The 72089-nt window shown below is 29.9% G+C and overlaps 4 protein-coding genes and 2 long non-coding RNA genes across 11 annotated transcripts; 2 read left to right on the forward strand and 4 right to left on the reverse strand.

Annotated features, from left to right (window-relative positions):
* Positions 1-5040: 5040 nt before the first annotated feature.
* Positions 5041-6799, reverse strand: LOC123892803. Its single transcript, XR_006803282.1, has 3 exons — positions 6765-6799; positions 5738-6684; positions 5041-5498 (listed from the first exon to the last, which is right to left on the reverse strand). It is a non-coding gene; the product is annotated as an uncharacterized LOC123892803 (long non-coding RNA).
* A 7484-nt stretch (positions 6800-14283) lies between these two features.
* LOC123892805 lies at positions 14284-16360 on the reverse strand. Of its 2 annotated transcripts, none has more exons than XM_045942674.1 (4): positions 15900-16360; positions 15450-15536; positions 15164-15341; positions 14284-14653 (listed from the first exon to the last, which is right to left on the reverse strand). In XM_045942674.1, exons 1-4 carry the CDS (start codon positions 15937-15939, stop codon positions 14584-14586), a joined length of 375 nt encoding a protein of 124 aa, XP_045798630.1. In that variant the 5' UTR covers positions 15940-16360; the 3' UTR covers positions 14284-14583. The 2 variants fall into 2 exon arrangements, with proteins under 2 accessions (XP_045798630.1, XP_045798629.1); XM_045942673.1 differs by having other exon boundaries at positions 15858-16360.
* A 9128-nt stretch (positions 16361-25488) lies between these two features.
* Positions 25489-29045, reverse strand: LOC123892806 (vestitone reductase-like). Of its 2 annotated transcripts, none has more exons than XM_045942675.1 (4): positions 28845-29045; positions 27077-27604; positions 25991-26189; positions 25489-25873 (listed from the first exon to the last, which is right to left on the reverse strand). In XM_045942675.1, the coding sequence occupies exons 1-4, from the start codon at positions 28963-28965 to the stop codon at positions 25732-25734; spliced, it is 990 nt and encodes a 329-aa protein (XP_045798631.1). In that variant the 5' UTR covers positions 28966-29045; the 3' UTR covers positions 25489-25731. The 2 variants fall into 2 exon arrangements, with proteins under 2 accessions (XP_045798631.1, XP_045798632.1); XM_045942676.1 differs by having other exon boundaries at positions 27077-27601; positions 28845-29042.
* An 8449-nt stretch (positions 29046-37494) lies between these two features.
* On the reverse strand, positions 37495-40275 carry LOC123892808 (vestitone reductase-like). The gene is made up of 4 exons (XM_045942677.1): positions 39948-40275; positions 38478-39002; positions 37900-38092; positions 37495-37782 (listed from the first exon to the last, which is right to left on the reverse strand). The coding sequence occupies exons 1-4, from the start codon at positions 40066-40068 to the stop codon at positions 37641-37643; spliced, it is 981 nt and encodes a 326-aa protein (XP_045798633.1). The 5' UTR covers positions 40069-40275; the 3' UTR covers positions 37495-37640.
* A 3327-nt stretch (positions 40276-43602) lies between these two features.
* Positions 43603-47590, forward strand: LOC123892809. 2 transcript variants are annotated; one of them, XR_006803283.1, is made up of 3 exons: positions 43603-45238; positions 45345-45420; positions 47514-47590. It is a non-coding gene; the product is annotated as an uncharacterized LOC123892809 (long non-coding RNA). The 2 variants fall into 2 exon arrangements; XR_006803284.1 differs by lacking the exon at positions 47514-47590 and having other exon boundaries at positions 43603-44882; positions 45075-45238; positions 45345-45797.
* Positions 47591-60961: 13371 nt separating this feature from the next.
* LOC123892810 (probable galacturonosyltransferase 7) lies at positions 60962-68287 on the forward strand. 3 transcript variants are annotated; one of them, XM_045942678.1, is made up of 10 exons: positions 60962-61288; positions 62216-62247; positions 62368-62430; positions 62757-62816; positions 64123-64198; positions 64295-64344; positions 64740-65041; positions 65696-66047; positions 66144-66686; positions 67558-68287. In XM_045942678.1, exons 1-10 carry the CDS (start codon positions 61132-61134, stop codon positions 67834-67836), a joined length of 1914 nt encoding a protein of 637 aa, XP_045798634.1. In that variant the 5' UTR covers positions 60962-61131; the 3' UTR covers positions 67837-68287. The 3 variants fall into 3 exon arrangements, with proteins under 3 accessions (XP_045798634.1, XP_045798636.1, XP_045798637.1); XM_045942680.1 differs by lacking the exon at positions 62757-62816 and having other exon boundaries at positions 61031-61288; XM_045942681.1 differs by lacking the exons at positions 60962-61288; positions 62216-62247 and having other exon boundaries at positions 62386-62430; positions 62757-62836.
* The last annotated feature ends 3802 nt before the right edge of the window (positions 68288-72089 follow it).

Raw genomic sequence — 72089 nt, forward strand, 5'->3', positions numbered from 1 at the left:
TCCACGCTAACAAGTGACATAAATATAGCGTAACACATTTTTCAAATAAATTGAATCTTCCATGTGTTAACAAACTTAATCAAGTAAGAGAATGATTTTGATTTCACTTCAGGTGAATATTTCTCTTCACAATCAATGGCAAACTTTTACCAATATACTTGAATAAAAAAATCAAGCTTTTAATGTTTGTATTTCAACATTTTCTATTCACACGAAAATTAATTTGTATCTATCATGTTTTACATATTCAGGTGTATGGACTGCTGGTACAAAAATCTTCACTTTGCAAAGTGACTTTAATTACGTAGCAATTGCGTTTTCATTTAGACAATCATTGTCTATAATTCTCAATAGAATTTAGTTCATGATCCTCATTAACTCTTTTCACATATAGCGCTATATTATATATAAAAATATCATCAACGTTGACTTCTTTTCGGTTCCATCATATTCCATTCATGACATAATTTTCATTCATGACATAATTCGTCAAGATCTCTTTATTATCATAAATTTCAGGTACCTGAGAAGTTCTTCTGGAACTTAAAACTCAATTATGTCAAATACTCTTTTGAGAGTTTCATATCCTCGCTTGGGTCATCTTTCTTTTTAGCTCCTTTTCTTATTTGAGGATTTTCATTGGAACCGACTGATCTACCACGCTTCGGGGTGGTTAAAATTCATTTGCAATATAAGACTGTCCATCAGGGACATCCATTTTGATCGGAGCATTAGCAGCTAATAGTTGATTTCAAAAATTTTGCAAATGATTTATCTTTTGAACATTTGATTTAAACTACGAGGATCAATGTGAGATAATAACATTAATTTATTTCAAGTGATTCATTTGAACATCTTGTTCATATTTTTCAGCTGCTTATTCTTCCCCCTAATATTGGGAAAATTAATTCATCACTTGAGAAACAGCCTTCTGGGCTATAAATAATTCTCCAATTTATGGCTCAAGAATTTATAATAGATGGAGATTCATATCAAATACATTTTTCCAATATTCTTTAAGATTTCATATTAGTGCATTATATTGGAGCAATTGGAACATACATACCAACACATCCAAAAATGCTTATATGAAAAATATTAGGTTATAGGCCTAAACTCATTTGTAAATTTAGGGGAACTTGCATATAATAATTTGTTGGCTTGATGTGAATCAATATCTCAACATACACGTTTAAGTGTTTTCAACATATAAAATAGAAGTTATGATCTCATAAGTATCATTCATGTGATTATTTTAGACGTCTAAATAATGGATCTTCAGGTCCATTTTTCTTGTATGCTCATATTCTATACGATATCAATTTCAATTGACAAACGATACTTATCAAATATTATCTAAGAATTTAGAAAATGAGATCTTAGCAAAAAAATATTTGAAAAAAACAATCTCAGAAACTTCTGGTTGTGAGTTAACAACAAACATGCATGTGACCAATTTAGTTGATATCTAAATGGTCTAATTTCTCAAATTATCAAATTCTTTTGGGAACTAGCAACACATAAAAATTATTAGAATGAAGGAACTTCAGGCCCTTCAATAATTTTTTTTTTCGCATCATAATAAATCCGGGATGACCCAACCGGTATTGCCAACAATAAATTTAATATGATTTGTAAACTTCTGGTTTACAATAATTTGTGCTTCGATTGCACTAATATATTTATAAGTGTAGTATAAACTTCTGGTTTATAATTTTCTCATTACACTTATTTCCTTCAAAATATATGTCATAGCTAGAGATATTCAACATCTCTTCATTTGTTTCAAAATAGGTGTCATATAAGTATAATTTCGCACCTTCATGTAACAATATATACTATACCCAAATGCACATAATTGACCTATTTTATATTTTCATGGAATAGTAATAATAATAAAAATAATATTATAATATCAGTTGTTTTTACATCCTTCAGGGATGTATCACTATTGAATTCTTCAGGAATTCATGGAGAATAAAATTTTGATTTTAAAGATCTTCAAAAACTATATAAGAGATCTAATTGTATAATTCTTCATAGATGTAATTGAATTCTTCTGGAATTCATAAAAATTGATATTTTTCTAAGTTCTTCAGGAACTAAGTTTGTCGAATTCTTCGAGAATTCATAGATTAGATTTCTAAGTTCTTCATGAACTAATTATTCAATTCTTCGGGAATTGAAGGATTAAATTTATAAGTTTTCAGGAGTTGTATATTATAATAACAATATCTTTTGCAATTCTTCGGGAATGCATGAATATATTCTTCTTTATAAAAACACATATCAATAGAATTTGGGATTTTAGTAAAAACTTTATAAACATGAACAGCCTCGTTGAAAATCAGTGTTAATTGAATTATAGGGTATTTCAATAATAACAATCGTTAAAAAAACCTATAATTGAATTCAACCCTATAATCACAATCGGTTCATGTTTTTAATCATATAGGTTTGTAATAAAACATGCTGGTTCATATGAATCTGGAAATTAACTTACAATCCCAAAATTCAAAATAAGGATTCATGTGAATAAATATAGGAAACATGTCGTGAACACGGTTTGGCATAATCAAATTAATTGTTTCAACATAATTTTCATTCAATAAAATTAGGGTTTTAAATCACATTGATTAAGAATTACATACCTTTAATAACATTGAATTAGAATACAAAGTAATAATAATAATAAAATATTAACAAAATCAATTAGTCTTTATTTTGGATCAATCCCAGAAGTAATAGGTAGTATCACAATTACAAAAATTTGGCTAATAGAAATCACAAAAGAAATTAAAGGATATGATATTTCAATTGATATTTGAAAATTTGTCAAATCAACTAGTTTTATTTTTAAAACAAATCATTTAATTTCAAATGAATCAATCATAATACTTCCTTAATCGATAATGTAATAAATTGAAAACAATAAAAGAAAGAAATAAAAGGCATTCAATTGTTTTCAATGAGATTGATCGACCAAATTAACATATGAATGACATTTTTTTTTTGACGGTACATATGAATGACATATGAATGTATTAGTATTGTACTAAATTATTGAATTCTTCTAGAATTCGCATGGAATAATCTTGAGTTCTTCATGAACTACTCTTTTGAATTCTTCAGGAATTCATAGAGAATAATATGAGTTCTTCAGGAACTATGTAATAAATCACTATCAATTTACAATCCTTCAAGGATGTAGGAATATTGAATTCATCTAGAATTTATTGAAGAGAAAAAGAAGTTGTTTTATTAGTTCTTCAGGAACTACATAACACATAAAAGTATTTTGATGTGCAATCCATTAGGGATGCATGGTGATAAATTGTGATATTTCGTAAGTTCTTCAGGAACAAAATTAATTTTTCTAAGTTCTTCGGGAACTAAGATTATGAATTCTTCGGGAATTCATGTATTAAATGTCTAAGTTCTTCGGGAACTAAGAATAAGTTCTTTAGGAACCAAGATTATGAATTCTTCGGGAATTCATGTATTAACTTTCTAGGTTCTTCAGGAACCAAGATTATGAATTCTTAAACATGTTTATGTTCTTTTGGATGATCGAAGTGTCGATGTTTCACCATACAGGTGTCGGTCACGAAGCATAATGATGCTTCACCAGACTATTGTCGTCACGAAACTCAAACAATATCAAACATCCAAAATATATATTATAAATAAATAAATAAATAATTGATCAACATTTTATGTAATATTAATGATCAGAGTGTTATGCTTCACCATACAAATGTCGGATATCACGAAGCGTAAACAACATTGAATCAATTTATTTATTTAATTTTAATTATTATTATTTGATCTTTATAAGTATACAAGGTTCAAACGATTCATAATCATATAATAATCAAAAATAAAAACTACTTGTGATTTCATTCAAATAGAATAAGAATTGCGTACCTCAGTTGGTTAGATCGTGCTGATAACGTGTTATAAACTAATGTAAATAGAAGCAATAGTATATATGGAGAGGAGAGAAAAGAGAGAAAGAATAGTGTATTTTTTTTTGGTAAGAGAAAGAATAGTGTATGATATTCATCACTAGGATTAGGGTTACAATATAGTGATACATAGTATCTATATATAGGTAAACATAATGGGCCAATTACATGGGCCAGGACATCCACTAATAATATTCATAACAATTTAGTTGAGGGGTCTGTTTGATAAAAATAAGCTATAAGCTAGCTGATAGCTGAAAAGCTAGCTTATTGAAATTAAAGTGTTTGGTAAAATTAGCTTTTAAAGTGATTATTAAATATAAAATTACATAATTGATAGTGGGTAGTTTATTTTTTAGAGTAGGTAGTTATTAAATTAAAGGGTAAAAATGAAATAAAGTGTAAAAAGCTATAAGCTATAAGCTCAAATGCTACTTGAAATAGCATCTGGAAAAAAGCTATAAGCTAGTACAAAAAGTTTGTTACCAAACACCTCTAATTTTTTGAAACAAGCTTATAAGCTCATATAATAAGCTATAAGCTAGCTTATTTGTGTTACCAAACACACCCTAAGTTGTCACCATTCAAACTGAAATGGTTTGTTCTAGTCACCAGCATCATAAGCAGAGCCAGTAATTTCTTCGGTAGATATGACAAAAAACAATCGTCTTAAAATTGTTGTTTTCGAGATTAATATTGTTAAAAGTAATTTTCAGCCATTAAAGATATTATTGGATTGAGTCGCGGGTCGTTACGCTTTCTTTAAAACGTTTCGTGACACTGCCCAAAATTGTGCAAGGCAGACGATCAACCACGAAGTCCCCAGGATAAAACAGCTCAGTTCTACTAATACCAATAACTACTGCACTATAGATATCGTCGGGGCAAGAATTACACCCTCAAATATGGTACTTAAACCATTGTGTTGTGGTTATAAGTCCATTATAATACGGTGCTATGACCGTTCTAATATGGTACTGAGATCATTCTTATATGATGTTTGGATCATTCTTAAATCAAAGGGATAATAATGCTCTGATCATTCTTAATTTGAAGGAACTAATGATACGTAAATCATTCTTAAATAATTGATACTAATGTTAATATTAGTATCTCACATCACATAGAATACACAACAATATACTCTGAACATTTAAGCATATAGCATAATATAAATCTTTACGATTTGAAAATTCAAGTAAAGAAATCAAATAACGGGTCTAGTTTATTCATTCTAATTTTAATTGACACAATTCTAACAAATCTGATATTCATTCCGCCCCATTTTTGGAGCAAAATGAAACCGAACATATCCAGTCTCAGCAATCTTTGTACTCAAAAACAGGAATTCGCATATTATGTAATGTAGCAGTTTCGACCATGTCATGTGACCAAGGATCCGTTTGGCCTAGCTTTTGTTGAGCTTATGCAACATAATCCAAGTGCCTAATAGAATCCGAGGCCGGTTGGGGCAGCAGAGGCGGACATGCAGCACCTGGGACAACAGCAATATGAGCATCACAACCTAGCCTACACGTACAACACAATTTGTATTAGTATAAAGTAGAATAATCGTTACTGATATAAAGCATTCCATCATTCAATTACTATGTTGATCCAGTAGCCTTAAAAACATGGTGAAATTGTAGGGTATGAAGTAGTTTCTCTTGTTATAGCCACTTCTTTGTAATGCTTAATGTTAAAGAAATCCAGGGTCAAAATAGATTTTGAAAAAGTCAAAAAATAGATTTTGCAAAGGAAATGTGTACCTAGGAATTGATCCTTGGTTCTTTTCTTCTTTTAGAAGACTTAGCACTGGTGGCTGGAACCTTCGGCTTCAAGTATAGCAGCTTGTTCAAGAAGTCTCCGAAAATAATCGAGTCTTGTTTGAAGAGGCTGATTTACCAAAGCTATATATTCAACAGAGTTTGGATTACAATTTTGGAGTAACCAAAACTTCGTATCATTAGTAATTCCCAGAGCAGTCAAATCTTCACCATATTGCAGTGCTACAGGCCCCGCATAACCCCTCTCCTTCCTAGAGGTATTCTTGTATAGGCACAAGACATATAGGCACAAATTTATGCACACACACATGAATTTAAAAAATTAAAAGAAAAATAAAATGGTCACATCAATCAATATCACTTTAATTGTTTTTTCTTTAATTTTTATACATTGTTGTGAGTGTGCCTAAATGAAATTTATTTGTGCTTGTGCCCATGATAGAATTCCTCCTCCTTCCTATACTCTCAAATTCCCCTTCTATCTGATGTGGAGGGAAGGATGGGAATCCTTCCCGCCTTCTCCTCACAAACCTTAATGAGTTCTTCCAAGACATCATTTTTGTACCCTATGATTTCATCACTCAGACTGTTTTCCGGCCTAACTAAAGAGTGCACTGTTTCAAGGGCATCAAATGTTAGAGAGCCATATTTGTCAGTAAAGGAGTCAAACACTTGACGAATATTGAGCTTGAGAGAACGACTCAACCGCTTTTGAGTCAATCCAGGGTCACTTGTATACTCCTTATAATATTTGATGACAACTTCCAACACGTCGGTTATCGTGTGATTGTGAAATAGACTATGACTTCCCAATTCTTTCACAATTTGCTCCCCAAGGCAATATCAGACCACCCGTCGTATTTGTCATATGGAGAATGTCCAAGTCTAGCTTTGAACAGCTGATTAAAAAGTTCTTCTTCATTCATATTCTGCAAAGAAGAAAACAAAACGTAGATTAAATTAGTGAAATACCTATTACCAAATTACATACAAGCTTGAAATTACATACAGTGGGAGAATAAAAACGGCTGTCACAGTCACTATCCCAGGTTCTTTTTGGTGACTACTTCTCTACCCTCACATAAATTGAGGGTAGTTGCCCTATGCTGATGTGGCACCAATGAAATTCATCCACGTGTATTTAAGTCAAACATAATTAATTTCTTACCATAAATTATTTTGACTACTTTTATTTTCAATTAATTATATTTTATGTTACTAGTTTTCTTTAATTATATTTTAGACTATGTGTAAATATAATTAGAATTAATTTGATCATTGAATGCTTGTTTCTAAATGTTATATATTGATTCTAAAATACCAATGTTATTAGTTAAAAAAAAATCAATGTTATAGATTCGAAAAAATAAATATATATCAATGTTAGTTTAAATAAAAATAATAAGAGAACAAAAACAACAAAGAAAAAAAAAACTAATATCTCTAATTTAAATATACAATTCCACTTGTACATTTATTAAATGAAATCAAATAATGCTTCAAAAAAAATCAAATCAAATAATTCATGCTATTCCGGTGTAAATACTCCCTCCGTTTCAAATTACTTGTCGTTTTAGAAAAAAAAAATTGTTAGCTATCTAAGTCACTCATGTAAATTCCAAATATTTAGGAGTAGTTGAAACCGTAAAAGATTATATATTTGGAAAATTAAAGTTTGTTTTTTTAAGTTTTCAAAAAAAAAATGTTTGTTTTTTTAAAAAAATTGGTACATAACATATTAAATTTATTGGAAAGATAAGTGCGTGGAAAAAAACAAAATAAGCTTATTGGTGAATTAAAATAAGGGTATAATAGGAAATTAAGTGCAAAAATACACTTTCTTAAATTTTTTTCCTTCTAAAACGACAAGTAATTTGACACAGAGGGAGTATATAGTATTTATTTTTTCAATCTCTTTAAATCATTGCATAGATTAACGTTGGTCGATATGATGTCGATCTTAGAAAAAAGAGGGGAAAAAATTAGGTTTAGGTTTGCGACAATGGTCCGACCTTTCTTTTAGTTCAGATGAACTATTTATATTTTTACTTGTGATCAATAGTTAAACCCTAAACAAGTTCAAGAGTTAGTTCGTCTTCTTAAAATAGTCGAACCTTTTCATTTTGATCGGATAAATTTCAGGTAGACCGCACTTGTGATCGATCAAGCTTCTGTGTGATTGTTTTGCGACAATGGTCCGACCTTTCTTTTAGTTCAGATGAACTATTTAAATTTTTACTTATGATCAATAGTTAAACCCTAAACAAGTTCAAGAGTTAGTTCGTCTTCCTAAAATAGTTGAACCTTTTCATTTTGATCGGATAAATTTTAGGTAGACCGCACTTGTGATCGATCAATCTTCCGTGTGATTGTTTTCCGACAATGGTCTATATTTCCTTGATATAGTGCAAGTTTAAGAGTATGTTACTTGATATACCTAGTCTCTATTTCCTTTTATGGAAAGGCAAAACAAATCATTTTTATTTATTACTAGATCATTCCTTACAAAACCCGTGTCTATTGCATATTGTAACCCGAGTAAACTGTGAAATACCCCCTGAAATTTTAAAATTCGTCAAATACCCCCTGAAATTTGGAAATTGACAAATACCCCCTTGAAATTTTAAAAAGTCAACCAAATTGCCTTCTGGCGTGGACTCTGACTGGTAGTGCAAGGGGGCAATTTGATTGACTTTTTAAAATTTCAGGGGGTATTTGCCTATTTCCAAATTTCATGGGGTATTTGACGAATTTTAAAATTTTAAGAGGGTATTTGACGGTTTACTCATTGTAACCCATTACTTGGTGCAATTAATTCGATTCATTTGAGTTTTGAATTTTCAATAAAATGGTAATAAACATTGAATTATATTCCTTATTAGTCAACAATCATAAATCAAATTCTTCTTAACTCAGTGGCCAATCAATTGGATCAATTTTCTTGATTACATTTTCCTAATTTCATTTTGTCTTCTCTAAACTATTTTGTTTTTAATTTTTTTCCGATATGGACAACCAAAGAAAACAAAAACAAAATGACGATGAAAAAATAAGTAAAAAAAAAAACAGGAAAAAATACGCTAAAAAACATAACATCTAAGAAATTGAAAATCACAAGTTTTAGAATCTTGAAGAAATCCGATAGATCGGTGGCGAAGACTGCAGTAAAGATTGACATCAGATAACACAAAAGTGGAGGAGCCGTAGAATGCTAACATGACGGTGGTGGAGGCTGCAGCAGAGATTGAAAGCATTAAGAAGAAGAAAGTTTTTTGACAATAAGAAGAAAGTTTTTTTTTTACGCGAAGAAGAAAGTTGTTTGAGACGTAATACAATTTGAAGAAGAAGCAAACAAATCAGAAGTAATTAGGTCCAAAATATAAATTCATAGAATATAATACATAAAATATAATTAAATGAAAATAAAAATAGTCTAAATTACTTTATGGTAAAAAATTAATTATGTTTGACTTAAATAAATGTGGATAAATTTCATTGATGCCACATCATCATAGGGCACCTACCCTCAATTTATGTGAGGGTTAATTAGAAAAAACCGTTCTTTTTTTATGCTGCACTGTCGCTGTTCCTTAAGAGACATATAAATGAAAATTAGACAACTTACAACAACAATAAAAAACAATATGAGAAATTAAATCAATTTTCCAACCTAAACTTGTACGCTGAGTAAGGGTGGAACTTGAGGAAAGAGTACAACTACTTTGATCCACGTTCTCCTCCTGCATCTCTAACCAACAGAAATATAAGTGATCCAAATCTCATCTTCCAAAGCTATGTTTTGCACATGCATGTGAAAAAAGCCAAGTTTAATTACGCAGATGCATCAGTGAAATTTGCAGTATAAATGGAATACTTCATGTTGCTACAGACTAGGCGAGGGTCGCGGGCGTAGGTAGTTTCAGCCGAATGTTTTTTTAATCACGGGTCCGATTTAAATGGTTTTCCAGTTCAGAGAAGCTAAAATTCGTTTGTAACCGTACTTGTACTTAGCAAGAGTTCTGTAATGAAATTTGCATATCTTTTACCAGTAAAAGAAATGTTAAATTGCTCCTAGGCCTTCATTGTGATGATGTGGCATGCTTTAGAGAGCTCTCATATCTATTTAAAATTTGTCCCACAATTTATTTTGTATGTCCATTCATTCTCCAAAATAATTATCTATATGTTACAATAATAATAGCTCCCAATATTTTTTTTGCAAAGAACAAAAAAAAATGCTATATTGATGTTGATAATTATACATGTGAAGTTCAAGTGACAAGTAATTTAAATTAGTAGCAAGTGTAACATATAACATAAATAATAGTAATAATGAAAAAAAGACAAAAAAAAAGATCAAATTATAAAAGAAAAAATTAATAGATATATGATCTTTCATATTTTACACTACCAAACATAAAATATAAACTATGCATGCATAAATATAATTTGCACTTTGCAAAAATTTACTTTAAATAAATAAACCAAATAAAAAAATTACTACTCAAAAAAATTTCATACTTGACAAAATAAATAAATTTTATGTAGAAAATACTTTAGTTATATTGTTAATTAATTAATTATTATTGTGCTATTATTTTAAAAATAAATAACTTTGTCATACCAACTTTTAAACTATCATTCTTTCATATTCCTTAACTCTTATTCCTTAACTATGACAAATAAATTTATCATACAATCCTTTAAACCTTCATCTTTTCTCATTCCTAACCATTGTGTGTATAAATATATGATTTTGTGCACAAATGCTAAATGTTTGTCATGCAAATTTGAGTTTTCATCATCACTTTTCTTCAACCAACTATTGGATAGATGCTCTTCAATAGGTTCTTCATCTTTTTCACAATTTATTAGTTTCTATATATATAGCAACTTATTAATTGTGTTACTCTTACATTGTGTGAAAATTTTAAAAATCCTTATTTTTATTGATATAATGTTTGTTAGCCTACTTTTCTAACTTTTTTCTTAATTTTTTTCTATTTCTTAACGTTGATTTGACAATTTTTTCATGTGAATTAGGATAAGCGAATAAAAAAGAGACCTCTATTTTTGTCTTTGTTGCATCTTTGATGCTCAAGAAGTCTATGAAAAGTGACAATTTATGTAAGTATGTATCTTTGAGTGCATTTCCACTATATATGTTATTATTCATAATACCATATTTTTACTTACTACCCTACAACAATATTGCTTATTTTTTCAAGGAAAATATCACTAAAATTATTAGAAGAACAAAACCATCATTTTAATTGTAACAAAAAAAACATCATTTTAATTTTAATATTACTTATTCTTTGCGATAAAGCAATTATTATATTCAATTAAATTTGTCTTTTTAAGTAATCGTGAAAATAAAACCACAAATCCACCTTCATTTGTAAATTAGTTACAATAAGAAAAATAAATATATGAGAAAATCAAGTTTCTTATAACGATAATAAATTTTTAAAAATTTTGTAAATTATTTACAATAAGAAAAATGAATAAATATATGCTCTTTCGCATTTTACACTACCAAACATAAAATATAAACTATGCATGCATAAATATGATTTGCACTTTGCAAAAATTTACTTTAAATAAATAAACCAAATAAAAAAAATTACTACTCAAAAAAATTTCATACTTGACAAAATAAATAAATTTTATGAAGAAAATACTTTAGTTATATTGTTTATTAATTAATTATTATTGTGCTATTATTTAAAAAAAAAATTGTCATACCAACTTTTAAACTACCATTCTTTCATATTCCTTAACTCTTATTCCTTAACTATGACAAATAAATTTATCATTCAATCCTTTAAACCTTCATCTTTTCCCATTCCTAACCATTGTGTGTATAAATATATGATTTTGTGCACAAATGCTAAATGTTTGTCATGCAAATTTGAGTTTTCATCATCACTTTTCTCCAACCAACTATTGGATAGATGCTCTTCAATAGGTTCTTCATCTTTTTCACAATTTATTAGTGTTTATACATATAACAACTTATTAATTATGTTACTCTTACATTGTGTGAAAATTTTAGAAATCCTTATTTTTATTGATATAATGTTTGTTAGCCTACTTTTCTAACTTTTTTCTTAATTTTTTCTATTTCTTAACGTATATTTGACATTTTTTTATGTGAATTAGGATAAGAGAATAAAAGAGAGACTTCTATTTTTGTCTTTGTTGCATCTTTGATGCTCAAGAAGTCTATGAAAAGTGACAATTTATGTAAGTATATATCTTTGAGTGCATTTCCACTATATATGTTATTATTCATAATACCATATTTTTACTTACTACCCTACAACAATATTGCTTATTTTTTCAAGGAAAATATCACTAAAATTATTCAAACAACAAAACCATCATTTTAATTGTAACAAAAAAAACATCATTTTAATTTTGATATTACTTATTCTTTGCGATAAAGCAATTATTATATTCAATTAAATTTGTCTTTTTAAGTAATCGTGAAAATAAAACCACAAATTCACCTTCATTTGTAAATTAGTTACAATAAGAAAAATAAATGTATGAGAAAATCAAGTTTCTTATAACGATAATAAATTATTAAAAAGTTTGTAAATTACAGTTACTGGGTGGCGCATGTGAATAGACTACAGGAGGTTGAATCAAGCAACAAGGAAGGATCACTTTCCTTTACCTTATATGGATCAAATGTTAGAGAGGCTGACTGGTCAAGCCTTTTATTGCTTCTTAGACGACTACTCTTGCTACAATCAAATAGCTGTAGACCCGGCATATCAAGAGAAAACAACTTTCACATGATCCATACGGAGTATTTGCATCATTGTTTCAAATTATTTATGTGATATAGTAAATAAGAGAAATGAAAAGAAAGATTCAAAAGAGTATTATAAAATTACGCACCTTTTTATTTTTTCGATAAAAGCTGGAAGAAAGCAAACTCAAACAAATATATTGCCAATTTTCACACACATCAAGCAAAACTAATTAACAAAAACTCAATATGTGATTCCTTTTGTAGTAAACAGAATAGATGTATATATATATATATATATATATATATATATATATATATATATATATATATATATATATAATGAATAATAATCAATAAAACTCAGCTCAACAAAGTCAATATATCAGCACAAGGCAAGCATGACTACCTCTAACATACAAAAGTAAAAAAACAACGGTAAGAAGAAAAAAAAGTAAAAAAGCAAAGTAAGTTGCGACTATACTACCCCGATGCATAAAAAGAAAATTAAGTTCTTATACTATTACACTATTAGAATAAAATATAATGCACCTCTTCAAACTTATGAATATTAACATATATTCACTAAAAATTATATTAATTGTCCTTAATATACACAAATCTACTATGTAGGTTAATATTAAACAAAATCTTTTTTTTTAAAATAACCTTCTAATTTTAAATATAGATTTATATTAAATATAACCATGTTACTATATTTAAAATATTAACAATCATTTAATTATATATGATTATACTTATCATAATTATTGTTTTTATTGATAAAAAGTATTTTAAATGTGTGTTTTAATCAAACTCATGAAATGAAAGAAAAAAACAAATCATCTATAAAAAAAGAGTACTGCATTCTAATAAGCATTACTAAATTAAATAGAAAATTCGAATAAAAATTATTAAATAAAAAAAATTGAAAACAAAATGAGCGGAGAAAAACCCCATAGAAAAAAAAACCAAACAATAGACAAAAAAAAATCGAGACTAATATAATTGGGATAAAATTTCACCAAGTGAATAATTGATAAGAAACTTCAAGAGAACGAGAGAGAGGTAAGTTGATAAGTTATTTGGCATCTTAAATTGTATAGAAAGGAGTAAGCAGTAACATTGTTATTTGATAGGTAATTTTCAGAATACGAGATCACGTGATAAAAAATGTCAAAACCACCATACTTCTTAGTTCAACATTACTCATAAGCAATATTTTCACCAAGTATAAGTATGTATGACCTCAAACTCTTATTGAAAATAAATAAATAAGTGATACATTAAAAATAAAAAAGCAAAGTGATTTGTGACTAAAATTGCAACTCATATAATGAAAACTAAGATTTTATACGATGACACAATTAAAATAAAATATAATACATCATTTCAATAAAAAATATTTTAATTCTGAACAACTTTTTTTGTTTTTACACATATATAATATTAAATATAACCATATCGTAAAAACTATTTAACAATATATTTTAATCAAATGTGTGATTATACTTATCACAATTATTATTTTTAATTTATAAAAATATTTTAATAATGTATTTTAATCGAACCCGTGCAACGCACGAGTTTACCCCTAGTTAATGTATAGTTTTGACATCATATCTATAAATAGTATCAGAATTTCAATGGATTAATGTATTAGTAGTTGGATTTCACTTGAGTTGGTTTAAAATGGATTTAAATGGATGTTGATTTAGAATTAATTTTAAAAATGGTTATTGAAATGGACCTTGTTAAAAGTGGATTTTGGAATGAATAATTTAGCTACATCTTAAAAAATTGTTTATGTTGATAGACAAACAGACAAATTTAAAGGTGGGTAATTAGTACAAAACTGTACCATACCCATACAAAAATATTTCAATATCTAACAACCATAAATTTAAACCAACATTAATTGTAAACTGTAAAGGCATTACATGCTCCTAAGTGAAAAACAGAGTGGTTCATGTGTCGACACGTGGATTAGATAAACTCACAATTAGATAAACATTAATTCTAAATTCATATTATAAACAGTCACCGCCATTCAACCATTACATGGTTAAATTGATCTTGAAGAACGCCCTTGACACTCTCTCGTGGGCATCAACTGGTGGGCACCTTCCTTGACCCTAGCACAACACAAAAAATTCTATCAGTGGCCTCAATATACAAAACAGAAAATTAGAAACAACAAAAAGCAATATTCCTAGTAGAAGGAGGACGAGGAAAGGGTTTAAGAGTCCAAAATGTTGAAATTATAGGGAATTATAGGTTGATCAAGTTTCCTCCTAATTTATTTGAAGATGTCAAGAGGTGGAATAACAAATTGTACCTCTTATAAGATGATGGCAATTTACTAACAAAGTGTTTCTACCTCTCTACAAAAGATGAAATTTTTGGGGCGGAAGTAATTAGGACATTAAATCAAATACTTAGTGTGCTATTCAAAGATAGTGTGCTATTCAATCAAACACTTGGTGTTTTTGTTTAAAATCGGTAAAGCAAAGATTAAGGTTGAAGCTGAAATAGTGTTGGGGCATTTAACTAACTTAATTATGAAACACAACTTAGCAACAAACAAATCAAAGCTATGTCCTTTCTTTTAATTAAATAAAAGTTAGAAGAAGTGAAGAACAGACCTGCAGAGACTTTTAATATAATCAACTTTTTCGGCATTCTCAAAGATTAACCACATATCAACTTCAATCCCAAAATGTTTAGCATCAAAATGTCTGGCAGCAACCATCCCTTGTTCATTAGACAAAAGGCCTTTACGGACAAAAGAACGGATTTTTGAAGATACCATTCCCATTAAATCTGAAAATATTCTTAGCAAAGTAAGATAAGCCATGTCTAGTCTAGAAATAAAATAAAAAATGTATGACAAGCATCCTTGTACACTGATATAATGATGCAAGTTGTTACCTTTTTCATCAATTTCTTTAATGTTTTCGGAACATCTAAAATATTGACCTAGTGATCCCTCAACTTCTTCGATTGATCCAACAAAAGCTAAAAACAAGTAAGAAGATGAGAAAGGGTAAGATTGAGTTGAATTAAAAACAAGTAATTTAATTTGTGTGTTCATTATTCCAGAAAAATATAAAAATACTTTTTTAAATATCCATATATTAGAAAATACAGGCGACTTAAAATTATAGTATCATCAAGTTGATTTTGTTCAAAGTGCTTTAATTTCCTGTATTTATGGCTATTATTACTCTGCCTTTTTCTAAACCAAATCTCTCCACTAGAGAATACTTGTAAGTTTCTTTGTAATTTATGGAAAAATTAAATAAACACTTGTAAAAGAAATTGTATGCATATATATACATGTGATGGAATGAGTAAGAGTAGTAGAGTAAATTGACCAACTTGAATGCACTTGAGCAAAAGTTGAATCAGCTGATGACATAGCTTCTTTGGCCACCACCGTCTCTTCCTTGTTTTGTGCTGAAACAGAAAAAATTGATGAGAGAAGATGAACTAGAAAGTGGTTGTTAATGGCTAGAAAATGGTTGTGTGGTTATGATTTGCTACTGATCTTTGTTTGTTCTATTTTGTTCTTCAGTTATTGCGTTTTTATTAATAGAGTAATTGTTGGGGTTTTGTTCATTGGGGTTAGTGACTAGTGAGTGACCATTGGATTAATCGTTTTGAAATGACTTGTGCTTTCTGATTGAGTGTGAATTTGGAGAAACTTTGGCTTAATTTGAGATTGAGTGAAGAGTTTCAATAAAGAAAAAAGCTGAAAACAGGGGCAAGAAGTCGTGCACTGCTGCTGTGCAGGGGCAACAGTGTTTGCTGCTTCTTTCTCTTTTGGTTTTCTCATTTGAAATATTAGGAAAATGGTAACTAGCGCCTTTTGGGTACTTTTTAAGCACTTTGAATAATGATAAGTTTTTGTGAAATTTTTATAAAAATATGTGAAGTCAACATATTAGAAATTAAAATATTTTACTTTTTAAAAATTATTGACAAAATTACTTTGAATGTCCTTTATGTTAAAGATAAAAGATAAAAGCATTACAAAAAAAATAAGATAAAGGATCTACATTGTCATTTTACCTAAATTATTTTTTAAAATTGAATGTTTAAAGAGTAGAGCAAAGAAAGCACAGCGAGGCCCATGTGATGCTTGTTGTTACCTACACAAACTGATGATGATAGCCTATACATCTTTTAAATTACTTTTTCCGTCTCAAAATATAAGATCTAGTTGACCACAACACGTATGTCAATGCACAACTTTGATCACTAAGACTATCTCCAATGGTGTAGTACCTATTAGGTACTTATGGTACTTATTAGGTACTACCATTGGAGTACCACCCATTTGAGTACCTATTAGGTACTACTTCTAAAATAAGAATCCTCTCTCTCCTCTTGGACCCACCTTATTTTTCATTAAAATATTATTTTCATGAGCCCACTTTATTTTCTATATTCAATTTGAATTAATGGTACAAAAACACAATTTTATTTTTGTACATCACAAAAGCATAATTTTTGAATTGGCATGCCTGTAAAAAAATTTAATGCCAACCATATAGACGTTGGTGCAATATTCGGTAAATAGAACCTAATATAATATGGGGTATTATTTAGCCGATGGTATTTATCCATAATGGGCTACACTTGTCAAGAATAGCACAAATTCAAGATAGGCGAACTCATCTTCAACTTCAACATGATCTTGTCGAGCATATTTGGCAACGTTTTGGGCATGATGATCAACAAAATTAATTGTTTTTAAAATTATGTAATGTTATTTTAAATTATTTTTTAATTATCTAATTCTTAAAATTTGGTAATATTATTTTAAATTAAATTTTGAATTTTAATTATTTTTCGAATGATAAAAAAAAATAGTACATACTAATTTTGTAATTTTATCATTCAATCAATTTATATTATAAAATATATAATTAAATAATAAGTTATTGTAATGATGTGAAATTATTGATGAAACCTATTTTAGAACTTTTTAAGAAGTGCTCCATTGGAGGGGTTGAGTACCTATTAGGTACTATTATTAAAAAATAATAAATTAGTGATGTGTCAATGTGGGACCCATTTAAGTACTCAAAGTTGGAGTGCTCCATTGTGGATAGTCTAATATTTTAGTTGTGTATTTGTGAAAATACTCATCAAAACAAATCAAACAAGATATCATATGTTAATGTTTAAATTTATATGTTATTAGAAAAATACGGTCAAAATAAGATGCATGAATAATATATTTAGTCAAAGTAGCTCTTATATATTAGGACGGATGGAGTAAATGCATATGTAATACAAGTGTGTCTGACATTATCTGAAATTTCAATTACTGTCGATAATATTTTTTAGAAGTAAAAAATAATGACTTTTCTTAATTTTTATAGCTATAATATGATTGATGTCGGTTTCATACGAGTCACATTATTATGTTTCGTTATTTTAATCAAACTGCTATCAATTGAGTAATTATTTCAATCCTAAAGATAAAAATAATCACCGACTTATATTTCCAAACAACAATATATCTAATCATTAAAATTTTAAATATTTTTTAACTAGTACTGGTGCAACATTTTTTAAGTTGTAGTAGCAGTGATCTAGTATATTACTAGAATTTTTCAAAATAGAGAGAATCCTTTTCCTAAGCCTATACTATATGGATTGACAGCACCAGACAGACAACCCACCAGCGGTGCGGTCTTATGTTTTCAAAGACTACAGATTTCACATTTGCATTGTCTTTTAGGAGATGTAGGCATGATTGATGGCTCATCGCAGAGCAGAAAACTTTATCTCTTAGCCTTGGGAGTATGCATGCCATCAATACACTGTCTACCAAATCTCCTCTGTGGGATATGTTGCAGCAGTAAACCCAATCCTTTGATGGACTTTATAATTAAAATTCAAATTAACAGTCAAAAGGAGCATCATAACAAAGTACTATAATTAATAGACTATAATTAATAAACTAATATTACGATGACCACTTTCATAAATGATGGAAGACCACTTTCACAAGTGGTCCACCGTGATCAAGTGATATAACGAATACAAATTTTATAAAAAAAAATTGTTCGATTGAAAATTTATATCATATAGATCATCAATAAAAAAATTAGAAAAATTAAAAACCATTTGATATGTTATTGAAACACATCAATAACAATGTCACTACTCACTAGATTTAAACCACTATGTTATAGTATTCTAGCGGTAAACCCATGCGTGTTTGATTAAAATATGTAATTAAAATATTTTTATAAATGAAAAATAATAGTTGTGATAATAATTAAGTATAACTATACATAGTTAAATATATAATAATTTAAAATATGATTATATTTAATATTAGTATATGTATAAATTTTTAAAAAATATTAGATTTTTTTATTTATTTATATCTTAGTTTTGTTTATATTACTTTAATGTAATAGATCTTTGATAATATCTTATAAGTTTGAAGGGATGCATCATATTTTATTTTAATGGTGTAGTCGTATGAGATTTTAGCTTTCTTTATATGAGTTGCAATTGTATAGTCACATATCACTCTGCATTTTATTTTTGATGTATCCTTTATTTTATTTTTTCAATAAAAGTTGAAGGAATGCATACATACATGCTTTTTTTTTATCACATAATCTCATTTTTTGAAAATTACGTATAAAATAGCATAAACGCTTACTCTCGTCCATGCAATTTAAGTTACTGCATATAGCTTTTCTACTTACTTCTCTCTCTTTTTTTTAAGTCTCTTCTCACATATTCACTTGGTGGAAAATAATATTTGCTTGAATATTTAGTTTATTTTTGTTATAATATAAACTTGAATATTTTTGTCGCCAATATATAAGTTTGGATGTTGATTTCATATATTTGAATTTAATTAGGTTTAATAATAATAATTATAATTCATATTCAACAAAAGGAAGGCTAATTACAAAAAGGAAAAAAACTACTAAAGTAAAATAAATGGAAAAATTAAATCTAAAAAATGTGGCTCACATTAAGAAAAATCACATTATGTTTAATATGAATCTCTTAAAAATTATCTATTACAAAATAACCATAAAGTTAGTACGTACTACATATTAAAGCTCTTAACGACTGTGTTTCATATTGACAATAGATACATAGTCAATACCTTCAAAAGAAACAATAGAAATAGAATGAGATCATAACGTATAAGAATATTATATTGCAAATTAAAATTTTAAGTAAATTATATTTTCAACACATTAAGAGTCAAACATAATTAATATAAAAAAATGAAGAGAAATAATACATTATATTTTCTACATATTACCTCTAAAAAAATTTCTCTAATAATGATATCTAAGATGCACAAGCACAGTCATGTTTTAGACCTGCTTAATGAATCCTAGTAGTACTCTGAAGCTGTCAGAGTTGAAGTCCATCATCATATAGCTATCTTACAATATTGGTCGAAACTTATCATCACTAACTTATGCAAGTTTACCGCAGTTTCTATAAGTTCTTATGCGAGATTAATTAACTTTTTTACTCAAACACTCAAAGTAAGTGTGAACAATATATAGTATGAAAAAATTGTATAGAAGTGTGATCTGTACATGTCTATATTTTTAATTATTGTCGTGATATCTTCTAAAATACTTAATACAATCGATTTGAGATTTCCATTCACATTCTTATCAACTTGAAATGCCAAAGAATAATCAGTATGTTTAGTAGAAAAAGAAACAAAGTTAAGAGCCATTGTTTTTAAAAAATTTATATAGGGTTCAAAATAATAATGCATTATGCTTAAGGGAAGATATATGAACACAAAGTAGTAACTCACGACAGTAGTGACACTGACAGTCAAAGGTATGATATCCCTGCAAAAATTACACGAATGAGTTTCTTGCCATCAATATACAAATTGACGTGTGGCTAAATCAAAAATATGTGTTTTTTTTTTTAACATTACATATACAAAACCCTTAGTTTAAGTATAGTTAAATTCAAGGTTGTCAAAACCGGACCGGACCGGCCGGTCGAACCGGGAACCGGACCTAAATCCGGTCCGGTTAACACTTAAAACCGCTGAGGAAACAAACCGGAAAAAAAACGTATGAACCGGTGCCGAACCGGAAAAAACCGGTGAACCGGACCGGTCGGTCTGGGCGGTTTAGCGGTTTTTTTTTTTCATTTTAGTTTTTTTTATAACGTTTCAGTATTTTTTTTTAAAAATTTTTAATGAAAAAAATCAAAGAAAAGGAATAAACACGCTAACTCTATTTCAAGGAAAAGAAACAAAAACTGACCCCTTCCTCTTCCTCCTCTAGTGACCATTTTTTAAAGTCATAATCACAGCAAAACTTTTCTTGATTTTTTCTTTTGCAACTTATTTTAATAAATACTTAAAGTTTTAGCTTCTTCATTTATTTTCAATACCAACATAGGAAGCCAACAACAACATATATAAAATAAAAATTCCAATTTTGTTGAAATTGAAAATAGGTTGTGTAATGATGTTGTGGGAGTGGAATATGAGTGCTAAGAGGAGATTGATCAAATAACAAGGATCTATTGTTCCTTTAACAATAGAAATTTGTAAAAAAAAAGAAGAGTTAAAAAGGTGGGAGAAGAAGAAGAGTGAAATCAGACAATGAGACAAGAAGAATTTTGTGGAGGCTGCTGGTTATGCCTCATCAAGATTTGAGAGTTTTAAATACTATAATTAAGGTTTATCATGGATTGGGCTTTTTTAGCAAGACTGCTAGTTATATCATAATGCTGATTTTGTTTATGCTTTTACTGAACCTTTAGGAGTTGCATCTTCATACTTTGCAGAATTTTGTGGAGCAATGAGGGCAATTGAAATTGCCTTTGAAAAGAATTGGTTAAATATTTGGTTGGAGACAGATTCCTCTCTTGTAGTTGCAGCTTTCAACAATCCAACCAAATCGGTTGCTTGGCCTCTAAGAAACAGATGGCAGAATGTTTTGTTTATGACCAATCATATGAATTTTTTTGTTACTCACATTTATAGGGAAGGCAACAAAGCTGCGGACCTCATTGCTAATCATGGTTTGACTTTATCATCCTTCATCTCTTGGAACATTGCACCTTTGTTCATCACTGATTGTATGTCTAGTAACAAACTAGGAATGCCTAGTTTTAGACTATGCTCTTCTTAATAGAGTTTTGGTTTGGTCCCCTCCATTTGTACTTGCTTCTTTTATTTTATAATATTTTGTGTGGTTAGCTCTTTGCTTCCACCTTTTGATCCAAAAAAAAAAAAAGAGAAGCCCAAAACTCTTAAAAAAAAAAATCTTCAACATGTTTTTTTTTACACTATATTAATATTTTTTTGACAAAATTATTTATATATTAATTAAAATATATATATTTAATTAAAAATGGTCCGACCCGATTGAACTCCGGTCCGACCAATTGAACCTTGAACCGCTAAGCTCACCGGTTCGATGACCGGTCCGGTTCTGACAACCTTGGTTAAATTACTTACGTATAAACTAACGTGTTGCTAAATCATCACAATTCACATCCCCAAGATTTGTTCCATTGTTATCTTTGAACAATTTGAACCTTAACAAAGTAAGAAAAATGGATATGCATGGATATTAAAAATAGAATAAGTTTTAAACTTGAAAACACACCAAATAAAACCTACAATATAAATAGTTGAATACCCAAACATGTATGACTCTTCTTGCAAAAGTCTCAATATATATATGATATAATCTCCATGCTAGCTAGTATCTATATATACTTACTATGTCTGTGGTTTCTTAATTTTATGAACGTATATGTTTATTATTGGAATTCTTTGAGTCACATAGCATAATTGAAGTAGCAAAGTTTTTTCACAAGAAAGGGGGGATTGAATCGTGAACCTATTAAAATTTACCTTTTAAAAATATAACTCAACAGAAAGCGTTAGAATGATCTCAGAACGATCTGGTTAGCAGTAAAACAAATTCAAAGTGAATTGTGTGCTTAGTGTTTGCAGAAAATAAAAGATATATAAGGGAAGAGAGAATCAACACACAACAATTATACTGGTTCACCCCCTAATAGTATGAGTTACGTCCAGTCTCTCACGCTCCGTGAGTGTCCACTATAATCTTGAGATACTAGTAATCTCAAATTACAAATCTCCTTAATCTAAACCAAGATCAATAACCTTAAGCCCTACAAGCTTAATATCTACCTCAGTCCTACAAACTAAGGTGTCACTCAATCAATAGTTACGTATTGACTTGAGCCAATCTTTTACAATGAATTGTTCGGATCACAAGCTTTCAAATGAAGAGAACATCAAGTTGAGAAGCTAATAGAAGAATACACTCAGTTCACTCAATGATATATTGATCAAAGTATGTGATGTTAGAGAGCTGGAGTGAGAGTGAAATAGTTTAATGACTTGGTCGAAAAAGACAAGTGTAGATGTTGAAATTTGTAGTTGAAACTCTTGAATCTTCAAAGCACCCAAGTGTGCTATTTATAGATGTTGCTTGTCCTTTGTTCCATGCTCTCCAAGCAGGTTGAAGTGTTGCCAAAGACTAGCCGTTAGTCCTTTAAAAGATCAGATCAAATATTATTCAAATAATATTTGATGAGAGAGAAGATGCTTCTTGAGAACATTCTTAGAATGATAATGTCATGAGGAGCGTGAGGTTGAACATCTTTGAGCTGTATGAACTTGTTCTCCAAGAACAAGCACTGTTGAAGCCTTGGAAGATCAATTACAACAGCTGGATACAGCTGGAGAGAATCTTTCGATCAAGAGCAGAAAGTCTGGTTGATTCTGGAACGTTCTTAGATCGTTCTCCCAGAGTATTTTCTGATTCTTGGCCTAGATCAAATAGAGAGATGTGCATTGCTTGTTTTGATTTCGTGGGCCTCAAGATATTCATGATGATCATATGATGATAGCTGGTCTTCTTATCCTTTTACTATTCATGTGTATTTGAAAAAGTACAAGTAGCTTTCCATTGTAGATCAAGATCATAGTGAAATATATTTTATGAAGTCCTTTGAGAAGTATCATTTCAAACTTGTTGTCTCCTTTTCATTGGTCCATAAATGTCTTCAAATAATCTCTGAATAGAGCATGTGAGCTTGAGAAATAAATTGTCAAAGATGATAAGTGCCAAAAATTGATAATTTTACATATATATTTTAGTCACTTATTGACTTAGTTTAAAAGTAATTTCATATAAAAAACTCAACTAATTGTAAATATTAGTTTTAAGTAGAAAATTAGTCACTTATGCTATTTTTACTTAATTCCAATACTTTTTGTAGGTAATTGTGGATCTAATGAATTTTAGAATGAAGGGTGATACTAATAGCTCAAGTTGGCAAGACTTATCACAATTTTATCCAAATTAAAGAGAGTTGGTCCATCACGTTAATACAAGTGATCATTTATGATATAAATTCTTTGGTCAAAAAGTATCTTACAAAAAGTGATAAGATAAGGCTAATTTGAAAAAGCTTCATGATTATGTCTCTTAAGATATTGGGATTAAGGAAACCCAAAGGGTGAAGAAAACTAAATGGGCGGTGAAGGAATTGCTATAAATAAGAGGCCATGAGCTTAAGGGAAAATTAATTCATTCATTCTTACACTCTCACACACACGAGAGAACAGAGAGTTAAAAACAGAGGAGAAAGACAGAGATTGAGCATAGAACGACGGAGGAAACGAGTTGGATGCACACCAACTGTTCGAGAAATCAACCGGTGTTGTTATTTCATCTCTTTTCTTCTCATTTGTGTAAACTATCATAGTAATGAGTAGTTAAAGACACTTTTGTTGGGATTAGGTGTAAATTACTCTATTAGTATGTATTTCTATTGATCATGGTTTTATATATGGTTTTAGTTGTCTCTCAATATTGATGTTATCTTTGTTTCTATTGTTTTAATCTTTGATTTGAATTGTTATAGACATATACCTTTTGAATCTAAGAAGTATGATAATATCTATTGAACTCTAAATTCTAGACATAGATTTAGGTTTAATATTCACTTAGAGTATCGAATCTTAATGCTATTGTATTGATTGACGATCCGAGACATCGGAGGTTAATAGATGCAATAGATATCTCGGCGTTATCTGGACACGGAAACGTTCGACAAGCGATACGTGATAATATTGATAGATGACTAAAACCTGTGTAACTGATTAGGGGAATATGCATGAATGAGTAATTGAAATCTAATCCCAGCAATTTAATCTCTCTGTCAAATTAATCATCTTTACTACTTTCATGTATTCGCAACTTTCGTAATCAACCAATCTTTGAAATCCTTTACTTGAAATTATATTAATCGTTGAACGGCATCGATATCGCATCAGTCCCTGTGGAGACGATAAAAACATACTTTTGTACTTTCAACAAAAGACATGTTCATGTTTATTCCTTAAACATGACCAAATAGGAAGCGTTTTTTTGCTATCATTTAATCCTTGCTTTAAATGACTTATATCTTGTAGAGATTTTCTTCAATAAAGTCATTTGCAAAAGTGCTTATTTGTCTCTTGTTCGGATGATATCAATTAAGTGCTTATTGTTGATGTATAACTTTGCACGTGAGAAAAAGTGCAGACTGGAGAATATTCTCTGATCATTCTCATAAACTTGCAGTTTTCAATCAATTTAAGTGTAATGATATATAATGAATAAGCTTTTGTTCCTGTCTATATTAATCACTCAAGAGCACTTGTTGGATCACAAAAAGATCAGAATTCACTTAAAATATAATTAAGATGTTTGTTATCTTTAAAACATCAAATTAGGATTTTGCCTCAACAATAATAACCTCCCTAATTATATTTATTGACATTATGTATTCATTTCATAAGGTATGAGTAGATTGATTTTCCGTATTCTTTTTCATTAAGTTGATGTCATTAACAATATTTATTACCTTTTAATATAATGTATTAGTTTTTTAGATTTAATTTAATAAATTAAAAGAGATAATATTAAGATTTTAACAAAGATTGAAAACATTTTCTTAGAGTGTCACATCATCACAATGAAGGCCTATAAACAATTCAACCTTTCTTTTACTAGTAAAAGATTTCTCATCTCCTATTTTTTTATTATAAAAAATAAAATAAAAAAATAGCTCAGATTTTTTAAGCCATGTCTAGTGACATCATTTATTAATTATCATCGATCATCTTTGTTAACTTCATGGTTCAAAGATAACCCTTTTCCTTGCAACATTCAATTGCGTCCTCAAACATTTCTTCAAGGCTATACTTGAACTTGAATCCATCATCCATGAGTTTTTTTGAGGTTAAATGTGGAAGCTTAGGACCTTTAACTTCAATCAACTCTCTATAATATGAAAATAAATTAAATAATGTTAGTAAAAATAAAATTAATATTACATAAATTTAGTCATTTACATAAATATAAGATGAGAAGGACAAATAATTAATATATAGAACTCACTTGGATGTTGGTATTTGAAATTGAGGGTATTTGGAAGAAATAATTTGAACTATTTCATGAATAGTTGCAATGAATGGTGAACAATTATATCTCCCTTTTGGATTAGGATGTTCAAGTAAGAATATATGTGCTCTAGCAACGTCATCAACATGAACCATATGGAGACGAGATGCAACCAATGGATTCTTCTCAATATCACCTGATGAATGCAACCAACAACTTCCATTTCTTAATTTTCATTAATTTAATTTAACAAAAAAACATATGTGCTCTAGCTTAAATATATGGACAAATATATTGGTATGTACTATTTGTGTATTGATTATGAATATCAAATTCTACACATATATATATATATATATATTAGTAGATAGAGTCAAGACTCAAGATAATGGCCGAGTGGTGTTGACTTGGGCCTTTGGAGTATGCTCCTCTCAAGGTCTCAAGTTTGATTCCCACTGGTGCCAAAAAAACTCTGGCTTTAAATGGGACCCTCGCAAGTGGGCGGTGGGATTAGTCCCCTTGGATTAGTCGGTCCTAAGACCGGATACCAAGTTTTCAAAAAAAAGACAATGGCCGGAGTTAAAAAAACATCCATTTTCATGAGGGTTCAACTTTCAAATCATCAACATAAAATGGTTGAAACATTGAAAATCATATAATATAGACAAAAAATGTATTCATGGTTCATTTAAGTTTTGTGTTTGTAACAGTTAGATCTTTAAGTTTTTTCTGATAATAAATAGGTCATTTAGGTTTCTAACTTATTGTATCGTTATCCTTCCAGTTATCGTACAAACCCAAAAACACTGACGTAACTGTTAATTCTGATGTTAACCATGACGAACTTGAAGCTCAATCTAATCTAAGCCCAATTGGAAGGGAGGATAACCGGAAGAAGGGTCACGGTTCAACAAGTTAGAAACTTAAGTGAACGATTTATTAGCTAAAAAACTTAAAGGACTCATTTAATACCTAAAAAACTTAAAAGACCTAACTGTTACAAACACGAAAACTTAAAACTCTTGAATATATTTGACCTATAATCTATCTATACATGTAAATATATAGAAAAACTTTACTTACCAAATAAGAAAGATAGTGAACCATAAACAGAGCCAGGAAGCTTAGGACAAATGAAGGGTCCAACAACAAAAGTTGGTACAAGAGTCACAATATCCAATCCATGTTCTTCTCCAAATTCAAGAACAGCCTTTTCAGCTAGTGTCTTAGAAACTGCATATGACCAAGCAAATGGCTTCATATTTCTAAGAATATTCACATCACTCCAATAACTTTCATCCATTACATCTTCTTCTTTATCTTGCCAATAAACAGCTGAAGCACTTGAAGTGTAAATAACTCTCTTCAGTGTCTTTGAATTTTTGCATGCTTTTAGAATTCCTAATGCTCCATCAATGGTTCTTTTTGTCACTATTTCCTCTGGTTCGTTCTGTTCAAAATCAATTGGAGTGGCTGTGTGGAATATCCCAATGCATCCTTCAATTGCATCATTGAAACTTTCTGGGTTGCTAAGATCAGCATTGAAAATTTTTAGCTTTTGAGTTGCATTTGGAAGATTTGTGAGGTAGCTAACATCTTTCTTTTGCCCTGCTATTTACAAACGATGATTGTTATTAGAACATCAGATTATATTTTGCAGACAAAAATACGACATTATAGTTCACCCACTCTATGCACATACATCGAATTGTATAACATTTTTTTTTACAAAATTTTGGTGACATATGTACTATTACATGAAAAACATAATAATATTATAATAACAACAATAAACAAAAATCACATGTGATTTGTTTTTTTTGTTAAGAGGTTGACTAACACAATTTAAGAATTAGGGATTAGAATATCCGTAGTCTTTTTTTTTTCAAAATGGGGTCTCGCTAACGAATAATTTGAGATGCTCTTTAAAGATTATATTTTATTTTTTTAAAAAATTATTTAAAAAATTAAACATTTTAATTTTTAATATATTGACTCAAAACATTTTTATAACAAATTAATGTATTTAATAGTAATCTATTTTTCTAACATTAAAAAAAAAAAAAAAACAACACCAACATTTTTTTCCGTTTACAATGAAATTGATAATCGAATTCATGACATCATGCATAGTTGCATACTATCCAAACTCTTCATCATTAGACCCAATCTAATGACTTAAAAAGAAATACAACTTTGTACTTCACGATTTCTTTGCAGCCGAATTTGATAAATAATAATAATATTGAAGTTAATCTTTTATAATGACTTAATCCGGTATGTAATTCATTGTAATAAAATAATGACTTAATCCAGTCTTCAATTCATTGTAATAAAGAGATTAATTTATCCTCCCGTATAAAAATACCAGAAACTATTTTAGTATTAATTTCTGTTAAGGATTACATTATTAAGACAAAAAAAAAATTATGAGAACAAAAATAGATCTTTAGTATAAAACATGCTCTCTGATTTCAAATATAAACAAAAAACTGTATTTTATATTCATCGAATAATTAATATATTTAATATATATTATAGATCAAATTCATTAATTATTCAATAATTTTTTTTTTTTGGTACATAGTTATTCAATAAATTTAAAATATAATTTATTATTATATTTGAATCCGGACGAATAGTCTATTTATCTAAATCACATAGGTCTATCATGCCACTTTATTTAAATGAGTATGAATAATTTTGTTTGTTAATATTAACTACAATTTAGTTCAAGTGAGCTACTTAACAATGTGAAGAATAAATAATACTATAATTAAAATGAATTTGATTTTTCTAATTTCCTTTTATGAAAATTTTACTTGATATATATTTTTCAAAAAATGGTTACCTGGATTTGATCTAACAGTTGTATTAACAGTGTAACCATCTTCAAGAAGTCTCTTAATAATCCATGAACCAATAAACCCTGTACCACCTGTAACACAAACCCTTCCTTTTCCTTCTTCCATTATCACACTTTTTTTTTTTGTTGCAAAATCTTACTTTACACTTCACTTTTTTATTTTTGTTTGATTCAGTATGAATGTTGATGGTCACATACAAATGTATATATAGACACTTCTAATGTTATTGGTTGACACTTTACTGTGGGCTAATTTTCCAAATATTATACTAATATTTCTCCTTGTGGATTATTATACTAATATGGTCCTGTCAAATAAATAGACAGGAATTGTATTCTGTGTACCTACTACTGTTGATTTCATTTTTTTAATTTAATTACATAATTACTTTGTCAACTTAATAATATGAGCTTGATTGTTTTTGTCGGGTAGTTTAGCGGCTTGAAATTCCATTTTTAAAGATGGATAAAAGTGGAGTGTACAGGGTTCGAACCCCGACTCCTGCATATAAAATATTGATGTCCCTATCAATTGAACTAAGTTCACGGGACATATGAGCTTAATTTTAATGTATTGTGAGCATGACTTTATAAATTAGTTTTAATTAAACAATTAATATATGATTAAAATTAACATTATTTTTTTTGCACAGAATAAATTTTTTACGTATTCATCCAATTAGATTATATTATGTTGTCATTTTCTTTATGAATTTAATTCCTTAAATATATTCATCCCCAAATATCCACCTGAAACCAAGTGATTGAGTTCAAATAGTTAATGAACTCAACCAATAATAAATTATTTAGGAGAATTCGAGTTCGATTCTTATACGAAACATTCTTTGTCAGACTGTAGTTATATTCCGTTTAAATTCGAGTTCGATCCTTATTTATTATGAGAGAAAATTTAAAAATAAGTTTGTTAATTCAATTAAGAGTAATTAAATAAGGATATACATAAAATAAATTTAAATTTATAAGAGTATTAAATGAAAATAACTAAATTCAATGTGTTTTCTTGGTCTGTGTGATTTTTCAAAGTGTTCCTTGTTAAAAATACTGGACAAAGTATTTTAATAATATTATAAAAGAAAACAAGGAAGCTTAGCAAATCCAATATGACTTTTTTATTATTCAATTAATTATGAGACCTTGAAGGCATGAGTCAGAACAAATCTTTGAATGAAAAACTACCAAAACCATTGAAATGAAAATTCCATACAAGAAAGAACTTGATTTTCAACCCAATATATTAATTCCACCAGAGAAATTTGTATCAATGACTTGTTAATTGTTTTTGTTTAGAAAATGCATGCAAGTAGTCTATATAAGCGACTTATTGTGCCTTGTTTTCCATACGTTATTAAATTGTTCACCATATTTGATGGACATTATCATGGCTGATCTTGCTATGAGAGCATGAGATGAACCGTTTCTTTTTAATTAATTTATAAAGATTTTTTTGTTAAAAAAAAACACAGTTTATTATTTTTTTTTTGACACAAGCAAACTTAATTCATTTCATTAATCAAAATGGTTTGAATACAAGGTGGACAATAATCAAAGACATAGTGACTAGCATAAGATCGAACCACTTGAGCTAACTCATGAGCTACCAAATTTGCTTGCCGCCTAACATAATTGACTAGGAAAAAAAAAATCACAGTTATAGAAATACCATCTAATATATAAAATAAACATATTTGTTAGAATCACTTCATATATAAATAAACATATTAAAAAGAGACACTAATGAAATTATCTCTCTACCCTTCTTTCCACATTTTGCATTTTTAGGCTATGATTTGCTTTGTTACTACTACTTTAATTAATACATATAATATCTTATTTCATATAGTTAATGATAATATTACTATATTATTATTTTTTAGTCCCAATAAAATCTCAAATTTATTTTTTAGTCCCTATAAAACATTTTAACAAGTTTCGATCCTTCAAATATTTTTTGTCACAACTTTTAATCTCTGCTTTTAAATCAACTTATGTGTATCATTTGAAATTTGGATTTTCATTTGCTTTCATATTTAGTACATTATAGAAATCTCTCATGCAAGAGTTTAATTTTTCATAGAAATCTCTTGAAAAGGTTAACATTAATTTTTGTGAGAGAGATTCTTACAATATTATAAACATACATACAAAAACTCATTCAAAAATGTGAAGAGTGCACATGAGTTGCTTAAAATCAGAGAATAAAAGTTGTGCTGTCACATATTTTAAAGGATCAAAATTTGCTGAATTTTTTATATGAGACTAAAAACGAAACTGTAAATATTTATATGATCCAAAAACTTATTTAACTCATACTAATATAACCACAAATTTGAGTTGTTAAGTAAAATACAGCCTTAAAAAAGTTTGTTTAAATTAGTAGTTTCTTTTAAATAAAAAAAATTAGTACTGTGTGATTTGATACAAACAAATCCAACACTAATCAATTATATTCGTCATTGATATATAAAAATAACACTGGACCTGCATTTGTAAAATATATTAACCTTTCATAATTATAAAAAAAAAAAACAGAAGTATATTATGCACCATTATAGAAGTATAATATGCACCTATAATAAATGTAAAAAAAATATAAAACATCAAAGTATTACAAATAAATAAGATAAATGAACTTAAATGTAATTTCTTATATAGAGTAGTATTTAGGGGAGTATACTTCCTCCGTCCCAAATTATAAGGGGAAAATTTTTTTTTTTTTGTCCTAAATTATAAGGGAAAAAATTATTTTCAAGAATGTTTTTCCCTTATTCTCATAAAATTAAATGCAAATTACATTTAATTTTTTCTCTCTCTCATTTTCTCAATAAACAACAACCAATAAAAATTGGTTTTACATATTTCTATGCAACTTATTCTAAGAAAAACCCACAAAAACATATTTTAAATTATCATGTTTTACTTTTTCTTAATAAGTATGATTTTTTTATTTTTCCTTATAATTTGGGATGAATGTAATATAATGTTAAAAAGAGTGTTATTTTGATAAATAATATTTTAAACGGTGGTAAATATGAAAAAAAGAAAAACTAATATTATACTATCTCATAGTAGTGGTACTAGTACGTCTGCATAAGTAAAAGGCCATAAAAATTGAAATGTAGTTTCCCAAATTCTAACAGTGTATTCAGTGATACAGAGGAGAGAGGGGTTTATGAAAAGACAATTCAAATGTGAAATCTGTAGTCTTTGAAAACATAAGACCGCTGGTGGGTTGTCTGGTGCTGTCAATCCATATAGTATAGGCTTAGGAAAAGGATTCTCTATTTTGAAAAATTCTAGTAATATACTAGATCACTGCTCCTACAACTTAAAAAATGTTGCACTAGTACTAGTTAAAAAATATTTAAAATTTTAATGATTAGATATATTGTTGTTTGGAAATATAAGTTGGTGATTATTTTTATCTTTAGGATTGAAATAATTATTCAATTGATAGCAGTTTGATTAAAACAACGAAACATAACAATGTGACTCATATGAAACCGAATCATATTATAGCTATAAAAATTAAGAAAGTCTTGATTTTATACTTTTAAAAAATATTATCGACAGTAATTGAAATTTCAGATAATGTTAGACACACTTGTACTACATATGCATTTACTCTCTCTGTATCAATATATAAAAGCTACTTTGACTAAATGTATTATTCATGCATCTTGTTTTGACTGTATTTTTCTAATAACATATAAATTTAAACATTAACATATGAGATTTTGTTTGATTTGTTTTGATGAGTATTTTCACAAATACACAACTAAAGATATTAGTAACTAAATTATGAATTGACATACGTATTGTGGTCAACTAGATCTTATATTTTTTTGATAGAGAAAGTAATTTAAAAGATGTATAGGCTATCATCGGCAGTTTGTGTAGGTAACAACAGGCATCACATGGGCCTCGCTGTGCTTTCTTTGCTTTTGCATGGATAATAAGTTTCACTTGTCACTTTTTACTAAGATAACACTCTTTTAAAAATTAAGGTATTGTTAACAAGTGTTGTCGGGTTACTCTTTAAACAATGAATTTAAAAAAAAAAAATTTGTAATACTTTGATATTTTATCTTTAACATAAAAGACATTTAGTATAATTTTGTCAGTAATTTTTAAAAAGTGAAATATTTCAATTTCTAATACATTTTCTTCACATATTTCCGCCTCCATTTTAATTGAGAAAACCAAAAGAGAAAGAAGCAGCAAACACTGTTGCTGCACAGCAGCAGTGCACGCCTTCTTGCCCCTGTTTTCAGCTTTCTTTTTTATTCAAACTCTTGACTCAATCTCAAATTAAGCCAAAGTTTCTCCAAATTCACACTCAATCAAAAAGCAAAAGTCATTTCAATTCAATTTTTCAGCCAAAACAATTAAACCAATGGTCACTCACTAACCCCAATGAACAAAACCCCAACAATTACTCTATAAATAAAAAAAGGCAATAACTGAAGAACAAAATAGAAAGAACAAACAAAGATCAGTAGCAAATCATAACCACACAACCACTTTCTAGCCATTAACAACCACACAGCCACCACACAAACCACCACCCACAACCCACAAAAAAACCAAAAAATGAACATAACCACCAGAAGCAGCAAATATAAAAGAAACAGAGTGAAGAAGAAAGGGGAAAGGAACCACCGAATCCGACCATAACCGCCACCATTCACAACCACACTCGGTACCCCTTTCAATTTCTCTCTCGCGTTTTTCTTTCTCCCACTCTCTATTTGTTTATTTTGAATGAATCTTTTCACGTTTATTTTCACCATTATTATTATTATTATTATTATTATTATTATTATTAGACTAAAATATGATTTTAGTCCTTATTTTTATATCGAGATATGATTTTCGTCTCCGTAAAATAAAATCATTTGTTTTTATCCTTATAAATTTTTTTATTTTGTTTTTAGTTTTTTTTTTGACAAAATTGTTTTTAGTTCTTAATGTGCAAAATTTTGACTTTTTATCCTCTAAGGATCGAATCAATTAAAAGGACACTTTCTATTGGCTTGAAATACGAGCAGCCAAATACGAAATATACATATGATGATTGTGACAAAATTAAATATCTTTTAATAAATCATTTTGGATTTCCTGAAAATAATATTGCTAGATAAGAGGCAAACAGACTCAAACGGTGCATAAAATGTTCCTTTAGCCGGTATGAAATTAGAATATTGAATAAAAAAAAATTGATGATACAATTAGTGGAGACAAATTTTTACTTTTTGTTAGTTGTCATGGTTCATCTACAAAGACCGACCGTATACAAATGGTTGGAGTTGATCATAAATTTCTACCAGCTGTTTTATTTTTTTATTAATGTACATACTATTCATATTATTTTTGTTAAACATCATTAACTTGTTTATTTATATGTAATGTACAGTTAGTGATATTAAAAATGCAATGTAAATATTGAATGTTGAAAGCTTTATTGCTATTATTGATGTTTGTTTTGTATGAACTTTTCCTCTAATATTTAATGAAAAAGTTATGTTTTTATGATCAAAATCTACATAAGAGTAGGAGGTAGACAATATGGTTCATAATTCTCAAATTACTTAGTAGAATTTATTCAGAAGGAATCTAACAAAACAAAATAACAATCGATAGAAATCATTCAGATGAAAATGAGTTGCGATCAAACACCTCGTCTTTTGTGCACCGAAGATAATGCAAAGTTGATCAACTTTGCATTATCTTCGGTGAACAAAAGACGAGGTGTTTGATCGCAACTCATTAATTTTCATCTGAATGTTTTTTATCAATTGTTATTTTGTTAGGTTCTTTCTGAATAAATTCTACTAAGCAATTTGTGAAGTATGAACCGTATTCTCCATCCTCTGACTCTTCTGTAGATTTTGATGCCAAAAACATGACAATTTTTTCATTAAACATGAGAGGAAAACTTCCTCCAAAACAAACATCAATAATAGCAATAAAACTATCAACATTCAATCTTCGGATTGCCTTTTTGATATCACTAATTATACATTACATATAAATAAATAAGTTAATAATATTGTTTATCAAAAAATATATGTATAGTTTGTACATTAACAAAAAAAATTAAAACCACCTGGTAGAAATTTATGATCACTCCAACGTACACGGTCTGCCTTTGTAGATGAAACATCGCAACTAACAAAAAGTAGAGATTTGTCTCCACTAATTGTATCATCAATAAAAAATTTTCATCCGATATTCTAATTCCATACTAGTTACAGCAACATTTTCTTGATCGTTTGTTTGCCTCTTATCTAGCAAAATTGTTTTCAGGAAATCCAAAATAATTTATCAAAAGAATTTTAATTTTGTCACAGTTATCATGTGTATTTCATTTTTGGTTGTTCATATTTCAAGCGAATAAAAAATGTCATTTTCATTGATTTGGTTCTTGGAGGAACATTGAAAAAGATTTAGCTCTCTGAGTACTCATATTTCAACAACGACTACGACTATTGGTTAGATGGTAAAAAGGATAAAAAAAAGGTGAGGGTATCATAATAAAAAAAAAGGCGAGGAAATCCTAAAATTCGCCATGATCACACCATATTTTGTCGAGATCGACCTTAAATGTTCCTGTTTGATGTTGCTCGTTCTTTTGCGAGATTTTCCATGAGTTTTTCTGATTAAATCAGAACAAATGTCATCATTGCTTGAACTTGCCTCCCTCTCTTTACGAAAATTTCAGTCGACCTATAATAGGTTGCCTACACCAATGAATATATTGGAAGATTGTGTCCCCTTTAATACCTTGACATGTGCCCCCAACGCCGCCCTTTATCGTGTGCTTGTAGTCACTGTTTGTTTGGAATATCGTCGACCCACTTTGCCGCATCTTCAGACCGATCCCTGATTTGGCTCCTGTAGTATGTGATGCTCGGTTGAGTCATGGAGTATCCTAAAGGAACAAAAATTAACTTTGTTAAGGACATAATAAAAAAAAAGTGTTTCTCATACATAAACAAATAGGCTTAATTGTATTCTCATATCTGCATTCTTGAAAGTCCTCATGAAGTTATGTGATATGTGCCGAATGCAATAAACATGTTGCCAACTGGTGTTTAGGCGCCTAACAACACTTTCAAGGAAAGGCTCGGATGGGTTGCGACCAACGTTTGCAAGCGTTGGAGGAAGAAAATCCATGCATTTGCGCTCTCGCCTTCCACAAGAGTGTATGCTATTGGAATGATATTGTTCCTCCCATCCCGAGCGATTGCAATTAGTAATGTTCTACGATACTTTCCATACAACCATGTCAGAAAAACTAGTAAAAATTAAAAACCCGACACAGTTTTATCTCATGGTCCGAAACAAGACGGTGCCTAGTTTTATCTCATGCCACTAACTGGCTATTTGATTTAGATGCCCTCAAGCCCCTTGAGGCCAACCCTATTGCTGCCCCGACCCTGATGTACACAATAGAGGGATTTCGATGATGAGCACGATCAGAGAGAGCGAATCTCTTCGGCACAGTCTTATCCACATATCACTCCCTCCCCTGATCGGGGTCAGCCATCCACACACCATGTATACACCATGTATCTCCCCCATATTATCCACCTCCCCCTTGTGTATCATTATTTTTAGGAAGGTACCGAGTTCCAAGGCAGCCTCAAGTACGAACTAAATAACATCCGACGTGAGGTAGCTTTCTTTCAAGAAGACCAACAAGCACGTAATGAAAGGGAAGCTCGACAAGAGGAACGCCTAAACTGCATGGGCTGTCGTCAGCACAACATGATGAGTTATCATTAGTCACTATTTTTAGACTCTTTTTAATAAGTTTTAATATCATTTTATTAGTTTAGTGTTTAATTTAGAATCATTTTAAATAAATTACAATTTTTGGTTTATTGAGTCAATTAAGTGTTTTTCTCTATTAAAATAATATTTTGTTAGTTTTTATTTTCTTGATTCAACTTAACATGTTTGTGGTTGAGTGCAAATATTATTATCATAGGTGTTTTAGTGAAGGGTTGGTGTGAATAGGAAAAGAAGTCAAATACTTTGACCAATGCTAGCCCAATGGAATAGGCGAATAGCTATGACTTGGCCCAAGGAAGGTTTCATTGCCAAAGGAAGTTTCCTTCCTCTTGCTTTGTAATTTTCCTCTCTTCACTATTTTTAATGGCACTTTCATGGTTTCCAATTGTTTATTTCAAGAGTCTAATATCTTCTCGTTAACAACTAAAATTAACATATATTTTTTAAAATAAACATAAAAAATATTTTCACAAAATAAACACCAACTTAATTTTTTTTTGAAGAAGCTAAATTAGCCCACCCAAATTGGCGCCAGAGATAATCGAACCTCAGACCTCAAAAGGAGCACACTCCCAGGTTCCAAGCCAATACCAATGCACCAACCCAAGTGGGTTAACACCAACTTAATTTTAGTTTTCGTTTTCTTATGTTCTGCCCTTCGTCCAGTAATTCCCATATTATTGTTAGCACATTTTGGTTATGTAACTTTGAAGGCTTGTAGATTTCTTCATGGTGATAATTCAATTGCAAAATTAACTTCATTTTGATTTTCATAACTAACAACTTGAATCTAACTATACGTCTAAACAGCTTAGTATTCAGAAAAATGAACCGCTTATTTCATTATTTGAATCATCACAAAAAACTTAATGCATAAACTTGTACATCTCATTAGCCATTATTGATCTTAGGCACATTATTGTTTTCTGATTTCTCAACTTCATGGAATTTTCAAACACAAGCTTAGAGATAGCCTTTTTCCTTGCAACATTGAATAGCATCGTCGAACATATCATCAACACTGTACTTAAACTCAAAACCAGCGTCCACGAGTTTCTTCGTGTTCAAATCTGGTAACCTTGCACCTTTAATTTCCTTCAACTCACTAAAAGAACAAAACAAAACAAATATAAACATTAATCATATACAATAATAAAAGAGATCAATTTTGTAATGAAGCATTTTGATTATATGTTGAAGGAAATTAAATAATATAACTTACTCTACTGTTAGTATTTGATATTCTGGATATTTGGCTGAAAGAAGTTGAGACATTTCTTCAATAGATACAATGAATGGTGAACAATTATATCTTCCTCCTGGAACAGAATTCTCAAGTAGATATATATGTGCTCTAGCCACATCATCCACATGTACCATGTGGAAACGTGTAATACCAATTTGTTCCTTTTTGCCTGCACATCAATTTCATTTTACTTATGTATTGATAAAGCATTAACATATATTGTTTGTGAAATTTCAAAATAATTTCACGCCGCAACAACCACATTGCACGTTGCAACAACCGCAATGACCGCAATTGCTGCAACCGCAATGACCGCAATTGCTGCAACCGCAATTTAAAACCTTGGTTGAAATGTGAATCACCGATGATCTCATGACTGCAGTAAACTCAAATTAGTGTTCAAAAATTTGAGTTTACTGCAACTCATGACTCACTCTAATTACCACAACTTACTCATTTACATCTAAAATTAAATCATTCAAACCAATCTCAATATATGAAAGAAAAAAGTGGAAAAAACATGATTAGTAGAATATAAGGTGAAGAATTCATACCTAGTACCAAAACAAGAGCTTTCTCAACAGAATCAGGAAGCTTAGGACAAACAAAACCACCAACAATAAAAGGAAGAATCAAAGTAACAACATCAATCCCATTTTGTTCACCAAATTCAAGCACTGCTTTCTCAGCCAAAGTTTTTGAAACACCATAATTCCAACCAAATGGTTTAACACTTCTAAGCAAATCAACATCACTCCAATCACTTTCATCCAACACATCTTTGTCTTTACCATTGAATGAAACAGCAGAACCACTTGAAGTGTAAATAAATCTCTTCACTGTCTTTGAATTCACACATGCTTTTAAAATTCCTAATGCTCCATCCACTGTTCTTTTTGTCACTATTTCTTCTGGCTCACTCACCGCGAAATCGATTGGTGAAGCAGTGTGGAATATCCCGACACAACCTTCGACTGCTGCGGTGAAACTGTCTGGATCGCTTAGATCGGCATTGAAGAAATGTAGCCTTTCGGATGCGCCGGGTAGATTTGTTAGGAAGCTGACATCCCTCTTACGTCCTGTTAATGAAAATAACAGCGAAATTGTAAACATTTATTTGTGAAGTTGGTTTTATTAAAATTGAAGTGAACTATGTTTAAATGTTTTGATACAAACTTTGTAGTTTGTACCAGTTCCTATGCCATCTCTGTTGTCAAACATCAGTTGTTGGATTCAGTGGCGGAGCCAGAAATTATATTAATCCCAGGCAAAATTCTAGTCTAACAAAAAATTCTTAGTTTTGCCCTAAATTAACCCTTAAAAATTTCAATTTATCTCAGTATTGAACAAAAAATCTGAATTTTGCTCCAAGTTAACCCCTAAAAATACCAAATATTTTGGCGAGAGCCTGTGCAACTGCTTGAACTTGCCCATGAGAAGAATCGCCCATGGTTGGATTAATCTAACGATAGATATAATCTTGACTGTCGTTAGATAAATTCAAACGTCAGGGTTCGTTTGATTAATCCAACGACTGAGATTTAGCATGAGAGGCTGCAAATGATCTAAGTTGACAACTTTTTAAACTTAAACACAAAAGCTGCATATTTTATCACTTTTATTTATGGGCTAAATGAAACTATCCGCACAAGTTGTTTCGAATAACATATTTGGAATCACAGTTAATTTGACAAAATTATAATTTATTGAAATTCTAAAGTGTAATTTTAACAAAAATTTACAGTGACGTGTTGTAATTCACCATGATCCAGCTAAATTTACCGTCAAATCAAACATGTACGCCAATAGAAACAGCTATATATAAAAAAAGTAAGAACACAAATCAAGACTAATGCAACATTCACAAATAGAGCATAAGTCAACTCCATCAAACATAGAGTAAAACCTTGTCCAATTAAACAATTTTGAAATTAAAATTACTTTTGATTCTTCCCATATTCCACAAAACAAAAACATTTAAATAGATACAAATTTCTTTTGTAAAAATAAAAAGGATTATTTACCTGGATCAGCTCTAATAGTGGTATTAACAGAGTATCCATTTTCAAGAAGACTCTTGATGATCCATGAACCAAGAAAACCTGTTCCTCCAGTCACACAAACCCTTCCTTTTCCCTCAGCCATTTTTGACTCTCTTTCTATGATAGTGTTTCCTTTTCTGTTGTGTATTTGTTCTCAACCTCTGCTATTAAGTTTGTTCTGCTTGATATATTTAGACATTTATATATACTCACAAAATATAATATTGGTTGGCTGCTTTGGCCATCGTCACATTATTGGACTCTTTTGAGTCAAATATTTTTGTTGAATAAACGTCACCAGTGTTAATTTGGTCTATTATTCATGAGAGTTTTAACTTGAGTTGGTAGGTAACGGAGTATCCAACCAACCAATGTATTAGGGTTCGGATTTTCTGCTGTGAATTATCACACAGTTTAATACAGTATTAAATCTCATTTGTTGATTTAATTTATTAACAAATAACAACAATACGGAGTCTTAACCAGCACAAGGTGTACCAGAGAGAACATTAAAAATTTACAATCATCAAGAATACAATGAGACAAAGCTTAATCGATACCCAAACAAACTAAAGAGTTCAACCACTACATGTGGGTGTTTAGGCCAAGACTAACATTATGAATTTTCAACCACGGAATATAATTGCACATCAATTTAAAATTGAATAGTCTAAATTGCACATCAATTTTAACTCATTAACACACTTGTTGAGAACATTAACTGCGTTAACGTAATTACTGCACCAAATTCGATAGTACAATAGAAGATGAGTTTATTGTTTCCTCTAAAGTTTTTAACTCCTCAAAATAGAAGTTTTTTTTATAAGCACAACTCCAAATAAAATATAATTGGGCGTCCATATATAAATAAAAAAAAAATATAAGAAACAAAAATATAATTATATTAATTAATATCACTTTAATTATTTTTTAATTGTTTTCTATTTGAATCACAGTTTATTTATTTTATTTTTTTATATAAGTATTTCCTTGACATTATGTTAACCTTTTAATTATTGAAAAAATAATAATTTAAAATGGCTTTTGGCAAAAAATAAAATAAAATGAAACGCCATACTTGACCAAATGTCACATGTTGAATCTTGTAGACTGTTACTATGACTTTTCGCGTTGGCCTGACCTGGCTGACCATACCATATAATTTGTTTTCTAACGGCGTCCTTGCCCCACTTTAGAAAAAAAAATTAAATTAAATATAATTTTAGTCATACAGATTGCCTTATAATTGGGAATTTTAGCAAAAATAAAATAAAATTATAATTAGGAATAGTCCATACATTTTTTATATCAAAGAGTAGTTAGATGAGATGACGCAAGTCTTTTCTAGTGTAACCAACGTCCTGGGTTTGATCCCTGACTTGGGCATACAGTAGTGTTGAAACTCTTAGGAGAGTTTGCCACCCATTTGGGCCCACAAGGCTCGAGAGATTAGTCTTTGCAGTTGCGTGCAGAGGATACCCGATTTATAAAAAAAAAAGTCCATACATTTTTTATGATGAAAAATATCCTACAATTTATTCTATCACCGAACCCTGCCATTAATTTTACAAACGAATACTAACTTCGGCTTATTAAAAAGGGTTAAATATATTTTTAGTCATTATATTTTGTCCTATATTTAAAAATAGTCCCTACATTTTAAAGACTTTGACAATTAATTTATTGAATTTAGTTCATGAATTAAATGAGCTAAGCGTAATCAGAAAATTATGTTTGTTTGTTAATTAAATGAACTGAAGAAGTATCAAATGAATAACGTTATATACTCGTTATCATGAAGTGATTGGAGAAGAATTACGGGAATGAATGACTTTTACAATTAACAGGTTAAGGGTAGTAAAAAACAACTCTAAAAAATGCAGTCCGTAGTAGAGTATGAAAAGAAGTTTGGGAACTCGATCGAGTTAGAACATGAACAATTTACCCTTAATTCAACGAATAAATTCTGAATTTCGAGGAAGAAAATCTTTTAAGAGGTTAGTTATAACATCCTGACTATAATTAATAGAAGTAATATTAATTTGACGCGTTAGAAATAACTCAGGTGAAATGTATAAAGATAACTCAAATGAGGATGCATGGGTCAAAAGATTCAAGATAAAGGAAGTATTAAATCCGGTTCTAAATATAAGTAAAAATTCACTTTTCAGATTCATTGAATATTTTTTTTTTTTGAACAAGCCAAAATGAAATCTATAATATGTAATAAGCCAGACATATTTCCCTTTCTCTCTCCTCTCAATGCAAGCCTCTCCTTCATTTGACCATAAATGTCATTACTACACTGATCATATCTTCCGCATCACCGTTTCAAATCGTCTTCCATCATACCCTTAATTTGTGCTTTAATTTATTAATTAATCGTTGACAATTCGTGTCAAATAATTTTTTTTCTCTAATTCTCCTCTCAGTAACCCTAAACTATTCTCTTCAACTTAAATCCTTGGTTACCTGCCTGCCGCCATTGGACAAATTTCACAAAGTATTTCAATTTTAGGAGAGGGATATGAGGCTAAAAATCATCATGTTCCTATCCTCAGTGCTTTTTCTCTAACAAATGCAACAATGATGTTTTCGTGAAAAAGGAACGTGATTCAAATGATTAAGCTACAATCAAATATTTCATATTCCTTGGCTTCTTGAATCAAATGACGATGATGGAGAAAGTGAATTCAAGGGAAATTGCAGGAATTATATTTGGGATCTTTTTCATATGAAAGAGGATTTCAAAGTAATTGATAGAATGACATATGGCTTCAGGTAATTACATTAGTGTTCCCACTTTTTTCAAATTGCTTTGCTAATTTCTTGATTTTTCGTCTTAATAACATATTTAGGATGATTTTGAATGAGTAGCTTTATTATTATAGCAACAAATAGACCACCAGTTCCTCATATGTAATGATATTAGTAATTACTTATTGTGTTACATTTCTGATATATATAATTTGATGCTTTATTTTGTGTTATTGGTACTATGCTTGATGAGGATGTACCACAGTATCTTTTGTTTTTGAGGAATGATGGAATGTTTTCTCATAGGATCATTGACCTACAGATGTTGATATAAGTTTTGTATTTCTACATCATTTTATTCTATTTATTTATTTCAAGTTGAATCATTTTCAAAGCTTCTCATTTAGTCACTTTTTTCAAATATGAGCGGCAGAGGTTCACCCAGCCACGTCTTCCCTAGGTTCCTCAGCCACCAGGCATCTTCACTTCGCATCCCTTCTTCTTCTTCTTCCTTCATTTCCGGTAACACCACTTCTCATCTCATTCTAATTGTTATGTCTTTTCCATTGTTAGCTTCATTCATTTTTCACTTTTCCATTGCTGCAGAGCACGTTTCTTTTGTAAAAGATTGGTTGATTTCTGGCCTAAACTTAGTATATATAGTTTTTGGTAAGTTCTTGGAGGTTCGTTTTGATCAAAATTGAAGAATATTTGGAGCTACTATCATAACATATTTGTTAGAGTAGTGAAATTAACAGTGCTTTTATAGCATTGCGTTGCACCACGAGAAATGAAAGAAAAAAAAGTTTGTGACCTCAGATTTTTTTGGTGAATGTGACTTACCATTTTTCTACATACTGCTCTATATTTATTCATTCTTAAGATTCTTTACATATTTTCTCATGACTTTTCATATTTTCTTCACTTCAAATTTTATCTATTTATTAGTTGCATTATTACATGTATTTTTGTCAGTTTAGATTCATTAATCAAACCATTTTAAACAAGTGGTTGTTTGTGGTAAGACCTTATTGTAATAGGTTGAGCTACACCTTGGTTGGCAACAACATGCTTTGAGAATTATGCGAGGCAAATGCCATTAAGTAATTGCTTTCTCACCTATATTGGAACTTGCTGTTAGGGGGAACTTGGTAGGAAAACCAATATAGTTATGAATAATGATGTCCTCACAGTATTTGTAGATCGGTGCTCGACAAGTTTGTTGCTCAAGTGGTTTGTCTATCATCATATGTAGCATTGGCAGCATTTCACATTATACATTTGTCTTTGAATGATTTGAATAATACTGTATGTCATTTTGTTTTATTTAAACTTAATTTTATGTTTAGATATATATTCTTCTTACACATTATACATTTGTCTTTGATGGATACATGATATATGGCTTATCTTAAGCTTTTGAAAGAACTGACAGTTCAACTACTATCAGTAGTGGGAGTTAGTTTCTTATTGACCTGTGCTTTATGTTCATTAGGATCTCGCGTCGCTACTCCAACTCCAAAGTCATCTATAAATATTAATAAGCCACACCGATTTGAATCTCTCTTGCCACGTGGTGTACTCAAGGTAACCATGCCCTCACAATGATTTAGCCTTCAATGCCATAATTAGGCCAATTTTTAAAAGAAAAAAAATACACTAAGATGTTTTTCAAATGCCTAATCTCACTCAATAGTTTGTCGGCATTGGTGCTGCTTTTTTAAAACCCTAAGCATATCATCATCTCCCTCTTAGCACTATCGTCATTGAATCAAAGTGCCGCCGGCCCAGGTACTATCATCCTACTTGCATCCTCTCCATTCTTGCTGTCGTTTCCTTGCATTGATTTCTTCATCAAACCTTCATGATCCTAAGTTAGGGTCGTTGTTGTCCTTTCTCTGTCAAACGGTACAGCTGAGTGACTATCAATGATTTTGTTTTCATTTTTCTCTCATAATTGCTCTGTATTTTCGTTTTTGTCAAGTATCAAAGTAAATCAATTCTTGCCTTTGTTCTGATTTTTTTATTCTTCTATTTGTTTGTATTGAATATTGGTGATGTTTCAGGACAGTTTCATGTTGAATATTCCAGCACTGGAGTTAATGTTTTGATTGTTAGAGGCAGTTTAACATTACAGTAAATTGAAGAAAATAATCAAGCGTGTGTTTCAATCTTTTATTTTTTGCATTGATAATTTTTTTTTGGCCTTCTACTGCTGTGTTTAAGTGTCAAAGCTCAATTCTCATTCCACTTATTTTTACTGCATTCAGTTTATAACAAATATTATTTAAATTTTCTCTTCCTTTATTGTTTGCTAATTACTTTATTTTGCTCTTATTTTTCATTCTACAGTAGGCAGAGAACAACAATTTGACGGTCATCACTTTAGCAAACCATTGTCTGAGGATAAACATGGTGTTTGAGGATAAACATGTCAATCGTTGCTTTTGCAGGTCCACACATTCACGCATTCAGGTAGTCATTCAATCAATATGGGATGGCTCAGATTTAATATCGTATGTCTTCATTTCCCTTCCATCTTGCCCTTTCTAATTTTAATCATAAAATATATCAACGATGTTTTTATTATATTTGCACTTTACTTTTCCAATCTCTGTGAAGGTACGTAGAAAATAATGGGCTGCATGTTGCTTCAAAATCCTCTTCTGAAACAAAGATTACACGGTCGAGCAGGCAGGTTTGTTTTGTCATTCCTTCTTTTCTTTATTTAAGGTTTATTATTTAGAATTTTAGAATAAATGAATTTTAGCTTAATGATCACATTTAAAATTTCATTAGATATAATAAAATTTGTAGCTTAATTTATGGGATTCTCTTTTGAAGCATAATAGTTCATGGTACAATCATGTTCCTTCCACTATTGAATGTGGTTAAATTGATCTGTTTTGTCTAATTTGCCACTGTCTACATATTTGAACTTATTACACCATTATGGCATACTTAAAAGTCATCGTTTAGAAGTCTTTGTATTTCGAACATCAGCATATTTGATGTGAGTTATTCATTTTTTAAATTATTGATCTTGCAATACATATGTTTATTTTGTTCGTTCATTATGATTGTATTTTCATTGCATTTGGTCTTATGATTGTTGTTTTCATGTTTATACAATTGCAATTCTAGGTTCTAATGACCTTAAATTTGCTTCTTAGCTGTCCTTTAAAAGGTGTTATTTATGTGAGATTATGACTTTTATTGATAATATTAAGTGAATGAATTTTATAAGTAGGTCAATATAAACATATAGTCCAATATGTACTGGCTAAATTCTTTCTCTATTTTGAATTATTTTTTGTCCACAGGTAATAAGGTAGGCTCTCTTTTTTCTACACCCTTAAAACTTATGCATCATCTGTGGTTTACTCTATTTGGTCATTTTCTCATAGTGTATGAACATTTAGACTAAATATATTGGCTTGACTATGAGCCCTTTTGTTGAATGTCTTAAGTCTATTTCATCTAAATCTTATCAGTTTGACTACGGTGATTTCTATTGTGGCAATTGAAATTCATGTTCTAAATTCACATTTGGCCCATTTTTGGGGTTCTTTTTTTGATTAATTTCATTCATATTAAAATTTCAGTTTTCTGCTTTTATATTTTTAGCACCGTTTCAAAAAATTGGTATTGAGTTTTCAAGCTGGATTTGGCATCATGGCTGTTAGGTATAAATTCCGCACATATGTAACTATACTTTGTAGTTGTTTTACCAATAGACACTTTATTTCTTTTGATCTTTTTTATTGCACAATTGTTAACCTTATTTGGTTTGATCATAAGATATGCTTATATTGTTCATCTAGAACATGCATGTTTTAGATATATATTTTAAATAATTAGTTTAAAACATGTCAAATTAAGATGCATGTTTCAAAGAAACAATTGTTAAAGGTGCTTTTGTTATAGAGATCACAATGCTTATATATAAAATTTGGGATATTCAGCAGCATAGCAGAATCTTCAAGGTCTTATTATTTTTCGAAATTTAAAGCGTCTGTGTTTTTGTTTTGCTGATCTCAGTGTTTTTGCTTGCGGTCTGCTTTTTACTGTCATGTGGTGTTGTTTGTTGTGTTGTAATTCATTTAGTACTTGGTTTATTGTTTCTCTGTCGAGGTCTGTTAGTTGTTTTGGAGTGGCGTGGTGTGTGGGTGTATCAGTGTATGAGTATTGTTTTGTTTGGCTTTTTTCTACTTAACTGCTTTGTGCATTCATTTGTACTACCATTTTGCTCTCTTTTTAGTACTCATGTGCTATGTAAGAGCTTATAATAACATTTTGCTGTTTAAAAAAAAAAAAGCTTCTGACAAGGCCGCTATAATGTGCAATGGTAGAGAGCCACTAACCGGCTAACTTTGAGCCAATTAAGTACAGTTGAAAGTAAGATGAACCTGAATATATTAATGTGCAATGGTAGAGAGCCACTAACTTTTAAATTGCTAAAATTGTTGCTCAAATACCAGTATAATATGTGTATACTGGTATTTGAGTCTTCATCTACCTTTGTTGCACCTCATCCTTTGATATGTATATTGTGCTTTTTTAATTTTTTTTCACTGTCTTTGAATTGATAATAGAACCAATTCTCAGTAATGATGAGCTATACACCGGATGATTTCATATCATGCTACTACCATTTAGATGTATTATTGTGTTTCCTTTTCTATTTTAAAACATGATTTGTAGTTCTCTATTTGTGCAACATTGACTATTTTTTTTTAGAGATATGCAATAATAATTTTGTGCTAACTTAATTCTTTTTGAAATATGTAGCTTTGTTCCACATGGAACACTTTTGCTCTGCGAGTAGATCTTATGTATCAATTCTTGCAGGAATTACTCTTCAAAGCTATTAAGTAATATGAAAGATTCAAAAGTATATTGTCAAATGATAATGCTTTTTGTTTTTGTTCAAATGATAGTGCTATATCTTTAATTTTTATATGAGATGAGATGACCCTCCCTTTTTCAATTTTCAAGGATTTACTCATATTCTATCCATGACTAAATATCAGATTTTAATGGCATTTTAGATTTTACTGTTATTGTTTCTCAAGTTCAATGCAAAGGGTTCACCCATGTTATTTACAAATACATTCAAGCCTGACAAGGAATTCATTTTTGGTCTAGCATTGTTTATTCATTTTTGCAAAGTATCAACATTATTTTGGTCTAGCATATGTCTATAAAATATTTGTGGTATTATTAAGTGGTTGATTGATGTCACTAGATCTACCCTATTTGAATAAGGCTCATGTCTCACTTCAATTGAATAATATACTAGATTTTAATCATTTGGTTTGAGACAACAATTAACACTCAGATACAAAGTTAACATTTTAGAGAGTTCATAATTTTCAACTATGTCACCAAGTCGTTTTGATACTATAAAATAAAGGGCATTGACAAGTGGGCCATTAAAAATTTGTGAATGTGAATTTTTAATAAAAAAACTTTCATTTGTCCATGGTTTTGAAGTCAATATTTTTTAAACGAAATTTTTGTTCACATGAAATTAAGATTTTCATAAGAAATTGTATATGATAATGAAGATAAAATGATAGAAAGATGAAATTATGGGTAAAAAAATTAGGAAGATGAAATTAATTTTTTTTAAATAAGATCATTGAAATATATAACAAAGATGCATGAATTATTCAGTGGTACATATTTTCTTTGGTATTAACATTCTGATGATTTTTGTTTTGAAATTATATCTATCAAACAACAATACAAGTAATATCATAATAATTAGTTGAGTATTATAAATTCACTATAATATATATTTTTTAGATGTAGGTGAAGTATCATACTAACAATTATTATTTAAAATGTGTTAAGTTGGTTTTATAATTATATTAAATTTATATATATATATATATATATATATATATATATATATATATATATATATATATATATATATATATATTTGACAAAATTTAAATAATAACCTTAATATAATGAAATACAAAGACCATTTAAATGATTTTTCATCAATTTCTCAATGATTTTTCATTAATGTTTTTGATTTGAAATAGGTTACCTTCTGTAACATTTAAATGCATTCATTCCTTAATACAATGAAATACTCTGTATTTTATTCCTTAATACCATGAAATATTGATGTAAAATGAAATATTAGCATTAACGTAAATTATTATGTTATTAATGATTAATGATTTCCTTTAATTGATTGTGTTTTTTCTCTAAGTTTGTATCAACATTATTTTGCTATATATATATATATATAGAGTACACATGACACACTCATATCAATTCTCTTCTAGCATTGTTTTGACATTATTATCTTAATCAAATTAATTACAAAGTTGATCTTTCTATCATTATTCTGCTTCAAAAAAATAAAAGGCAACAGAGCAATGATCATTTATTTTATCATTATACATTCTGATTCAAATTTCACAATAAGCAATGGTCATTTCTTTCTAATTGCAACGTCAATTGCTATTGGAATCTATTGATATATTATTTGATAGCTGTTTTTCAGAGACTTTTGTACACATGACATTTCGATAGTGATTTTCTTCCCATATGATTTTGAGTTTTTGACAATAAATTCACGTAAGCAACATCAATATCATTCAATGTAAAAAGCTGCAATTTAGTGACGAAAGAAAAAGTATTTAAAAAAGAGATTTAGTAAGAAAGTACTATATATAATCAGTAAAAAAAAAAGTAGTGGATAAACGGGAAGTTTAAATTTGAGAAAAAGAATTCATAGAGTATTGAAATTTTCCTTCGCTTTATATTATAAATAAATAAAAAAATTCATACTTATTAAGAAAAGTAAAATAGAATAATTTAAAATATGAATTTTTGTGTTCTAATTGAAATAAGTTTCATGGGAACAAGAATTTACAAACACGTTTTTACCCGTGATTTGAGTCCTTTTTTTCAAAGAATTTTGTACACATGGCATGTCCAAAAGGTTTCTCTTCTCATATGGCTTTGACAATTAATTCACATGAGAAACCAAAAATTCAAATTCTACATAGATAATTGATGATATATAGTTGTACCATTAATACTAATAATATGCAAAATTGGATTAAAAACATTCTATAATGAAATAGGCGATGCAACATTCTATTAATAGTTGTACAGAAAATTCATATTGTTAAGGAATATTCTTTTTATTGCAAACATTAATTTTATTATATTTATTGTACCGTAAAAATATCCAAAGCAATGTTTTATATTGGATTTAAATATTTATTATATTTTATTTGCAGATGTATAGCAAGACTATGAAAGGAATGAATTAAAACCAAGTTGGTTGCGATAGAACTTGACGGGATCAATGATATTCTTTTCTTAGATTGGATTAAATTTATTTGATTACGTTAAGATTATTTTCTGTATTAATTTTTTATTTATTTAGAGAACACCAATAATTTGTACCAAAATAAAAAAGAGAAGACCAATAATAAAGAGGAGGGAGAGAATTGTTCAAAAAAAAAAAGGAGGAAAATAGTACAAGTATTTTAAGACATTTATACAGGATTTTAAGACATTCTCCTATTTTTTTTATTAATTTTCCTTTTTTTTTATCTATTTTATTTGTTATATTTTTTATCGTGGTTATATACTTTTATTTTAAGACATTTATACGGGATTTTATACTTTTACTCATATATTAATACATAGACCTATTTTTTTTGTATTTTTATGTGGCATGTGTTCTTTTTATTTTGTTATTTATATATGATCTATTTTTTTATTTATGTGAGAATTTTGCACATGTATTATTTGGGGATATATATGCATATGGCGGTCGAACTATTAATTATCAGAGAATTCTTCCCCTAAGAACAAGATGGTAAATACCAAAAAGTATATATTTTTGATAAACGAATACCAAAAAAATATATTATTATAGGAACCGTATGTTTGTTCATATATTAAAACAGAGACATATTTTTTATTTATAATATATACTAGGTTCTATATTTATTTTATTCGGAGTATATTGATGTGAAAATTAACTAATATAAGATATATTATGATAATTTCTTTAGGGTATTTTTGTTTCATATTTATTTTACTATCGAATTTAACTTTTTTTTGTTTGTTTAGTTTTTTTCTTAAAAAAAGTTTACACACGAGTCTATATTTTTACATTGAGATTTACACCGGATTTATATTTATATTCATATATTAATACGATATCCTATATTTATATTCTTTTTATTTAAGAATTTTGAAAATTTTAATATTAAAATATTATTTTTTGTAGTCTCATTTTACCCGTGCTTGGCACGGGTCCGGATACTAGTATATTAATTAAATCAGCCTCCCTAGCACAAGACGTATCGGGGTAGACTACAAGAGTTTACAAGATAGTCAAACAATCAAAAACAAATACAAAAGTCATACAAGACCCAAACAAAGTAGATTCATTGCATAATAGATGAATCTGGTTTGTATTATATTTAGGTACCGTTTGACCTAACTTTTTTTCCTATTCTTTTTTCTTAGAAGTAAGAAGTTAGTCCAAACAACAATTTTTAAAAGCTCTAGAAAGAAAAAATCAGCTACTATATTTTAAGAAAAATTATAATACATAATATATTATCAAACATATTTTTTAACTCTATTATAATAAAAAAAGAAAAAAACAACTTTTAATATTTTTTTATAAAAAAAAATAAGATTTACCAAACAACTTTAATTAGTTTTAAAGCTATTACTTATAGTTTTATAGTTAAAATAACTTCTACACATAAAAAAAGTTGGGTCAAACAGTACCTTAGAACAAGAGCGAGGAGTATTTATAGACCAAAGAAGCATAATTCAACTAATTTTTAGAGCATCCACAATGAAATTCCTATTTTTTTAGTATTTAACTGGGACCTATGTGTACACATAACTCATTTTTCATTTTTTTAATGATAGTACCTAATAAGTACTCAATCCCTCCAACCCAACATCTCTTAAAAAGTTCTAAATGCATCTCACATCCAATAACACACCTCACCAATAACTCTACTTCAATATAAATAGGTCGGTCCCACAAAAATAGCCAGGGCCGGCCCAAGCCCAAAGCAAGTGAAGTTAGGGCTTTAGGCCCCCAAAATTTGGGCCAAGAAATAGGCCTCAATTGTTTTTTTTTTTGTTGGGGAAATAGACCTCAATTTTTAATATAGAGATATTTGTTCATAATTGTTGACAGTATTTTAGTAATAGCGCAGCGGCTGAAGACCTTGCATTTTTTAGCTCTTGGTCACAGGATCGAAACTTAACTGTTGCATTTTCAATTTATTTTTTCAAAAATTATTAATAAGCCTCATTTTCCAATGTTTGAATAATAACACACCACCACCACCGTAATTGCTTTCTTGGTGAGCAGTACACCAATATAATTAATTCACTAACAGTTAATTTTTTGACCTGATGATTTATTATAATTATTCATAAGTGATTAAATTATATTTTACAAAAAATTATCAAAAAAAACTATTTTTTACAAAATTACCTATAACTTTTTTTTTTTAAAACTTGATATCCGGCCCTAGGATTGACTAATCAAATGGACCAATCCCACTATTTTTTGAAAACTTGAAAAAAGTAATTAAAAATAATATTAGAAATAAAACAATTGTTTTAGCCGAGGTGTGACAACTATTATTGTATAAAAGGATTAATATTTTTTTTTTATCATTTTTTTTATTTTTTTTGACAAACTTTTTTTTTAATCATTTCTAAAAGGCCTCATTTAATTTTTCGCTTTAGGCCTCAACATATGTTGGGCCGGCCCTGAAAATAGTATAGATATCATTGTTTATTGTAAAACTGATAGCTATTAGGTACTATTTATGTTTTGCTCTAATGAAGATACCTATTAGGTACCAATGCTTAAAAAATAGGTACTCCCCATTGAAGATTGTCTTACCTTCTCCTTCTCTCTCTATGTACGACAACCTCAAACCCTTCTAACTACTAGAATCATACATGCAAGTGAAGTCAATCTTCAAACTATCTCCTAATTTTCTCTCCTTTGTCCACTGATTTTGACGCTTAAATGAGTTCATGACCTAGACTTGGGTCCAGTTGATTTTGAACTGGACAATGACGCATATGTGGTGGACTATTTTCATTCTAATAGGTATGATGTTTATGAGTTTGGAGACATAACTTTATAGTGTAGAGGGTTTTTTTCATTCTTTTTATGATGATTTTAGTGTTGACTTTATTATGTGACAAATAAATGAGTTTCTTCGTACCTTAACTTAGCTAAGACAACCACTTACGTAGTAAGTCTCAAAATTTTGGTTGATATATCAAATAGTATTTAACAGTTGTTGATTAATGAAATTTTATAAGTTTGATTTCTTTAAAAAAACTTCATGAATTTTTGTTTTTGGTGTTAACACTCTAGTTCCTAGGAGAAGGACCCCTAATAATCTGGAGTTCAGTCACAATCTAAGTAAAGTCTGGTCAAGAATTATTCCACTCAGGAATCAAATTCGGGTTCTTCCGAACGATCCATCTTTTAATGTCATTTACCACTTGAGTCCAATGTCTTGATTAAAAAAACCTAAATGATTTTTTTTATTTTTATAATAAGAAACTTAGTGTGTGTTTGGTTCTGCGGCGGAGATAATTGATTTTGGCAGAATTGATTCTGTAAAATTGATTCTGGCCAAAATTGATTTTAAGCTGAAGTGGTTTATGTTTGGATATATTCATGAAAAAGTGAGTTGAACAAAAAATTTGAGTGTAAAAATCAATTCTAGAATCAGAAGCTACGATTTCTAGCTTCAAGTAGAATCAATTCTGGAGGCAGAATCAATTCTACTTTTGAGAAACCAAACAAGTCAGAATCAATTCTACACGTCCAGAATCAATTCTGGATGCTCCAGAATTGAAACCAAACATACAATTAATTCATTTCAATAATCAAAATATGCTCAATACAAGATGGCAGGTAATCAAAAGTATGGCGATTAGCATAAGAAATGACCACCCTAACAAGAGTCTGAGTAAGGATAACGTCAACAAGAGTTTTACAATTGATAAGAATCATACTCCTAATATTAGAAACAATTGAACCAAATTTACTTACATCTCCACTGTTTGCAAGGATAACATCAACTAGAGTTTTAAAGTCGCTCTCAAAAATAACATGATGAACTCCTAAGCTTTGGATCCAATGCATGGCTGCCAACAAAACAAAAGTCTCTCCGCAATGCACCTGCATCATTGGTTCGGTCCACACAGTAAGCCCCAACACAAAAGTACCATGGTTATTCCTTGTTAAGAGTCTCACATCGGTTGAGAGATGGCCTGACTAAGTGTTTATAAGCAAGTGGCAATCCTCACTTTACAAGCCGGTTTTGTAAGGATGAGTTAGGCTCAATACTCATTTCTAAGATTCATCAGCACACAATCACCACTAGTGAGCCTATAATGTTGGTTAAAGCTTGCATTACATTACACTTGAGCCACCCTCGACCTCGAGGAGGATGATTGCAAACTGAGTCTCCAACTGGATATGTACCGTTAGGACCTGAAGAGGGGCTGTTGACCTCATATTGTTCAGCTCTTCGTGCCACTCTTCAATCTTCCAACAAAACACATGCCAAAGAGAGAATATGAGGTTTTCTTGTCATTCCAAATCCACTCATTTCTATTAAACCATAAACTCCATATAATCATCAAGCTAATTGTCGTCTCATCTTCGGTACTTAAATTTTGCATGATCACATTGGAAGGAGACGAACTGACGAAGACAAAGCAAACTTTCTATCAATGATGTTCTTCAAATCGGCCAAAGTCCAAACTTCCATACTCAGTTGACAACGAAATAAAAGATGTAAATCATCCTCCTCATCACCATCACAAAGAGGACAGCAAGTAGGACAATTAACACCCCTGTAAACGATGACGCGTGCGTAGGAAGACATCCGAGACAAATTCTCCAAATTAAATTACGAACTTTAGGTGGGACTTTCATTCTCCATAACCTCTTCCACTCTCTCGGAACATAATGATGTGAGTTTATGCAAAATTTTTTCCATGCAAATGATATAGCCAGACTTCACAGTGTACTTCCTCCCTTATCATTATTCCAAATTAAACTAGGAACAATGACAGAAGAGTGCAAAGGTACCTGAATTATGAGATCAACAATATGTGGAGGGGAAATATTTTGGAGTAGGCTCAAATTCCACATTTTGTTCCCTGCTACCATTAAATCATTCACTCACATATCATGAATTACAGTAGATTGAGGCGACTGTACCCATGTCGAATTATGCATTGATAGTGTAAATCTATCTATCTATCTACTATCTAAGAAAAGAAGATACTAATGAAATTCCCAATTTGCCCCTTATTCATTTTTTGACACATAATCAATTCAGGGTTAATTTTTGTCTTTATCAAAAAAAGTTAGTAGAAAAATGCTAAAAAAAATTTTTAGTATGATTCGAACCCTTAACCTTTTAGTTACACTTCTTATTACATTTACTACTAAGCCATATGAATTAATTTGTTATATTTTTGGAACCAACATCTACTATATAAGAAAAGAAGATACTAATGAAATTCCCAATTTGCCCCTTATTCATTTTTTGACACATAATCAATTCAGGGTTAAATTTTGTCTTTATCAAAAAAAGTTAGTAGAAAAATGCTAAAAATCTACTATCTAAGAAAAGAAGATACTAATGAAATTCCCAATTTGCCCCTTATTCATTTTTTGACACATAATCAATTCAGGGTTAATTTTTGTCTTTATCAAAAAAAGTTAGTAGAAAAATGCTAAAAAAAATTTTTAGTATGATTCGAACCCTTAACCTTTTAGTTACACTTCTTATTACATTTACTACTAAGCCATATGAATTAATTTGTTATATTTTTGGAACCAACATCTACTATATAAGAAAAGAAGATACTAATGAAATTCCCAATTTGCCCCTTATTCATTTTTTGACACATAATCAATTCAGGGTTAAATTTTGTCTTTATCAAAAAAAGTTAGTAGAAAAATGCTAAAAAAAAATTTTCAGTATGATTCGAACCCTTAACCTTTTAGTTACACTTCTTATTACATCTACTATATAAGAAAAGAAGATACTAATGAAATTCCCAATTTGCCCCTTATTCATTTTTTGACACATAATCAATTCAGGGTTAAATTTTGTCTTTATCAAAAAAAGTTAGTAGAAAAATGCTAAAAAAAAATTTTCAGTATGATTCGAACCCTTAACCTTTTAGTTACACTTCTTATTACATTTACCACTAAGCCATATGAATTAATTTGTTATATTTTTGGAACCAACATATCTACTATCTAAGAAAGGAAGATACTAATGAAATTCCCAATTTGCCCCTTATTCATTTTTTGACACATAATCAATTCAGGGTTAAATTTTGTCTTTATCAAAAAAAGTTAGTAGAAAAATGCTAAAAAAAAATTTCAGTATGATTCGAACCCTTAACCTTTTAGTTACACTTCTTATTACATTTACCACTAAGTCATATGAATTAATTTGTTATTTTTTTGGAACCAACATATAATCAATATGAGTTAAATGACCAATTATAACCACAAAACTCCACTTTATTTGTTACTTCTTTCACGCTTTTTTTCTTTTTATCTAAAAATTCAATTTTTTGTACGTAACCCAAATTCAAATACCTTACTTTATACAAATTCAATTTTTTAGTAAATAAAAATCAATTATTAAGTGGGCATCGATATATCCTATACATATTTATTAAATGGGCATCGACCATCTTGCCATGTTTTTGTTAATATAGGTAGATTACACTTTTTTTTCTTTTTACCTACAAATCCAATTTTTTGTAGGTAATCCAAATTAAATTACATCACTTTATTTTTATTTATTTTTTAATCTAAATTACCTCTTCTCCCACATTTTTGTTTTCTTTTTATCTACAAATCCATTTTTTTAATTACGTAAAAAAATAAAATATTAATGCGATATTTGTCTACACATATTTTTTTTTTAATCTTACTTAAAACAAAAATAGTTGTCCTTTTATTTTATGTTTCCGTTTTTTTATTTTTTGAAAAGTTTTATATGGAAAGTTTTCATCAATAAGCCAGCAATACTAATTACTTAAAAAGAATAAAATATTAATGTTATATTTGTCCGTTTATTTTATATTTGTCTACACATATATTTTTGAATTTTTTTTTTAATATCAAATTCATTTATGGACTTAAAGCCAATATTCAATTAAGTTAATTTTTAATTCAACTAAATATATTTAAGAACAAAACTTATAAACAGTTCCATAGAAACTGTTTTTTTTTGTACAACCATAGAAATGGTTTTTACTGTGACCAATTGAAACATGATACATGGATTAATTTATTCCATATCACTAATTTCAATTTTAATAAAATTCACGTTGTCAATTCGAATTTCGTCGAGCAAGTGGAAGAGAAGAGTAAAGCGATGGAGATCACCACTACTCTTTCCTTCAATTCATCCGTTCCCTTTTCACCTTCCCAACTTATGGCTTAACAATGGGAGGACTCGAACGATTTTTTTAACTTTGTTGGCCTTTCATCAAAGCCTCTCCATGGTTGAGGGTTATTGGCATGTTTATACTGTTGTTATTGTTGATTTCACTTTCAATGATACAATCAATGTTGATAACAACTGTGAAAATTAAAAACCCAGTTTCACTTTTAGATTTTTAGATAATGGTGAACTGACGGAGTTTAATAAATTATTAATGACGAATAAATTAATTCAGGTGTCGCATTTTAATTGGTGAACAGTATCAACAGTACCTATGGAACTGTTTCTAAGTTTTGTCCTATATTTAATTAATTTAATATGAGAATATGGTGGGAGAAAAATGGAACCGTTTCTAAGTTTTGTCCTATATTTAATTAATTTAATATCAGAATATGGTGGGAGAAAATTTGAAAAACTTCCGAAAAAATATTGAGACTAAAACAATAAGAATTCTTAGTCATCTCGAGGGGATTGGTCTCTGCATGGTTGTGCGGATGATACTTTTAGTTTAAAAAAAAAAATTTAAATACAAAGTTAAAAAATAAATGACATTTTTTTAGAAGTTTTTTTTGGAAGATATTTTGTTGTTGATATAAGGACAAATTAATTTTTTGAGAAATAAATTACCTTTTATTTTACCGGAACAAAAAATTCACTTGTCATAAATATATTGGTCATTCTTTTGAAATAGATTGACCAATACATTATGCAGAATTTATATTTAGTCTCACGGAACTTGTGTTTTACTAATATAATTGAAAAACTCCCGAAAAAATGTTTAGACTAAAACAATAAGAATTCTTAGTCATCTCGAGGGGATTGATCTCTGCAGGGTTGTGCGGATGATACTTTTAGTTTAAAAAAAAAAGAATTAAATACAAAGTTAAAAAATAAATGACATTTTTTTAGAAGTTTTGTTTTGGAAGATATTTTGTTGTTGATATAAGGACAAATTAATTTTTTGAGAAATAAATTACCTTTTATTTTACCGGAACAAAAAATTCACTTGTCATCAATACATTGGTCATTCTTTTGAAATAGATTGACCAATACATTATGCAGAATTTATATTTAGTCTCACGGAACTTGTGTTTTACTAATATATTATGTTGTCTATTTTTTTTAATAATTTACAGGTTATATTCATATTAATATGGGAACATAATTTTTTTGGTTATATCTACGGGCCTTATATTTTTACTCATATATTAATAAAGTTGTATATATTTTTATTAATTTTACGAGTTATACTCATATATTAATACGAGGACATCATCTTTTGTGTGAATTCTGAGGGACCTATATTTTTCTTCTTATTAATAAGGTTTCCCGTTCTTTAATAATTTATGTAGCACGTATATTTATACTCATATATTAATACCATAACCTTTTTTGTTTTTAATTTCTACAAGATTTATATTTTTAATCATAATTTAATAAAAAAAATTAATTTTTTATAATTTTACGGGTTCTAATAGATCATATATTAATACAGGGACCTAATTATTTTGTTGATTTTTACGAGACCTATGTTTTTTATTAATATATTAATAAGGTTGTCAATTCTTTCATAATTTCTACCTGACATATATTTATACTCATATATTAACACAAGGATATAATCTTTTGTCTGATTTCTGCAGGGCTATATGTTTTTACTCTTATTAATAAAGTTTCTAATTTTTTACTATTTTTTGTGAGATCTATATTTATACTCATATGTTAATACAATGACCTAATGTTTTGTGTAATGTTTGTGGGACCTATGTTTTTTACTCATATATTAACATGAAAATTTATTTTTTATGTTGTCTATTTTTTTTTTTTACAATTTTACGGGTTATACTCATATTTAATATTTAATACGGTGACCTAATTATTTTGATGATTTTTGTGAGACCTATATTTTCACTAACATTAATAAGGTTGCCTATATTCTAATAATTTTTACGGGACTATATTTATACTCATATATTGAATACACAGACATAAGTTTTTGGTTATTTTTACAAGACGATGTTTTTCCTAATATATTAATAAGGTAGCCTATTTTTTCATGATTTTTCCATTATCTATATTTATATTTTTTTTTGAACAAAATTCATATTATACTAATATGGATATTTGAGGTTTTTTTGTGATGGTTTTACCATTGTTCTTTTTCTATTTTTTTTACCAAATATTATATCCTTTCTTATTTATTTTTTTATCTTTTGAATTACTTTCCAGTAAATTATTATTTTATGTTAGCAAGTGAGGAGCGGCAACGCCGCGACTCCCGTGCGGACGCACGGGTGTCCAACTAGTACTTTATCATAATAATAATTAGAACATTTAAAACCTTTTACTTTCTTCAAGTTACCATGATATCGATACAAGCTTTTCACCTTTGTTTAACTGTGACTAATTATATCCGTCGAAGAATCTATAAAACACACAATATGAGTTCTCTCTGTAACTAAGAATTGCCGAAGAACTTATAGGACAGACAGGAGCGTCTTCGGGTTTTAGGAGACCCTATGCAAAATATCAAAGTGACCCTTAACATAAAAAATTTATTATTTTTTTTAAAAAATTGTCGATTTAAATTGCGTATAATATAAAAAAATTATTTTTATTCTCGTAAACATATAGATTATCAATATTAAACCAATTGTATCAACTCAAATAGGATAAGAAATATAAAATAATTATTTTTGTATATAACGTCAAAAAGGAACTTCCTAATCTAAGTTTAAATTTTATGGAAAGATAAAAATGGACTAAAACTATATTTACAAGTGTAGATAACTAATCTATTGATACTCATATGATATTATATGAATATTAACAATATATAACTATTAGTTTATGGCTTAAAAATTAATCTATTAATATACATCTAATATTTTATAGGTATAAATAATATATAAGTAATATTGTAGGACCTTAAAATTTTGAGCTCAGACCCTCAAAATTTTGAGGCCCGATGTCGTCGTACACCTTGCACATGTGTGCAAGCCGCCACTGAGGACAGACAATGTACGCTCGCCCCTCCTAATTATATTTTTTTCCATATGCATAAGCCACAAATTAAATATCTGATCACCTAATTAATGGTTCAAATTCCCTACCACATAAATCAATTTATTAGCTTAAAATATTTGATTTTAATCATAACCTCAATTCATATGAATAATGAATTTATTTTTCTTTTGACAAATTGTAATTTGTTGACAAAGCAAAAATAATGAATTATAAGCAAATGCACGAAATATTTTCCCTAAATAAATTGGTTCGAACTCAATTTTAAAATATTGAGATAAGAGTTTAATTGTTGTGCACTGTCGGTGTAAAGATTCTTTACACATGCATCCAATGATGCGTTGTCACGTCATTTAATAAATATGACAGTATATTATTAAATGTATATGTGTAAAATAACTTTACACTGATGTTGCATATAAATTAATTTATAGAGATAAATGTGTTTTCACTAGCTTAGAATAAATAAAAGTAGTTTTAAGTTTTAACCCTATGGTTAGTTTTTACAGGTAAGTTTCCCACTTTAAATAATGCATTTGTACCACCAGACCAGATCCAATTTATTTCCATTGTTGGCAGATCAACCTAAACTAACTTCCACACTCGGCGGTTGATTCATTAGAGTCTCAGTTCCAAATATTTATTAAAATATTATTTTTTTATTACTATATTTATTATTATCTTCAAACAAAAAATAAATAAAAAACAAAAAAAAAACAGAAAAAGCACAAAACACAACCAAGTAGAAAAGCGAGTGAGAAAAAAGAGAAAGAGAAAAAGAAAGAAAGAAAGAGAGAGATAGATAGAAAAAAAAGAATTGAAGAAATAGGAAGAAAATAACGATGAAGAGCGGTGGTTTGGGCGCGGTTCCATCTTACGGCGTCCCCGCAAAACGACGGTGGAGAGGTTTCGTAATTGCGGTTCTCGGTCTCGTCATTCTCTCTATGCTCGTTCCTCTCGTTTTCTTGCTCGGTCTTCACAACGGTTTTCACTCTCCCGGTACTTGATCTCGCGCTTAATCACTGAGATCTATTATTCCTTCACTCTCAATTCAATTACGCGTTCTTCATTTTCATCACATTTTCTATATACATAACAGATCCACATCAATTACGCTTATAATTTCATTCGTAATCATGTTCGCATCTTTCGTATTCATTATAGCGTTTAGATCCAATGTTGATTGTGTTATTTTGTTTTTGTTTGAATTTTCGTTCATTATATTGCTTCAAGCTGATAGAAGTTTGAGTTTGATTTCTTAAGGATCTGTGTATAGTATTATCAATGTGATTAACGAATCGTGTTGCTTTGTTATGTTTCCTCTTTTTAATTTAAAATTTAATTAGAGTAAAGTTCAATGCACGTTTGCTTCTACGTTGGATCAACTATTATGGATTAATTATATAATAATTTTATCCAATTTAATCCTGTGATAAATGTCTGTTTTCCTCTATTATTAATTTATTAATTAATTAATGCAACCAATAGTAGTATTTCTATTATAATTGTGCATTTGTAGTGTAGTAGAATATATATACAATACTTTGTTGCTCTTGCCTTGGATGTATTTATGTGTGTTTATTAGCAGTAATAATGAAAGTGCCAATGAAAGTGCCGTTTTCGAGATGAATTTCCATCAGTCACAATATATGGTGCTAACTTTATTTAATTATGAAAAAATGCTATGGAATTTTGCACTGAACTTGCACCAATATGGTGTTTTTTCTGGTTAGATTTTTCACTGAGCAGTGTCCCTGTATTCTGCTAAATATTGTTATGACTGGTAGGTAATTCTTTTCTGGTGATGTGTTTGTGATGATAGTGTTTTGCACTAAATACTAAATAGCATTGCACTTTATTTATGTCTTTTTTGTAAATTGTCTTTTTCCTTACTGTTGGTATCCATTTGTCGTTGTGTTTATGCAGGATATATATATGAACAGAGAAATACTCCTTCGGTAAGCATTCAATTCAAATGTATCTGTGAATATGTGACAAATCTTGCAGCTTCATTTAGAATTATCATTTTGAATTTGTTGTTTCTTCCTCACTTTCTCTTGTGTTATTTGTCAAATCAGACTCAGAAAGTTATTGAAACATTCGACAGACATGATGTGAGCCATAACGAGGATCAGTCTGAGGTATGGTGGTTTAGTCCAAAGCTGTTTTAAATTAAGCCTTCCTTTTTATCTACCAATCTTCTACTTGTTTCTCATGGCAACAATCGCTGTTAAAGTTGTAGTCCGGAGTTAGGTTACGTAAATTGTCATTTTTTAAATAGTCAAATGTGTGAATACTTTTCTAATTTTCAATTGGCATGGGTTAACAATTAATCCTTTTATTAGGTTATCAGTAATTATGTTCAAAAGGAACATGTGTTTGGTGTATGAACCAAACATTCAAAAACGGAAATCTTAGTCCCCCAAAGCCCCAATTAATATTATTTTTTTGTAAATTAATTCCGCAGGGAAAAAAATCAAGTCATGTGAAGGAACTGATCACTAAGTTTGAACCAACTCTTCCCAAGGTTCTCTGCATAACACTCTGGTGGTTAATTTTTATACTTCTTTATTTAGAAATTTGTATGATATAATATTCATATAAATAACCGATTATCTCGTCTTTTTATTCTTGCCTAATGTAATCCAAAGGATGTCTTTGAAACCTGAAAGTGGAATAATAGCAAGGGGGCTTTTAATTAGAAAAAAATCGAGGGAAAAACGTGTTGTGAGCCGTTTTTCTGTCATTGTCATAATTGTAAGGTTTTTGGGTTTCGTGTCAACCTAAGGATGAGATCTTGTAAGTTGCATTGTTTTTTGGTTTTTATTACTGTAAAAGTAATTTTTTTTAGAGAAATCCGTAGGAAATACAGCTAACAGGAGGACACAGATTCCTCCAGAACAGAAAAAAGAAGAATTATAACAGAACAGTGGAATATAAATATAAATAAACAATACATCAAAGGCTGCCCAAAGTATGTTTTAATGGAAGCTATTTTTAAACAGACATTAGAAGAATGCCATGCACCCATTTGTATCGAGGTAGTCCTATCCTAACTAACCAAACGCTCTAACGGACTGCATAAACTGCATGTTCCTGCAAAATATTTGTCTCTTTGTTTTTGGCAAAGCCTTTGAACATAACCATTATAAATTATTTCAGAGTACGACACATCCAATACTCACCAAAATCGTCCAAATAAAATTTTGGCTTAACTATACATTTGGTCCCTTACGTTTATTTTAGGTTTCAATTTGGTCCCTTACGTTTAAAAAGTATCAATTTGGCCCCTTACGTTTATTTTAGGTTTCAAGTTAGTCCTTTCCGTCAATTTTGTCACATGTGGCAGTCAATTTGCATACGTGGACTGACACGTGGCACTTTGACACGCTGACACGTGTACTGTTCAAACGGTGTTAGTGACAAAACTAACGGAAAAGACTAACTTGAAACCTAAAATAAACGTAAGGGACCAAATTGATACTTTTTAAACGTAAGGGACCAAATTGAAACCTAAAATAAACGTAAGTGACCAAATGTGTAGTTAAGCCTAAAATTTTCCATACAAAAGTGACCCCTTTACATTGGAAACGTTGGCGCACTTGTGCACACCAGTTTTAAAATTTTAGATACTCCTTGTTCCAGATTGACAAGTTGTGAGATTGGGGCATAAATGTACTGTTTCGTCTAAAATTATAAGATTCATAAGATCAAGGTGAATAAGAATCTTCCTTCCTTACACATGGAACTGGGGACACTGAATCATATGCCATCTAGAATATATGTGGCAATACTATTAATTATCATTTATCAATTAATAATTTTGAATGCAGGATGTGATGAAGAGTTATACTCGAGGAGACAAGAATGGAACCATCAAAAGGGGTGCCAATGAAGAAAAACATAGAGGTGTGCTTCTACCAGTTCAATATCATATTTCCTCATGATACCTTCTTGGAAATTATTTCCTCCCTTTTTGCGATTTTAATTTTAAATGATTTTCAGGTGTCAAGGTGCCACCGAAGGCTGTTCTACAACCACCTCCACCTTCTAATGTACGCATATATTATTGTCATTTGTTGAAATCTTTGTTGAACGCATAATTGCTCGGAATAGTTCAGTTCAAGCCATTGACTGTGACTGACAGACTTACGTGTACTATTAATCTTAGTAGGAAGAATCTTCCATAACTAGTATAATCCTTATTCTTTTCTTATATCCTATAATATTCACAGCACACCAAGTACTAGCATAAAAATGTAACTCTTAACACTCCACTCAAATAGTTAATCAGCTTGCAGAAAAAATAGAAGTCGTAAAAACAGCCAAATAATACTCACTGTCTCTCTAACACAAGTTTTTTAACTTTGCCCTTTCCAGCAGACTTCTTTAAAACATTTATATATTATTGTCCATGTAGCTACATGAACTAATTTAAATTCTGTAACAGAATCCTAAAGTTGTTCGCACGGAACAAGTCACCCACCCTAAGACAAGTTCTGCTGATGAAAATGGAAAGTCGTGCGAGCTCACATATGGTAGTTATTGCCTGTGGCAACAAGAACATAGAGAAGTTATGAAAGATGCCATGGTTAAGAAATTGAAAGACCAACTATTTGTGGCTAGATCTTATTATCCTAGCATTGCAAAACTCCCAGCACAAGACAAACTGTCTCGCGAACTAAAACAGAATATACAAGAGCTGGAGCATATGCTTAGTGAATCTTCTACAGACGCTGATCTTCCACCACAGTAAGCTGATATCATTTGATATTTCTTTTGTCCCCTGGCATAGTTGTTTCAGTTGCTTTCTACTTGAGAAATTATTGATATTTGATAAATCACCTTCAATCAAGTAGTCTTGTAAAAAATGTTGAGTTTCAGTTGTCTTATTTGCATGCAAATCTGGCTTTTGGTAATTTTCTTGGATCCAAATGTTAATGCTATGTTTTCAGACATTAGAGTCCTTAATGTAGTTTATCTCCTAAAACAACTAAAGTGAACTGTATTATTTTTATTAGCTCTATATATTTGTCCTAAACTTCTGTTTACTTGAGTACTTGTTTTTAACACCATTTACGGTTTCCCTAGACAATTTTTTGGGCTAATAGGTTATACTGCAAATATGACCTTAGTTTTCTTATCTCAACTTTGTTCTATCTTGGGGTTTAAGATTTCCTTTCTTTTGTTTAACCTCGAACCTAATGCTATTGCTCTGTGACCCTTGACTTTTAGGCATGACATGACTCATGAACCAACTCTTCAAAAGCTTAGGATGTTAGGTGTTAGCCCATGAATGTTTTTATTACATATCTTAACAGTACCTCTCATGCAAGAGCACTTTTTCTCATTTGAGTTGCTAAAGTTTACAAGAAATTTTACATGTTATTCAAAATCATTTTATAGTGTTGAGACTAAATCAGAGAAGATGGAAGTTGCAATAGCCAAAGCTAAATCAGTCCCCGTGGTTTGTGACAATGTTGATAAGAAATTGAGACAAATATATGATCTGACTGAGGATGAAGCTGATTTCCACATGAAACAGAGTGCATTCCTATATAAACTTAATGTTCTGACCATGCCGAAGAGTTTTCACTGTCTGGCACTGAAACTAACTGTTGAATATTTCAAATCTTCACATGATGAAGATGCTGATTCAGAAAAATTTGAAGATTCTTCATTGCACCATTATGTTATTTTCTCAAATAATGTGCTTGCAGCATCAGTGGTTATTAACTCTACTGTAACTCATGCAAAAGTATGCTTTTCTTCTAATCATGCACCACTGAATTAATAGAGGATGAATTTTAGCTGAAATTTTAATAATTTCACTTGTTTCTGCTCAATATTTCAGGTAAGTCGGAATCAGGTTTTTCATGTGTTGTCTGATGGACAAAATTATTATGCAATGAAGCTATGGTTCAAGATGAACAATTATGGGGAAGCTGCTGTTCAAGTGTTAAATGTTGAGCATCTTGAGATGGATAGCCTAAAAGACAATCAATTACAACTGTCCTTGCCTGAAGAGTTTCGTGTTTCATTTCGCAATAATGATAATCCATCCATGGGCCAGTTTAGAACAGAATATGTTTCAATTTTTTCCCATTCACACTATTTACTTCCTGATATATTCAGAAAATTGAAGAAAGTCATCGTTCTGGACGACGACGTTGTTATTCAGCAAGACTTGTCAGCCCTTTGGAACCTAGACATGGGGGATAAAGTTAATGGTGCAGTGCAATTCTGCTCGGTAAGGCTGGGTCAGCTGAAAAGTTATTTGGGTGAGAAAGGTTTCAATCATAATTCCTGTGCTTGGATGTCGGGCTTGAACATAATTAACCTAGTGAAGTGGAGAGAGTTTGGTATTACTCAAACTTACAAAAGGTTGATAAAAGAGGTTAGTAGCAAAAATCCCTAGATCTGCATTACAATATTTTTGGAAAATACTATTATTGGATATCATATAGCAGTGCTAAAAGTAATATTGTTAAATATAGGTAGACGTGTCAAATTGGGCTGAGCTCAATGCATTGGTTTGAATAACCCAACAAGACGAACGTACTAGGCTAACAGAATTTTTTTAAAAAAATTGGCTTGACCCAATTTGGGATGACCCCACATAGCCTGACCATCAAAGAATAGTCAAATTTAATAGAATTATAAGGGACTGTTTGCTTGTGAGATAATTTATGTTTTCAGTCTTAATTAAAAAGACAAACTTGTTTTCATTTTGTTTTGTTTTCAAGTTATGTATGTATCACCAGCCTGATTTAACACAAGTTAGGAATATATAGTAGCAATAGAGATAGTTTATTTGTGTATAGGAATACCTTGTCTGGTTGTTTCTGTTGTTTTTTCTTTACTTACTAGGAATTTTTTGTGAATTGTGAATGGTCAGAAGTAGTCTTTATATTTAGGTATAGGAATCACCAGCCTGATTTAAGGCTAGATAGAAATAGTAGCAATGGAGAAGGGTATCACCAGCCTGATTTAACACTAGCTAGAAATAGTTGCAATTGAGATGGTTCATTTGTGTATAGGAATACCCTGTTGGTTTCTTTCTTTTGTCTTTTCTTTACTTATTAGTATTTTTATGAAGGGTCAGAAGTAGTCTTTATATTTAGGTGGGTCATATTCTGCTCGAATATAATAGCAAACATAAAATTACCTAAAGAATTATGTTGTCTTTAATGATTGCATGTAATTTGTACTTTGTTGGGTATTCTGTGTTATTTACCTTTTATGATGTTATTTATTTCCATATGTAGTTGAGCGTACAAAAAGGATCCACTATAGCTGCAGCATGGCCTGCAAGCTTGCTTGCATTTGAGAATAAAATATATCCACTCAATGAGTCGTGGGTGCGGTCTGGATTGGGTCATGATTACAATGTTGATTCTAACTCCATTAAAACAGCTCCAGTACTACACTATAACGGGAAAATGAAACCTTGGCTTGATCTGGGAATTCCAAATTACAAGAGCTATTGGAAGAAGTTTCTGAACAAAGAGAATCAGCTCTTGAGTGAGTGCAATGTAAATTCATAGAAAATTATGAGAAAGCTTTTAAGATGCAACAAGAAGATGCCTGTGCTATGGGTGCTCAATTTTTTGACATAATTTTTCGAAACGGTTTTGTGGAAAGAAGCAATAGGGTTGATGAGGTTAACACGCCTGTTATAAAATTAATCAGTCAATAAGGAACCCTGGAAACTTCACTGCATTTCCGGCATTAAGAAATCTGAGTACCCTTACAGTTTTCAAGATAGCTAATTGGTGTTGGTTGAGGTTTTCCCCACTGTGTAATTTGGTGGGCAGTATGAAGAGTTATGCACGAGCAAAGGCAGTATAACTCATATAGACAGTGAAATTGTTTGTTTCAAGATTTTATTATGCTTCATGATGTAAATTATTCATAGCTGAGAAACAAGTAGAATGATTCCTTCTAGTTCTTTGGATTTATTATAATTTGCGCAAAGTTTGTTCTTGTTTGATGACACATTGTTATCCAACAGCTATATATATATATAAAAAGAAAAAACAAAAAACAAAACAATTTTGTTCTCTAGTAATACTTCTCATTAATTTAATGCATTTGCATTCATTATTTTTTTAGTTTTTGTACTAATATTTGACCTGTGTCATGTACCAGAAGGGTGGTCTTAGGTTACAAAATTTCCAATGTATTCATTTACTGGTCATGCAATACTATTTATATTTTATCATACAAAAATAAATTTGTATGTGTTATTAAGAATCAAGATTTGGTGTTGATTCTTAATTTGTATGTGTTATTAAGAATCAAGATTTGGTGTTGTAACCAAAAAAAAAAGAATCAAGATTTGGTGTGATATTAGTTGAGATTTGGCTCCTCTAAACTAAACAATTAATTAATAAATTAAAAATAAATGAGAGATAGGATACAACATAACATCATGAGTTATGAAACATTGCAGCATGAAAGTCGAATCATTTGTTTTTTGTGGGTAGGCTATTGATTCCAATGACTAATTCTATCTCTAAAACTTGCATTAGGCAGATTCAAAAAATTCAAAGTTCCTTCATTTGGGGTGATGGTGATGAGAAGAAAAGGATACATGTTGTCAAGTAGTGTGCAATTAATCAACTGAAGAAGTCATGAATGAAGTGTCTCTCATGAAGCTTGGAAATATTAATGCACTGTGGTGTAGGGTTTTTATAGGTAAATATAACTGTTTGAACATTGAAAATGACAGTGTGATAGCAAAATTCCGCGATACAGCCCTTTCAAAAAGTTTGGCGTAAGTGTGGCCAAACTTTTCCCCGTTCGACTATAGATCGGTTGGAAATGGTATGGCAATGCGTGCATGGACGCATAGTTAGATAGATTATTTCAAATTTGAAAATTTGGTGAAATCCATTCCCATTGAGCTGCGGCAGATGACACAGTAGCATAGTTAGTTGATGATATATAATGGTGCTTGGAATCTTCAAAGGATCAATTGACTTCCTATCGATGTGCAAAACCGCATGCTTTCCATACTACCTCCTCATCAGGAGTTGGGCGATGACAAATTGCTTTGGACTGTTAATGGATATGGTCACTTTACCATAGCCAGCACTTATGCTCTTATATGTGAGACGCAAGTATGATGAAGGCCAGGGTTATCTATTGGCATTTGGAAGTTCATCTGGCAACTGGAGTTTTGTGTTGCACTTTAATCATGGCAAGCTTTTAACAAATGAAAGGAGAAGCAACATGAATTTAGGTAACCCTGTATGTAATTTGTGGAGTGGTGATGAAGAAACAAGCCTTCATACATTGAGAGATTGTGTTCATGCTATGACATTGTCTGTGGTTCCTACTTCCTGGTGCTATAAGACACTTTTTTCTTCAATAGCAATTTAAAGGAGTGGATCAATTTAAACATGAGATACAAGGGTTGAGGAAATGTAGATGTTAGATGGAAGGATTACTTGTGAAGGAGGAATAATGAATTACACAAAGGAATATTAGATCACGAGTGGGAGGTGAATTTTAGCATACGTATCATGAAACAAATATGTGTGCATATAAGTTAGCAAATATTGGGTGTGGGGTAGATAGCATGAACTTGATTGTCTATGATTTTTTCCTGTTTACTTAATACATTCATTTTGTTTTCTTTTTGTCTTCCCTCATTTACTCCATTAATTTCTCTACAACTCTCAGATCTGCATATTCATGATTCAATCTCTCTCACAGTGCTCTCTCTTTCACCGTTCTCTCTCTCTCTCTCTCTCTCTCTCTCTCTCTCTCTCTAACATGCCTGAGCTGTCACCCGTCGAATGGTCGGGGAAGCTCGACGGTATTGACAACACGCATATAGCAGAGGGAAAATAATAAAGGAATAGGAAGATAGAAACAAGGAAGAAGAGGAAAAATTACAAAATTTTCCCTTTATTTAAAGACAACCTTATCAAACTGCCCTTGTGTATGTATTTGTTTCAAAATATTTGGGTGCAAATATAGTTCCAGTTCCTTAATTAAGCATACCAAAAAAAAGAAATAAAAAATAAAATCAATATTGAAAAGACAATTTTTTATACTTTTGAGGTATTGACAACACGCATTTCGTGTAGTTACTTTTAGTCATTTTAGTCCTTTTAAATTATTTTGTTTCATTTTAGTCCCTTAAATTGCAAATGTTGGATAACTTGGTCCCTTAAATTTTTCATTTCATTCTGGCCCCTTAAATTTGAAGGTTCACTTTGGGAATTTTAGTTAGTGATAAAATGCAAGAAAGTGAGGGTTTGAATCGTGTTTCCAATTTTGAAAAACAATTCCTTTTTACGTATTCTAAAATCAAACGGTTAAAACAAAGTTCTTTATCAAATCATTTGACTTCTTGGTAAACACATACAAGAGAATAAAAGTTAAACCATAAAGAACTTTGAACAAAATTTAATAGAATGAGTACAGAGCAAGAGAAACAACGGAGTGATTTTTATATTGGTTCACTATCAACTGGTTAGCTAATTCATGGTGATTTTGCTCCATAAACTAAGAGAAATTTAAAACTATAATCATATAACCGGATTACATTACTCAGAGTATCCGCCGTCGTTGATTTAAAGAGGGAGTCCTCCTGCCTCACGATTTGGTCTCACGGGAGAATACACAATTGCTGAGAGATATTTTAAGGGTTGAATTCGCCGCTACAGATGGTTGTCGTGTTGTTGATTGTCTAACCCGTGAGGGTATTTTATAAGACAATGATTTTCACGATATATTTTTGTTCACTGTTGGATTTTCTGCATCCTTTGTGGGTTTTTTTGGACTTGGAAAGGAGGTTGATTCCATCGCCGCTGTTGTACTGCTTTTTACAAGGAGTTTAAATTGGATCGTTTCTGTGTTGGCAGTCGACTTATATATGTGTGTTGTATTTTTGGAAGCTTCCCACGAGCTGGACACATCAAGACCCAATTCAGTCTGATTTGCTTGAAAGGGCTAGGTGTGTAGGTACTTCGTGTTGACGAAAGTAGTCACTGGTGTTTTTGGCAATTCTTGTGATCGTGGGGCTCGGCCCCGTTGACTGACCATCTCTTAATCTGACTTTCTATTGGTTTTGTGATGCTTTAACAAGATTTGATTCGTCAGAGGTTGATAGACAGGTCTCATTTTGCAGGGACTATCTCAATATTCGTATCATTCCTTGACTTCAGACTGTTTAGCTTGAAAAATCCACATCATCGTTTGATGCTTGCTGCGGAGTAGTCGGTACGTGGATCGTTGCGTGTTGACGGTCAGTTCATTCGCCTCAAGTTTTACGGACTTCTATTTGTCTTATGATTAACTAGAAGTTGATTTATTTTATTGTTCTACGCACTTTTGTGTAGACTCGCTGAGTTAGGTTTATGTCCCCCAGTTTTGTATATATCTCTTTTCCCCTCTTTTTAATATATAATTAGGAGATGATATATGCAAATGAGGGGTGAAGTCTGATTTGTCCCCCCTCCCTGATGTCTAGATGTTTTTCGTCTAATAAAAAAATAGAAAACCAAATATTTTTTTATTTCTATTATATATTTCTAATAATTTTACCATTTTTTAAAATAATTTTATGCTATCTTTTATTTATATTATGATATATTTTCAAAAATAAGGGGTTAAAATCCAAATCATGTCAAAATAGGAGGGCTAAAATACGAGATTTTAAAATAAAATGGTTAAAATTCAAATTCAGTTAAAATAGGAGGCTAAGATTTTGAATTTTAAAATAGGGGGATAAAATTCAAATTTAGTCAAAATAGGGAGATTAAAACTGCAATTAAATCTTTTA

This window comes from Trifolium pratense, linkage group LG6 (genome assembly GCF_020283565.1).
Source record: "Trifolium pratense cultivar HEN17-A07 linkage group LG6, ARS_RC_1.1, whole genome shotgun sequence".
NCBI lineage: Eukaryota > Viridiplantae > Streptophyta > Magnoliopsida > Fabales > Fabaceae > Trifolium > Trifolium pratense.

What these genes read in the sequence shown, in the direction of transcription:
- LOC123892806 (XM_045942675.1), bottom strand. Translation starts at nt 28,965, where the DNA reads ATGGAAGAAGGAAAAGGAAGGGTTTGTGTTACAGGTGGTACAGGGTTT. An exon ending in AACTGTTAGATCAAATCCAG is followed by an intron (nt 27,605 to 28,844) that starts GTAACCATTTTT and finishes GTTTGTAAATAG; the next exon opens with CAGGGCAAAAGAAAGATGTT. An exon ending in TTTCAAATACCAACATCCAA is followed by an intron (nt 25,874 to 25,990) that starts GTGAGTTCTATA and finishes TTCATATTATAG; the next exon opens with AGAGTTGATTGAAGTTAAAG.
- LOC123892810 (XM_045942678.1), top strand. Translation starts at nt 61,132, where the DNA reads ATGAAGAGCGGTGGTTTGGGCGCGGTTCCATCTTACGGCGTCCCCGCA. An exon ending in CAATGAAGAAAAACATAGAG is followed by an intron (nt 64,199 to 64,294) that starts GTGTGCTTCTAC and finishes AATGATTTTCAG; the next exon opens with GTGTCAAGGTGCCACCGAAG. An exon ending in GACGCTGATCTTCCACCACA is followed by an intron (nt 65,042 to 65,695) that starts GTAAGCTGATAT and finishes ATCATTTTATAG; the next exon opens with TGTTGAGACTAAATCAGAGA.
- LOC123892805 (XM_045942673.1), bottom strand. Translation starts at nt 15,939, where the DNA reads ATGTCATCAGCTGATTCAACTTTTGCTCAAGTGCATTCAAGTTGGTCA. An exon ending in TCTTACTCATTCCATCACAT is followed by an intron (nt 15,537 to 15,857) that starts GTATATATATGC and finishes ACTTGTTTTTAG; the next exon opens with CTTTTGTTGGATCAATCGAA. An exon ending in TATATTAAAAGTCTCTGCAG is followed by an intron (nt 14,654 to 15,163) that starts GTCTGTTCTTCA and finishes GTGTTGTGCTAG; the next exon opens with GGTCAAGGAAGGTGCCCACC.
- LOC123892808 (XM_045942677.1), bottom strand. Translation starts at nt 40,068, where the DNA reads ATGGCTGAGGGAAAAGGAAGGGTTTGTGTGACTGGAGGAACAGGTTTT. An exon ending in CACTATTAGAGCTGATCCAG is followed by an intron (nt 39,003 to 39,947) that starts GTAAATAATCCT and finishes TTTCATTAACAG; the next exon opens with GACGTAAGAGGGATGTCAGC. An exon ending in AGCTCTTGTTTTGGTACTAG is followed by an intron (nt 38,093 to 38,477) that starts GTATGAATTCTT and finishes ATTGATGTGCAG; the next exon opens with GCAAAAAGGAACAAATTGGT.